The 72,089-nt window shown below is 41.5% G+C and overlaps 2 protein-coding genes across 3 annotated transcripts; one reads left to right on the forward strand and one right to left on the reverse strand.

Moving 5' to 3' along the window:
* Positions 1-12,266: 12,266 nt before the first annotated feature.
* Positions 12,267-15,017, reverse strand: nopchap1 (NOP protein chaperone 1). 2 transcript variants are annotated; one of them, XM_030725307.1, is made up of 5 exons: positions 14,885-15,017; positions 14,263-14,337; positions 14,051-14,124; positions 13,991-14,011; positions 12,267-13,357 (listed from the first exon to the last, which is right to left on the reverse strand). In XM_030725307.1, the coding sequence occupies exons 1-5, from the start codon at positions 14,943-14,945 to the stop codon at positions 13,169-13,171; spliced, it is 420 nt and encodes a 139-aa protein (XP_030581167.1). In that variant the 5' UTR covers positions 14,946-15,017; the 3' UTR covers positions 12,267-13,168. The 2 variants fall into 2 exon arrangements, with proteins under 2 accessions (XP_030581167.1, XP_030581166.1); XM_030725306.1 differs by having other exon boundaries at positions 13,991-14,124.
* A 421-nt stretch (positions 15,018-15,438) lies between these two features.
* slc41a2b (solute carrier family 41 member 2b) lies at positions 15,439-59,733 on the forward strand. Its single transcript, XM_030725288.1, has 11 exons — positions 15,439-15,563; positions 16,527-17,204; positions 18,697-18,804; positions 22,758-22,829; positions 23,417-23,561; positions 23,729-23,875; positions 28,733-28,880; positions 29,409-29,488; positions 38,865-38,996; positions 39,642-39,790; positions 55,386-59,733. The coding sequence occupies exons 2-11, from the start codon at positions 16,665-16,667 to the stop codon at positions 55,569-55,571; spliced, it is 1,707 nt and encodes a 568-aa protein (XP_030581148.1). The 5' UTR covers positions 15,439-15,563; positions 16,527-16,664; the 3' UTR covers positions 55,572-59,733.
* The last annotated feature ends 12,356 nt before the right edge of the window (positions 59,734-72,089 follow it).

A 72,089-nucleotide genomic window follows, 5' to 3' on the forward strand; every position in this document is an offset into this window, starting at 1 on the left:
AATCCTTACAGTTATGATTTGAATTATTGTTGATGATCTGTTCACAGCACATTGTTGTTCAGCATTCAGTCACTCAGTAAAAAGCTGATCCTTGTTGTTACTGACGGCTTCTTTCCTCCGTCTTCTCTCCTCCTGCACACATTTCCTTTCTTCCCTGCCTTGCTCATGTGCAGGAGAATCTCCCTACCTGAGGCCTTCCTGACAGCAGACATCATCTTCAGCAGGACATCACAGAGGGTCTTCAGAGATGATTTACTTGGCGCCAAACAGTGGCAGCTGAAATGACACTGTAAGGAAGTGAGCAGTGTGTTGAACATTTAAATTAATCAGTTAATTGTGCTGTTACTGCAAACAGATTTCAGGTGATTACCAACTCAACCCCATCCAATCGAGAACTGATTGCCAACATCTGTGCACCCCCCACCCCCCCTTCTATAATGCAGACTCGTCCTACCATGAAGGCTTTGATTTGCTGAATAAAGCAGAGTATACCTAATAATCTGGGTGAAAAGGGAATTACTGTGATAAACCACCTCAGTGACTGTGTGTAAAGGACAGAGCATGGGATGGGGCTGGAGCCATAGGTTGAGCGTGCACCCTGACCAGTCTGTTTCAGGGCTAACTTAAACAGACAGATAACCATTCATCTCATTTAGAATCAGCAATTAACCTGAGTTTATTAACTGCATATCTTTGGGCTGACCTGGAAAGAATTTGCACAGATGTGGGGGATTCAAACCCCAGACCTTCTTGCTGTGAGGCAGCAGTGCTAACCACTGTGCTGCCTGATTAAATGATTAAAAAAAAAACAGATACAACATGTCTGAGTGAAGTCCAAGTGTGAAGATCCTGTTGTATCTGATTGTTTTTATTATTATTATTATTATTATTATTATTGTGCAACATGCCCTATGAGCGTTTATAGCCAGGCCTGTTATGCTTGCTTTCTTCACTCATGCATTAAAACACAGATGTGTGCTGTGTGTTAAATTATCATGTTATTCTTTTCATCTTCATTATATCACTGTGTATATAATGAAATATATAATTAGCATCACTGTTAGCTCATCTTAAAATGAACCATGACATTATGTATACATTGAAATTACATGTATTTTACATATATGTGTAGGTTGTTGTTGGTAAATATATTTTGCTAAACTATTTTTAGTGCAGTGGCACTTTGGGGTCATTGGAATGTGCTGTCATGCACATCTGTAAACAGCTGTTCTGCTACACATTATATAAATAATTTGTAAGTTATAAAAATAATTCCCCAAAAGGTATCTAGATATTGGTAGTCCTGGCAGTTTACATAAATTTTGCACAAAAAGTAAGGACATTTGTGCTTGGTTGATTATTTCTTTGTAAAAATGCTTCATGGCAATAAATCTTATACCTTTAGAAAGCCTGTTTGTCTTTAAATGATGCCACATTAGTGAGGAAAATGCATCTGTGGGTTGAGCAGCAGGATTTGGTCACATGCAGAAGTGTTTTTGTAATTAAACAAAGGATTATTACTGTCATGGTTTTTCTGCACAGACCTCCTGGCACTACTGGCTAGCCTGGTAATGCAGCCAGCGGTAGATGCAGCTCCTGTAGGGACCGGGGACTCCTGGATGACCATCCAGCAGCTGCTGTGGCCCTACACAGGGCTCCGGTACAACGGACAACCCCCTGTCTAACTGAAGTCCTGAGAGTGGATGGTGCTAATGCTCATCAGCCCTCCACAGAGATTGTCATTGCACTGGGATGTTATGGAGAAGAAAAAAGTACCAATCCAGAGCAGAAGCTGTTGGGAGGTTTACTGTGCCTGAAGAGTCCTATAAGACTTGCATTAACAGCACAGGCCAGGGCTCGGGAATAGTTAGCCTTGTGGAGGAGTTTATGCATCACATTGTATTTGCTAAATTAGTATGCCTGTGTGTGTGTGTGTGTGTGTGTATGCATGTGTCTGTTTATCAGAAGATACAGTTACAGGTGGTGGCAACCAGCGTCCTTTATGGTGAGCCGCTCAACTGTAACACATCACGATGCTGTCAGTGCTGCTGGGGACTCTCTACCTGGACCCAACAAAACCTGTCAAATCAGGCTGCCACAAAGTGGATCAATCATGTCCCAACAATATTAGCTTGATAGCACCAACACACCTGTCATGTACTTGAGGATACAGGAGAAAGACAGCATTTTTAATGGAATTTTACCTCATTGGTTGCTGAAGACATTTTATAACTTTAAACACTGCTAATAAAACTTTTAAGTGAAATCTATATTTATGAGTTTGATAGTTTTCAGTAGGAAAATGTGAATATCAGTTTGTTAACTTATAATTCTGCTTTATCACAGTCTCAACACCAAAGTTTTGTTTGTTTGTTTTTCTACAACAGAAGATGTGTTACATGTATCCAAGTGTACATTTCAAATTCAGGTATTACATATCACTGCATTTAGGAGTGCATTTTTAATCTGATTTCACTCAGGTTAGGAAAACATCAGGGGTCTTGTGGCACAGAGCAGGTTCTGTACTGGTTCAACAAACAGATGATGGCATTTTCTGCTCCTAGCTATGCCATCGGGACTCATGTAGAATAGAATAGAATAGAATAGAATGCCTTTATTGTCATTATACAGGATGTACAATGAGATTGGAGGGCCACTCCTGTTCAGTGCCATGTAACAGAAAATCAAACTCTCTAAAATAAAAATATTATGAAAATATTATAATCTAGTATGATCAATATAATCAAGAGATATTCAGAAATAAACAATGTGTAAAATATACAAAAAATAGAATGTATAAAATATATACATACATTGGTGCATCTGTACATTGTAAGAAAAGTAAATATGTGTATACATATAATAATGAAGATGATGAATATTGCACTAGTGAATGAATACTGGATATTACACAATATAGGAATGTCAGATATTGTTCAGTATGACTAATATAATATTGCACAGTTACAGTGGGTGAGTGTGTGAGTTCAGGGTGGTGATTGCTCTGGCGAAGAAACTGTTCTTGAGTCTGTTTGTTCTGGCTTTGATGCACTTTGGCTTTGATGTGGACAGAGGTGGAGTGAAATTCACTGCCAGGATAATGGTCTGGAGAGAAAGCTTCACTCGTCTCTGTCATCTCCAGCTTTCGACTCCTCTGGGCTCCCAGAAGGTACAGACTCCACGAGTCCTTAGGCACAGGGGAGGGACCATGGTGCTCACACACCTGGCAAAGAGAGTTTTACAAACTGATACAACAATAAATTCTTTTAAAGGTCAGTTTCATTCCTGTTTTATCCAACTATGGTCAGTGTGAACTATGCAGTCACATGCGGATATCACTTTTATTAATTACTCTACAAAAAGCCAACTCTAGTTTAGCCCTTCACATCTCTGGTGGTGTGAATGTCACTTGTTAAGAGTGCGGTGGCTTGTTGGAACACAGACAATGCTCAGATGTTTGTGACAGAGCCGGTACGAAAGCAAGTGGAATGACGTCTCACATGTGGCTGGTGACTCAGAGCACGAGGTAGTGAGGAGGATATATGTGGCTGTGTTCACTCTTCTGACAGGAGAGTGCGCTATTACTGTACTTTAAGGGGAATGGGTTGATTGGATGGGGTTGAGTTGGTGATCACCTGCAATCTGTTTGCAGTAATATCACAATTAATTGTGATAAATCTCAAATCCTTTGCTGTCTACATCAGATGTGTAGTGCTGTTGAGGAGCCAGGGGAGAATTTGAACCATCATGTGTGACTCAGCCACAGACGGGTCAGATCTAAACAGGGCAGATGTATAATTTATACAGTTACTTATTTAACAAACACAAGCAGCTAGTTCACTTCATTAATGACCAGCATTCTACCAAGAGCAACACAAACTTGTGGCTCAACAATGAGGGCAGGAATAATGTGCTAACAATAATACAGTGTAGACGCAGCTTTTACACAGGTTTATGTGTAAAACCGAGACTGAGGTGAAGTGCAGGATTTATCCAGAGAGTTGCTTTATCTCCCGTCTCTAGTGTAGTATTCATTTTTTCTTTCAAGCATTTTGCACTGAAACATTTTGACATTATTTCAAATTAATTATTGAAGTTGAGGGGCACAGCTGGCCAAATAACACAAAGTGGACAGAGGATTTAATTCGGGCATGTTAAACCATTTGTAAAGTTTGATTTCCACTGTTTGAGAGATGTTTTAAATCTCTGGGTAGAAATGACTAAAACACTGGAACCTGCTCAGCTCAGTAAGAAGGAAAATAAGATGTATCTGCGTCTTGTGTTGGGTTCTCCTTCTCCCTCCCTCTGATGCTCCGTTAATTCACTTCAGTTCTGCTCTGTTTCAGTGAAATCCTAGTATTACTGCAGAGCTCGGCTTTAAACACTCAGTGAGGACTGAGAATAGAGTGACAGGACAGAGCCAAAGTTTTGACACTGCGCTCACAGCTTTGAGCCATCCAGCTGTGCACTCATACTGATAACATGTCCCCCTCTCTTTCTGAAGAACTAAACACTCCTAGCAGAAACTATTTGGCACAAAATATGAAAAGCTTTTCAGTGTTAAATTTAGCACAATTTACAGTAATTTACACAGTCATTCAGGTTTGTGTCTTTCATTGTTTGATAGAGCAGACGAGTTGCACTCATTGGTGCAGACTGTATGATCAACATGTTGGCAATCTGCATTTAGAAATGAGATGGCAATTAATCACAAACTTTTGCCAGTCTGTTTGAGTGCTTGCAGTCAATATGAGCTGAGCTGGACTGAGACTGGTTGCCTCCCACCAGACGACCTGTGCAGTCTCTTTGCAACCAAAGTAACTGCCCAGAGGTTGAGGTTCCTGAATGCTCAACATCTGGTTGCTACTTAGTATCAGTCCCAGACAGCCAAAAAATCCAGTGCTTTGACTCGCCAGCCACCATTTTTTCCTGGTTGTGCAGAGGCTACCATGTTGTTTTTACTCTAGTGTGAGTGAGGCCTTAGGAAGACAATGGGGTAAAATACTACATTACATAAGGTGTATCTATGTGAGAGAATACCTGCAGGACCAAATGCTTGGCTCCACATTTAGCATTCCACTAGCTCCATGAGAATGCACAAAAGAAAGCTCTCTGGGGCCCAAAACAGGAAACAGAAGAGGGAGACGGACAAAAATGTTGTTGGGATGAAAAATGTGCTCCATACACCTCAGAAAGTATATAGCTGCGCCCCTGGCTGTACTACCTGTAACGTCCTGCATGGTGACTAATGTGCAGCAAAGGAGACATCTAGTGTCAGCTCTGGGAAGTTCTTCCCTCGCATTACATGAACAAACAGATGGAAAATTACTCCAAGTTTTACTGCATTTATGACCTGCAGCTTATAACAAGCTCAGTGACACCAGGGAAATCTCAGCACAGAGCAATAACAGATGCTTTATTTAATCTTAGCTGCAATGCTCTTCTTATCAATGTAACACAGCTGTGAAAAGCATGTCATCCACTCTAATGTTGTGGCAGCAACACAAGTTCAGTATTGTAGGCCTACCTGTATTTCTGCTTCCAGTTCTCTCTCTCCCTCCTGCTGTATTGCCACCAATGGGACATAAATCTTATATACTTTATTAAATATACAGTTTCAGCTGAAGTACAATTACTTAATGCCAGCTAATGTTAGGCTCGAGTTATCACACTTTCCCTCTGATAAACAATTTGATTACATTCTCACATTGTATGAGAGTTCATTCACTAAGTGTCCAAGTCTAACAGCATAAATCCACTTCAAAGAAAGCTTCACTAACACAGGCTGCTAACAGCGGCAAAAACAGCAGCACTTACTGACAGAAAAGTCCTGGAAATCCTCAACAACTCAGTATGACTGTCATGGGACAAAAGGGAACTTCACTGATTCATCGACTTGTGTCAGACTCCTTTCACAAAGCCTCCCAGCCTCCATTTATTGGGAGGGGTAAGAAAACAGAATTCAGTTGACTTGCAATCTGCAATCTACTGACACCTAGTGGTGAGACTTTCCACACAGGGCCTCAAAACAGCACAGAAATGAGCTCCCCGAAGTAGCAAGAGTCAGATTTTGAAGGGTTAAAAAACATAAAGACTTCAAATACATTAAAACCTGAATACAAAAATTAGCATCAGTGCTTAAATACAGGCAAGGGCATCAGTGGTCAGAGTCCATTCATCTATATTCTGCCTCTCTTTCGCCACAGATAGATTACCAGGAACACTGAAAGATAAAGAGTAACGGATTTAAGCCAAGCAGAGAAACTAGAACATCATCAAAGTGGAGAAGAAAAGGTTTTCAGTACTTTTGCTCCATCATATTGAAACTAAATCAAGCTTTAAAAGAAAAATCTAAAGGTATCAAAAGCACTCACCGGCCATGACTAAGATTATCAGCAGGAAAATCACTATCAGAAGGGCCCGGAGTGATGAAGAATTACTGAGGCTGACTGTCTTGTCACCATAATTTATCTAGAAAACATAAAGGAATCCACAGAGGAGTCAGCAGAGCAATGGGTCGCAATACTTCCTCTTTGTATCAGTACTACTTTGAAGGAAATGTCACAAAATAGTTAAAGCATTATATCTGAAAGCAATAATTGGAAATCATATCAAAGATATAATTTTAGTGACTGAAATGTGAGAACAGTACTACGCTTCTGAGTTCTTTGTACGGTAATACAAACGTTGTAATGTTGTAAACATAAGTGCTGCCTTGCTTAAAAGAAAGATTTACCAATAAATGGTCAAGTTCAGGATTGCGTAGGTTTCGAATCAGGCAGGTGAAAAAGTCCGTCTCTTTACTGCTTTCTTTGCTGTCCATGATGCAGTAGTACTCCTTTGAGTACTCTGAACGCCCCGCACTGATAAGTCCTCTATTGTCATCCCCAGTTTGTCGGCCTTTTTCTGAAACAACAGAAAAACAGTCCGAGCTTTAATGAACTGATGTCACATGGTTGGACATGTGGGATTAAAAACAAACAACATTACCAGTAAGGTAACGCGGACACTGCGTCCTGTCGTCGTTGCCGCGAAGCCGGTGAACTCAGGGTCTGGATAGTAGGAGATGTTTGTGGGGCAGGCCCAGGTTTGATTGGCTACTTTCAGAAACACAGCGCTGCTGGAAATCTTTCCAGCTGCAGGTGTGTCATAGGTGAGAGTCTGCAATGAATTTAAATACATTCTGTGTTATACTGTCAGCGTGTGGCTGGTAAGATATGGTGATGGAGATAAACTAAACACTCTAAAAAATACATTTTCAAGAGAGTTGGAATGTTCCACAAAGCAGGTTTAGTGAAAATACTCAGTTTGTTGGACCTGAGATGAGGAAAACTCAACTCTGAGTCAGTTACCGGGGTAACAGATTGATCCCTGACCTCCTCGCTGCCATGTTTTCTTCAGCAAACTGAGCTTCGCTCTGACTCCTCCCATCTCTGACACTCAGTTTCACAAAATAATCAGAGTAAAATCATTTCCTTCTGCTGACATCGTAACCTCTACTGAATGTAGACGAGGTGTCAGAGGAGCAACGAGGGTCAGACTCACAGAGAAGTTTGAAGCAGACTTCAGCTTTTGGCAGACTTGGTCCTGCAGGAGGGAATGAATCCAGCACTTAGATTACAGCACTGAAAAGATGCTATTAGAGCTGATCTCAGACCTGCTGTGGCCTGCTAATACAAGTATTTGAATTTTTATAAACTGAACAAATCATTGTATTAATGAAGCAATAAATGGTATTGTTACAGTAATGTAGAACTGACACAGACAGGTATGAAGTGTGGAAAAGCTCGAATTAAGTCCATAAAAACAGTCATTATTACATCAGTGACTCTGTCGTCAGCCCAGGAACAGCTGTTTTTGCTCCATCCACAGCCAGCCTTGATACACTGCTGACACCTGAACAGGAAACAGTCACATACGGGTGGTGAGATGAGCACAAAATAAAAGGTGACCATGAAGGGGAGACTGAACAAATTTAAACTGAGTTTAAGTTTTTATTTTTATAAATGGAGTCATATATGGATCAGATAGTCTTAAAATGTGGTGGCATCAGCCATCTTCTATGCAGCAGTATGTTGGAGCAGCAGCTTGTCTACAGCTGAGAGGAAGAGGATAGACAAGCTCATCAGGAAAGCCAGCTCTGTCCTAGGATGTCCTCTCGACTCAGTGCAGGTGGTGGGAGACAGAAGGACCCTGACCAAAATAACATCACTGATGGACAAGGTCTCCCATCCCATGCATGAAACTGTTGCTGAGCTGGAGAGCTCCTTCAGTGACAGACTGCTGCATCCTAAATGCACAAAGGAGCATTACCGCAGATCCTTCCTCCCAGCAGCTGTAAGACTTTATAACCATCACTGCTCCCAACAAAAACCACAATAGCCTACACAATGTAGGATAATATATAATATACTGTAAATAGTCCGGCCTGTTAAGGTTCAACACACAGGCACATCATGTACATTGTATATAGTGTTATTATTAGTAGTATTAGGGTTAATCTTGTTTGTTGATTTTATATATATATATATTCTTTTCTTAATAGTGTAAATTATTATATTTTTATTTATATTTATAATAACTGCGGCTGCTGTTACACCCAAATTTCCCCTCTGTGGGACAATAAAGGCTGTTTCTTCTTCTTCTTCTTCTTCTTCTTAAAATACAACATCCAACAAAAGACTTCTCATTTCACTAATTTGTGCCTCCTCCTCTCTTCCACCCTCCTCCTGCCTGTGACCTGGAAATCAGCCATGCTGATGGATACTGGAGGACAGAGGAGAGGGGAAGCTTATTGGAGGAGCTATAATCGAGGATGTACAGGTGTATTCTTTGTGCTTTTACCTTCAGTGTATAAAAAAGGTGCCGCACACAGCTGGAATACACAAAATGTGCTGAGAGGAGGATCTTTAAACAACTTTCTCTTTACTGTTACTTTGTTTCAGTCATCTAAGATGATCAGACTTTCTGCCCGTCACTGGTCCTGTGTGTGCGACTAAAAAAAATATCTTGTTACATTGTGTCTAAATATAAACCATCACGAACAAGCTTACATGTAAGATTATAATAAAGCTGTAGTTTTGCTATAACAAAAGTATTTATGATCCAATGATGTCATATTTAACTGACATCAGGAGAAGACGTCTTATTTTGTTAAATGTCTCTCTTCTCCACCTCCTCTATGTCCGGTGGAAGGGACTGAGATGAGAGGAAAGGAGTCAAGGAGAGGGATCAAGGATGTGGAGTTTGGGAAATGAGACATGAAAGCTGTGATGCTCTTTTTTCATGTATCTTTTATCTAATATGTAAGTCTTGTTTTTTCATTCCTTATGTGCTTTATTGTCATCTGTGTGTGTGTGTGTGTTTGCGCACACATGTACTGTATGAAAGATGGGGGGCTGACCATGGGGCATCCCTGCTGTGTTTGTTTGGTTGTTTTTTTGTTAGATCAATTTCAGAAAAGGGATATGTGGGTTTTAATGCATCCAATATACACATCTAACCCCTGAGGCGCCAAGCTGCTTCTGGCTGTACACTTAAGGCATCAGTTCTTAACTAATCAGCACAACAAAAAAAGAAGCCAAAAACCTCCCAAAACAAACGTGTTTTCCCACAATTGCCATCAGTTATTTTGGTTCAAACAGTGAATCAAGCCTTTCTCATTACATGATGCTGCCTTCTTCATCACCTTTAAGATCTTTTTACAATATTTTTTTTTTTTACCTTTCTCTGGTTTTTAATTCTTGGGTCTGTAACTGATCTGTATATGAATGTCATTATATCCCAGTGTATGTTGTATGCTTTTTGGCTCATGTCTTGTACTCACAAGGACTACTGCCACAGCTTCATCTGTGCTGCTAAAACACAGCAGTATTAAAGAGTATGTGGAAAAAGAAAATAAGGAGACTGTGTGTAAGGAGAAGTGTAACTTCAGTAACAATCAGCATTTCAGTGACTGGATTTTTTTTTTTTTATCTTTCTTTGGATAAAAACGTCTTCTTCATTTTTTGCACTAATGATCCCTCCCAGTGTTCTTTGTTGCAATTGTAACCTCACCTTACAGTGATGCTGCACTGTACTAAATCACTCATCGAGGTAATGAGGCGGTTAAGTGTAAAATTATCCTGTCAAATGTATATTTCCAAGGTAAAGATTGACCTTTAACACACAGTTAAAAACAAACTGGTTGTAGCAAAAGCTGAGAATAATGAATATGGCTTATTCTTAATGACTGGCTTAAATCCTAATGATGGCTGGGTCCATAACCAGCCAAACAAGCATTCAAGTTTCAGTCAGTACACACTACATAAACCATCTTTCAGAGACTTGATTATGGCAGGTAATCAGATATTATTAAACCACTGTTTAATATCTAATAATAAGTTGTTGGTAATTTTGATTTGTTTGCTGCATCATCATCATCATGATGTTATCAAAGCAATCCTGATGTTTCTTCCACTGAAACAGTTGCCCAGCAGTTGATGCTAAAATCAGTGAAGTGTGATTAACCGTCTCAGGCATGTTTTTGAAATGGTTCGTTTTCATTTCTGGCCTGTGCATTGTGTTAGACTTGAAGATGTTTTGTTTGCGAGACTTGAAAGTTATTTTTTCATGTTATTCATAAAAGGCATGTATCTATAATTTAGAAGGAAACAATTAAAAGCTATTATGAGTCAGTTTTATTTTATCTTCATCACTCTGTTTACATTGTATCCTTGCTGCTGTCTGTTCAGACGTCCTGACTGTACAGATTCACTCTCCTTCATTTGTCAAAATTTGACTTTATTTGTAAATATTTTTTAACAAGAGGTTAAAAAAGTCTATTTGATATATTTTTGACCTTTTATTTGTGACACAAAGGAGGACTGTATGATGTAACACTGTTGTTTTCATTAAAGGCACACCAGCTAGATGTTTTTATGCATCACCAATGTGACAAAGTTGTAAAACTAATTTTCTAAGTGTTCCACATTGTCAGTGAAGGCAGCAAGGGCTATGATGCAAATGATTTCTATCTCACTCTTTTTGGTGAGAGCTATCTTCTTAATAAACACAATGTCTTTAATAAGCGAGCTTTTGTTTTCATTGAGCGTTCACTTTATTGTTTATCCTCCACCACTTTGTCTTTAACTCCTTCCACATGCTTTGTGCTACAGAAACTGTCCTGATACCAAAATGTTCAACTTTTTCAGGAGAATTATTCCATACTTTTTTTAATTAACTTATTTATATTTAACTGAATTTTAATAGTAGTTAAAATTGCAGTTCAGCAAACTTTGAGCTAGAAAAAAATGTCAAATTTTAAACAGGTCCACAGACCTTCAGAAATTCAGTTATTACTCGGCGTGTTGATATATTTTATGTTATTTAAACAGCGACAGTTTAAGTTTGATGAAATCTTCTGAAATTTCAGTGGTTTTCTATGGAGGGCATTTAGAGTACCGTATTTTTCGGACTATAAGCCGCTACTTTTTTCCCACGTTTTGAACCATGCGGCTTATAGCCCGGTGCGGCGTTTCTGTGGATTTTTCTTTAACCACCAGGGGGCTCTTTAGCAGGATATGAATCATGGGACGTCAAAGTTGGAAATCAAAGAAGAAAGCGCCAACAAGTGCTAGCAGCAGGCACAAAAGAGATTTTTTTCAAACTCCCTCATCATGGAAACCACAAAAGAACTTCCTATGATGCCGCTTTTAAGTTGAGGGCTATCGACCTGGCACTACAGGAGGGAAATAGAGCCGCTGCACGTAAGCTCGGCGTGAACGAATCAATGGTGAATTGACTTGTTATAACTCAAATTTGGGGTTGTCTGTCCCCCTCTGCTGAGTGCCGAGTAATTGTGGAAAACCGAGAGCGGCGGAGATACCAGCGGCTTATAGCCCGGTGCGGCTTATATATGTACGTTTCCAGTTTTTTCCAAAAAATTTGTAGGTGCGGCTTATAGTATGGTGCGCTCTATAGTCCGGAAAATACGGTAGTGACATCATCGTGCACTGAAGAACTTGAGCTGCTTGACATTTTATCTATTTTTATAATCACTCTATGAAGGTTAAATAAATCATAGTTATTTAAAAAAAAAATCATCTGATTCTGAGTGAATTAGGTGGGATATTTTCTCAGATTTGACAGATTTTATAGAGTGACCCACCAGCTGTTTAAATAGAACATTTTATTTTAATTAGAAAAGCTCTGCTGACTGGTGACATATTCAATGTTCCTAAAGAGCTTTGACACACGAGCAATCAAAGACATGTAACAGTGTTTTTAAGCTTTATTTATCACAGTGGGATCCTTTTGGGGCTACAGCATCATTGCCAAGGACACTTAAGACTGCAGGAGCTGAGGATAAATCCCCCCGACGGTCTGATTAGCAGAAAACCCTCTCTCTCTAACGCAAACAACTGGAAAAGTCACATCATATTTAAAAAAGAAACAAACAGTGGAGGCCACGTTTTTCAGAAATAGACTTTTAGTCTTTTACAAGTCTGAAGAACATTTCAGAATTACACATTTGATCAAATAAAGAATAACATCTGTCAGCATAAAATTGCAAATCACCTTATCATTAGAATAATCATTCAAATATTCTGAAAATCTGAAGAAATTTCCGTACTCAAGGGACAAAGTCAAAAACTAATATTGTGTAGCCATCACCTTCGGGCCCTCAGGTGCCCTCAGAGCTGACACAGTTCTGTAGTGGAAATCACTGCTTGGGCTCAAGAACACTTCTGAAAATAACCATCAGTGAATATGGGTGCAAATGCAAAGAAAAAACATCTTTAAATAGGATCCAGGAATTCCTCTGGACCGGATCTCATGTGGTGGAAAACGTGAAGCCTAAGCTGATGTAAGAATGTGTTCAAGCTCGTGGAAACAGAGGACAAAAACAACAATGCACCATGCAGACATCGTGGTCACACGGACAGACTCAGTGAGGTAATAGCAGTATTTGTTCTGGCTCCACAGGCAGTTTGTTTTCACACTTCAACATTCACTGTACTCCCATAGGGATGAGTGTCTTCATACTTTTCACCATCTCTGTGTGCGTGAAGACTGAAAAAAAAAAACTACAAACCAAACAAAAGACAAAAGCAGGTCACACCTGAGGATGTTTTAGGTCAAAGTTTTCATGTGGAGAAGAAACCAAAGGTCTGTTTGGCTGATTCATCTACTCCCCCTGCAGGTCCAGAACCTGGATGTTGAACCTCTTTTTCTTGCCTTTGTCTCCAGGTAATTTTAAATTCTGCTCAGTGATCTCGCTGTCATTGTCACTACAGTCCGACTCGTCCTCAGAGTCTGACGTCTCGCTGTGTTCGGGGCTGCTGTCTGCCCCGTTGAGCTCCACAAGTGCTACATCCTGAGGACAAGGGGACAAAATTACACGACTCAGTCAAACCAAAGACACATACAGTTAAAGCAAATAAAAGCAGGAAGAGTCTAGACTCTCATCTACCACCAGAAGAACTAATGAAGTCTTTCATGTACAAAAGTGCTCAGAGCCTTAATTCAGTGATCTGAGGAAGCTTCTTTGGCACTGGTTACAATTTAGTGTCTTTTTAGGGAAATCTCTACAGGCTCTGCACACCTACATTCTGACAACTCATCCCATTCTTTGAGACAGATCCTCTCGAGCTTTGTCATATCTGATGGGAAGTATCTATGAACTGCCATCTTCACGTCTCCAAAGCTGTTACTCAGGTATACAGGGAAACTTGTTCTGAAGCTACAACAGTACTGTTTTGCATGCTTTGAACAGCCTCCCTGCATGATGCTGCCACCACATTTCCCTGTATGGATCTGCCAGACAAGACAGGCTTTAAAAAAAAAAAAAAAAAAGTCCCCTGAAAAATGTTGGATGTTTATCTTCATTTCACTATACTATATGTCAGCTGGGATAGGCTCCAGCCCTAACCTCTGAGACTTCACTGTTGCAGAGCCCTTTATGTTTCATGTCTGAAGTTGAGTGATTCACCAGCAGACTGACACTCACCATCTCTATGACCCTCTCTGCCTCCTCCACGCTTTCTATGTCAAAGTGGCCGGCAGGAGCCTCCTCCATCTGCCTCTTCAGCTTCTCGTTGGCTTCAGCCATTTGAGGTAGGAAGGTCTGCAACCGGTCCAGAACTGATTCACAGGGAAAGCCACCCATACACATTTCAGTACACACATCCCTTTAAAGCTTTTTGTTTCTGGGCTCCCTGAACATAGATAAAGTATCCAACTCATCACTAAATAGAAAACTGTAACTCTTGGCATTCTCACCACTGCTTCTGGGGACTCTCTCTGTCTGCAGGGATCTTCCAGGCTTTGGCTTGAGCAGAAGCTTATCACTGAGACCTAGCAGCACAGCAAACAAGTCCATTACTCCTCAATACAGCAGCCCCAATATGAATCATCTTCATGCATTACATCACCAGATTAACTGAACATTTTCCGACCCTCCAGGAAGAGTGACGCTATTTTCTGAAGAACTGACTGTTCAGTAGGTGGTGATTTCATACCTGCTGATCTCTAACCAGCAAAAGTTACCATTAGGACATTCCCCGGTAAAACGCGAACCCCCTTCGTAGTACAGAAAACAGAGTTAACCCTAAAGCTACCTGGATAAGATGAAACCCTGCTTCGTAGTACAGGCTGCTAGGCTTTGCCGTTCATTTGCTTCCCCACAGCGAAGAAATGACTGCACTTTAACTACGCTAGCCTAGCTAGAGAACATAAAACTAACATTAACGACGACACTTTATAGGATTGTTTTCGCTACATTACGGAAGTCAGTATCCAGTTTAGGACCTTTTAAGAGCTATAGGGAACTTTTTATTTTCTATTCCAACCCTCGGGACATTCTAAGATAAAATAAATAGAAAGAAAGAAAAAGCATTCAAACCTCCTCCGTTTCCACATGATAGCAAAGCCTGTGAACTCGTTTTCTTGACGTTTAATTCCATTTTAGCGAGGCCACGGTTTTGTTTTTATCGGCATGTGTTACTGATGAAACCAACATCCGTGTGAAAGGTAAGGACAAAGTTTCTTTTAAGAATTCCACAGCGCCCTCTGGTGTTTGGGAAGAACTCGTGCGCTTAGACAGTGTTGTTAGGATTAAAAATTACACGTGCGTCCACTATGTTTAAACTCCCCAGTTAAAAAAAAATCAGCTTTCCACAGCTTATAAAACCCACTCCATTCGGACAATGTGCACTTTGCATTTGCGCTCTACAATAAAAATATCTCTGGTTCATTGAAGTCAAGAGATTGGTTGGTATCAACAATCAATCATATCAATAACTTAACGTAGTCCAAGAATCGATGTGAATTACTTAAAGAATGGCCAAAGATGTGAGAAAAATAGCCGATTTATTGCAAATACATTTGCATTTGTAATCCATTAAACGCGGATGTGTAACTTCCGGTAACAATGTGTCCACCATTTTCAAACCGAGTCGCTCGTCAGCTTGTATAGACGATCTTCGCTGGGCAGTTTCGGTCTGACGCGGCTTTCTGGCAGGCTAGCTGTCAGAAAAAAGGACTGGCATCTCTTCTGGATGGGATTTCTTGAGAGAGGAAAGGTACGTCAAGGGTAAAAATACTTAGCACTGAAGAGCTGAATGAGTAGATATCCTCTCTACTTTTGTAATTACTGACTAACTCTGGCCACCGTATTTTCCCGGTTTACACATAAGGTTAGGCAAGTAGAGCGCCGACGTGCTTCCTACTGTTATGATTCCTTCACAGCTAGCTAACAGCAGCTCCGTCTTAGGTAGCGAACATAAACATATCCACAACTAGCCTGTTTTTTTTTTATTTGTTTAGCAAAATTATCTATAAATGTCAGACTGTGATGTGAGAAGGCATGAAACAGAATGGCGGTCGGAAAATGTTATAAACGGAGACTTGATAGACAGGCCTGAACAGTGCCAATAAAAAAGTATAAAAACTGCCGTCTCCAGAACATGTTTACCAACGAAGCACTGAAAAACAACGAAAAACCGATTTAAGCGAGCAAGCAAATATTAGAGGCGTCAGAAGAGCCGCAAATATTGGAAGGAGACCGTCTGTGAAGCACCGATGCTACATTTGAAAAAGCTCCGAACAATGCGGATGTGGTTCCTTTCAAAGTTGCTGCTTATTCCAGTTTATAATTGGAAAATATTTATGTCACAGTACAAAAAACTAAAGTGAGTATATCTTTAAAATTCTGGGATCCCAATCAGAGAGCTCTTAAGGATGCTTCACAGCTGTTGGTGTTAATTTCTTGAATTTTCTGATGTAGTAAAAAAAAAACAACAACAACAACAAAAAAAACCAAACTGTTAGATGTCACAGAAATTTGAAGAAAATCCTCCCAGTGGGAGGAGACCACAGATCCTTACCTGCAGAAACGACATGTCACGTCAATCATCTCTTGGTAAGGGGTACATTTCCCCTTAAGAAGAGTTTGCTCCGCTTTTTCACTAAGTGTTATATTATCACACATCAGTGGCTACCAGCTGTTTCCTCTCCTCATTTCCTTTCTTGTGTGTTTTTCTCAGGCTGATGTGTCCCTGCAGCTAGTTTCTACCATGGATGGTGCACCTGTGTTGCTTTAAACCAATTTGATAGTGTATTTTCTCGCCACCACCCTCAGACTAGATGACAAGAGATGAGAAACTGCAGCCCTGGACCACATCATGAGCATTCAAAGTCTGGGAGGAACTATAGGGGAGTCCCTTGGCTCTAGCCTGACAGTGCGTATGAGCGGAGCAGGTGGTGGGTGGAACGCTCTCTCCCTGAAACCTGTTTCCTCCGGGCGGATTGCTTCTATTTTCCACACCATGGTTCCTACTGGTTACACCAAGCTTCAGGAGGAGCGCTTGGCCATGGTGGACCTCGGAGCTAAATCTGAGGCCAGCTCAGTCCAGAATGGCTACAGACAGGAGACATCTCATACAGAAGGCAGACGAGTCCTGGACCGGACCTCTCGGTCCTCTCTGACTTTAACAGACTGTGTTGATGGAGACTACTCTGAGACAGAACCTATGCTGGCTGAGAAGAGGCTCTCCGGGGAAGAGGCAAATGAGGAGGAGGAAGATGAAGAGGAAGGACTGGGATCTGACCTGCAGAATATGCCCAAGGAGTCACCGCTGGCTATGGCATTGCAGATTTTGGTGCCTTTTCTTTTAGCTGGATTTGGAACTGTATCCGCTGGAATGGTGCTGGATATTGTGCAGGTGAGTTGAGCAACCAGCATAATTAACCAGTCAAGCCTGCTGGGATTAAAGGCTCATTCCACTTTATTACAGTTATTTCTGTTGCTCAGTACTCGTAACGCTCCTCTCATCAGCCTATTGTATCACTGTGACGGGTCAACATGGTATCATCACCACAGCAAAGCCAGCGAGGTTCACAAGCACATACAGTTGGAGTGTTGGGCTGTAAACCAGCGCGTTAAAGATTATCTGCACTTCTTTATGTAAATAAAATTGGTGACCTGGCACCATCAGACTGCAGCGGACGGACGGCTTAAAAAAGAAAAACGAACCAGGCCAGACTTATTTATAATTCACATTTTAAGCAACCAAGTGCTGCACATGAAACAAAGGGTTGCACAGTAAAATAAGAGGTACACCATATACACAAGCCTACAAACATTAATGAATATATCCTGAGAATCACAAATACAAACGATAATACAACAGCTTAAATACTTAAGCTCTCACTCTGGGTTGAAAGCCAAATAATAGAAATCAGTTTTAAGGAATACTTTGAAAATGTGCAAGGTGGGGTCCAGCTCATTCCACAGTTTAGGGGCAATGGCAGACCTACCCCCCCGCCCCCCGTTTTTAACACGGAGGATTAGCTGACCTTAAAGGAACATAAAACTACGAAAGGAGAAGTTCAATTCAATTTTATTTATATAGCATCAAATCACAACAAAGAGTCACCTGAAGGCGCTTTATATTTTAGGTAAAGACCCTACAATAATACAGAGAAAACCCAGCAGTCAAAACGACCCCCTGTGAGCAGCACTTGGTGACAGCGGGAAGGAAAAACTCCCTTTTAACAGGAAGAAACCTCCAGCAGAACCAGGCTCAGGGAGGGGGGGTCATCTGCTGAGGGGGGAGACAGAGATTAATAATAACTAATGATTAAATACAGAGTGGGGTACTAGTCATCTGTTACGCTTACTAATGATCATAATATCCAAGTCTTGTTTTGATTATATTATGCTGCCTTGCTCATAAACCTGTTACTAGTGGCAACCAAACGTTAATCTTACAGTAGATTTGAGACAGCGCAATAGAAAAACTTTGCCTTGTAAAAAGCAAAATAATATGACTGATATGCTGACAAACTCCTAAGGACTTATTGTAGGAGATTTTCTAATTGTACTCTATTCAAAAACAAGGTCAAAACAAGGCCCCACTCAGTGCTTCTTGTTTCACTAAGGTGTTGGTCAGCTAACAAGATAACAGTCAGACGTTATCTATATTGACGACCTTTTAGAGCATTAAACACCTTTTACTGATCTGTGGCAAGGATTCGACCACTCTGTGGGTGCTGTTGAATTTAGTTCACTGGTTCAGAGCTGCATTATGCAGATTCTCAGTTTGCCTTATCCTGAATGAAAGCACAGTATTTAAATATGGCTGCCAGATCAAGTGTAGAGATAGGGGTCAGGCAAAAACAACAAAATCCGTGACTTTCTCATGGTGTGTGCAGCACTGGGAGGCATTCCAGTACATCACAGAGATCTTCATCCTCGTACCTGCTCTGCTCGGCCTGAAGGGAAACCTGGAGATGACTCTGGCCTCAAGGCTGTCCACAGCGGTGAGAGAGAGACACACAAACACACACAGTCCAGCCCTTTCCACTCTGAGCAGTACCCCAATACAGAAGCCTCTTTATGTATGAGCTGGGGGAAACTAACCTAATAAAGTGTAGGCATTGCAAACAATTCATATAGCAGTTCTTCAGTAGGCAGAGCATTCATTTTTAAGGTAGTTGTGGTTTTCAAAGATGTGTCATAATTTTTCTCTCTCCACATTACATGTTTAACTTGCTCTTGTTGTAATTAGATGGCTGAGATCCACCATCATGCTGCTTTGACTCCACTAGCTACTGTCTGCCCATTTACACTCTCCAGCCTTGATGACAGAAAGCTGCTTTATTTCTTTGTGACATTAGGAAGGTTTCCAGTCAGCCTTGACCTCAAATCTGCTGTTGGAGGAACACTGATAGTACGGTGACATCACTGTGTGTTTGTGTGGGGAGTTGCATCATTTTTCGTGGTCATGGCTCATCTCCACAGAGTGAGCCTGTAACTGAGTTTAGTTATTACTGTTTATCTCTGTCACCGGGTTTTCATCCAGCCCAGTCTGTAATTACAGCTCCGGTGTCATCCACTCTATCAGGTGAAGTGGAGAAGAAAACAGAACAAGCTCATTTACCCAAGTGGTTGTTCCAGCTGTTAGAATTACTTTGGAAAGCTTCAAGTAAGAATTATTTGGGGCATTTCAAAAATGTTTTGAAACCTTTGGGATTTGGGGTTTGACAGAGGAATCTGCTGACTGGGAGGTGGGACAGGCCACTGCAACCAGGATAGCTGAACACTAAGATGGTAAATATACTGCTCAAAAAAATTAAAGGGACACTTTGAAAACACATCAGATCCCAATGGGAAAAAAATAATGTTACATATACTGATATGGACTGGATAATGTGTTAGGAATGAAACGGTGCCACATTGTTTGATGGAAATGAAATGAAAATGATCAACCTACAGAGGCTGAATTCAAAGACACCCTGAAACTCAAAGTGAAAAATGATGCAGAAGGTCAGAAGATTTAGCTGAAATTTCATTTCAGCAGCTCAAAATGGTGCTCAGTAGTTTGTGTGGCCCCCGCATGCTTGTGGAGACCGCAGGACAACATCGGGACATGCTCCTAATGAGACGATGTGATGGGGCATTTTCTCCCACTGTTGGAGTGTTTGTTGTGATTTGGTGCTATATAAATAAAATTGAATTGAATACGTTTGCTAGACATTGTCGTGCACCAGAATGAAACCAGGACCCACTGCACTAGAGCTACAGTCTGGGTCCAAGGATTTCATCCCAATACCATTGATGAGCCTGTAGAGGTCTGTGTGTCCCTCCACGTCTATACCTCCCCAGAACATCACTGACCCACCATCAAGCCAGCCATGCTGAGTGATGTTACTGGCAGCATAACGTTCTCCATGGTTTCTTCAGACCCTTTCACGTCTGTCACATGTGCCCAGGGTGAACCTGCTCTCATCTGTGAAAAGCACAGGGTGCCAGTGGTGGACCTGCCAATTCTCGCAATTTCTTGCTCACTGCCCTCGGTGCCAGGCAGTGAGCACAAGGCCCACTAGAGGATGTCGGGCCCTCAGGCCACCCTCATGAAATCTGTTTCTGATTGTTTGCTCAGACACATTCACACCAGTGGCTGCTGGAGGTCATTTTGTAGCTCTGGCAGTGCATTTCCTGTTCCTCCTTGCACAAAGGAGCAGATACCAGTCCTGCTGATGGGTTTAGGACTTTCTACGGCCCTGTCCACCTCTCCTAGAGTAACTGCCTGTCTCCTGGAATCTCCTCCAGGCTCTTGAGACTGTGCTGGGAGACACATCAAATCTTCTGGCAATGCCACGTATTGATGTGCCATCCTGGAGGAGTTGGACTACCTGTGCAGCCTCAGCAGTGACACTGACCCTATAAAAATGCAAAACCCATGAAAAACAGAAAAGATGAGGAGGCAAAGATGTGAGTGTCCTCACCTGTAAAACCATTTCTGTTTCGTGGGGTTGTCTCATTGCCTGTCTAGTGCACCTGTGTTTAACTTCATGAACACCAAAGCAGCTGAAACTGATTAATAACCTCCTCTGGTACTTAACTGACCACCTCAATATCCCAGATGTTTAATTGACTTGCTGTACTCTGATTAAAAAGTGTTCCTTTAATTAATATTTTTGAGCTGTGCATATTGCTCCACTAAAAAGGTTAGGGTTTGTATTTGTACCCTGCAGTGCCCCATAAAAAAATTCTCTCATTCTGTCCATAAACTAGTTGTTGCAGTCTTATTCATAAGTCCTTGCAAGCATTTCTCAAAGTAGAAGAAGTGACTGAGCAGAATTCTTTCTTTGTTTGGTTTTTGGCTCTTCCTGTTGGGCCCCCTGCTCCCTATATCCAAGCTCCACATTCACAGCACTGTGTCAACATAGACAGAAGAGCTTAGCATGAGCCTATTTTCCTCAGCGGTGTCCCAAAAAACATTTTGTCTTCATGTTACTGTTGTTCTGCTCAGCTATGAAATGGACAGCATGGAGTCTGCCCTGTAATGCCAAGAAATGTGCCAGGACTTTTTTACACTGTGTGTGTGTGTGTGCAGTCACAAATGGCACTACGTGATACAATTCGTAGAATGGTGAAACCTGAAACAAGAGGCCTCTCCTTCAGCTTAGTAACATTGTAGTAAAACTGCAATCATACACTCACCTGTCCCTACCCATGTCAGAATAGACAAAGGTGACTTTAAATGCAGCATGTTCGAACAAGAGACAACATCTAAAGGTGCCCTCATACAAGAAGAACCTATTAGTTTTGCAGTGTTTGTACATTTTGTAGGATAAAATTTGAATCCTTAAAAAAACATGTTATTTTTTTAAGATAGTAGTGCAGAGCCCATCCAAAGAGAGTGTAACTCAGGCTCTCTTTTTATAGCTACAATTTCCAGACGTCCCCTAAACGTGTCACTTGCAGGCAGTATAAAGTTAGTGTTGTGAAACAGGCACTTGTAAAGATACACTCACAGAGTGTGTGTGTGTGTGTGTGTGTGTGTGTGTGTGTGTGTGTGTGTGTGTGTGTGTGTGTGTGTGTGTGTGTGTGTGTGTGCGCGTATGTTTATAATACCTTGTGGGGACAATTTTCCTGACATATACTACGTTGTGGGGACCAATTGCTCCTTGTGGGGACTGGAACCTTGTCTCCACAAGGGGAAACCCTGTTTTTGGGTCAGGGGTCAGAGTTAGGGCTAAGGTATGAATTGAGTTTAGGTTAGGGTTAGGTATGTGATGGTTAGGGTTAGGAAAAGGGTAAAGGTAAGGTTTAGGCTGTAGAAATGAATGGAAGTCAATGGAAATTCCCCACAAAGATAGCAAAACACACTTGTGTGTGTGTGTGTGTGTGTGAGTGTGTGTGTGAGTGTGTGTGTGAGTGTGTGTGTGTGTGTGTGTGTGTGTGTGTGTGTGTGTGTGTGTGTGTGTGTGTGTGTGTGAGAGAGAGAGAGAGAGAGAGAGAGAGAGAGATTGGGCACCTCATAGGTTCTTGAGAGCCACTCATCCAAACAATGAGTGCCATTTGTCACAGGAAAACAAAGACAGATAAATATGCAAATAAAAATCCGTGTATATGTCCAGCTATCTTTTTGAGAGTTTTAGACCACCTGAGTCAACATGTTATCAGGTTTGGGATGAGGAGCTTCTTTCATATTCATAATGGACAGACATGAGTGTTTGGGTGGTAGTGATGGTTTCATGGCAGATATTACTGACATTTATAAAAATCTGTTTATTGTAATTTAGAATCAGAAAATGATTTTGACTTTTACAGGGAAACCACTTTGTGTTAACTTTGTAGCATTTTAGGAATTTAGTGTTGAAGATAAAAGTCCTGTTTACAGCAGGTGTGGTGTTGTGAGGTCAAAAAAGGCTGTGACACAGGTGCAGTCTTATAAAATAACTGTCTCTCGTACATCTCAACTCAGGTAAATGTGGGAAAGATGGATTCTCCCATTGAGAAGTGGAATCTAATCATAGGAAACCTGGCACTGAAGCAGGTAATCACTCACAGCAGTTGCCTTCATTGTAGAGAGAACATTTTCATATTAAAAATTAATCAATACTGTATTGTTTGTTATTGGAATGGGTCCAGTTGTATTTTTATTAGTTTCTGCTCCTGATGGAGGCTTTCCCTTTATAATGGAAGCAGTCTTTATAAGCACATTTACTGAAGTGTTTTCCTTGTTTGGTTATGACAAAAAAACATTTAATTGTATTTGATAGATTGAATAAAATATCGCATATCTTTGGTTTTATTAATGCAATGCTATGGGTGAAATGCATTACATAATATGTGATATTTTTGTTACGTGACAGGGGTAATTTTTTGTGGGTGTTTATTCAGACTGTTTTATTGATCTTTGACTGTGTAGTAAGACCAAGTAGAGGCTGTGTTTATCTACCCACATACAGATAAACACACTGTGACGCATGCAATGATATAATTACACGCTTAGCTATTTGTCCTGCTTTGTTATGTCAGCAGGAAGTATTAGGGGAAAAATGTACCTGCACACAATGCTGCTAATTATTCTGTAAACAAAGTAAAGCTTGTTGGATAAATCCCCCTGCCTCTCTGCTCCAGGTTCAGGCCACTGTGGTGGGTTTCCTGGCGGCCGTAGCAGCCGTGGTTCTTGGTTGGATCCCAGAGGGAAAGTTTCAGATGAGCCACGCTGTTTTGCTTTGCTCCAGCAGTGTGGCCACGGCCTTTATAGCCTCCCTGCTGCAGGGTAAACACACACACACACACACACAGTGACATATGAAGTGGTAATGTTGCTGCTGCATCACTTCAGTGCATTGTAACTGATCTCAAGTACATTTTGATAAAAGTTTGGATTTTCAGTCACCTGTAATGTGATGACTAATTGTAATGTGCTTTTCGTGTCATATGCAGGCATCATCATGGTGGGCGTAATTGTGGGCTCAAAGAAGACGGGCATTAACCCAGACAATGTAGCCACACCCATTGCAGCCAGTTTTGGTGACCTCATAACCTTGGCAATCCTGGCCTGGATAAGCCAAGGGCTATACAAGTGCCTAGGTAGGTTGAGCAACTACTACCTTTAAGGGGGCTTCTACACTTGCATATAATCTGAATGCATTAAAACGCTCCAGCTACATCCCTCGTGGAAGAGCACTAGTGTGCTGGTTGTTATGTCATGTCTGATGACCTCAGTAGGTGAGCTTACCAATGAGCTTCCTGAAGGCTAAAGAGGTGATTATACCCTGTTGAGGACACAGAGAGCTGGAAACACCACCGCAGAGTAGTCATTGCGTTACTTCTATGAAGTCCACTGGGAGGATGCACGCTTATTTGATGTGTTGTAACGTAAAATCTCCTCAGACACGCTGCGGTCACAAATATTTGGCAGACATTCACTCCGAGCCTCTTGCTCACCATGTTACATTGTTATTGCAGACCTTCCTCTCCCCAGTCACCTCCTCATGTTCATCTTGGGGAACGCTGAGGCATTAGTGTAATTTAGGGTTAGGCCAGCCAAGAGATGTAATCTCTCCAGCATGTCCTGGGTCTATCCCGGGGCATCCTCCCAGTAGGACATGCCTAGAACACCTCACCCAGGAGGTGCCCAGGAGTCAATGTTATCACAAACTAATCAAAACTAAAAGCCAGCAGTGGATGATTTTTTTCCTTTGGCCAGAGCCAACTGAGCTTTACAACTTTCTGTACATTTTGCTTGTGGTGCTGTTAATACTGAAGTGGTATATTCTGTCCTCTATCAGCTCTTTGGGACTTTTTAATTTACTTTTTAATTTACAAATGTGTGTCAGAGAGCCTTCATGCCTGTGATTATATGGCAGTGGTACTATCCTAAACCCTCATGGGCATGAACGCACCTCAAAGTGGGTTAGTCTGAGTGTGGATGTTGAAATTGGGCCATAATATCCCATTCTAAAAAGCTTTGGTCAGCTCAAAACATTTCTCAGCTTCATGTGGTGTTATACAGTCACACACTTCCCTCGGTTAACCAGTAGAGGTCCTTCCCGTCTTACTCTGTAATATCATTCTCCTATTGGAGAACAAACCATCTCTTTTGCTCCTGCCATGCATTCCACATGTTTAATTCATGTCACACCCAGACCTGTGTTGCGCCACCTTGTATTAGTCAATAAAGCGCACACAGGCAGCGGTTTCCTTTGGAAAGCATCTCATACTAACTAAACCTGCCAGGTCTAATTGTGGAGCATAGATGTTCTCTATTATGAAAGGAACTGTTTGGTGCTGGGAGCTAAATGTATTAAACACACTTCAGATTTCATATTTCCATGGCAGGGCAGTGAGGCTGTCTGGCTATGTCATTCACAGGACAGTGGCTCTCTTGTTCTTGAGCCCAGCCACGCAGACACTTCCCCACTAAATTGAAACTAATGGCCAGTTTACTCTCAGCTGAAGAAAATTTAAATCGCACGATTATCTGTGCTCATAAAAAACTTAAACCTCGAAGCATTAGAGGATTGAGGGAATCCAGCGGAGTAGAGACGCCAGCGAGATGTAGCGGTACGAACCAAGTGCAGTCCACTTGAGCTTATTTATAGAGTGCTTTAAACAAACAGGGTTGTTACAGAGTGCTATACTGAGAGGGCCCAATAATAGATAAAAGCAGGAATAATGTGAGCGTGAGACGGAGCACTAACGCCAAGAAATGGGGCCAGAGTTTGTGTACAGTTAGTGTTGTTGTGGCAGTGCTGCACCATTTGAGCATACAAGAAACAATTTGTGTGAGGTCATTTAACAAATGGGAGTTTGCTTGCACATTAGCTGTATGTACACCTGCAGAATACCATCCAGTGCAACATGGTGTGCGCCTATAAAGGCTGCTACACAGTGGCGCCAGCAAGCAAACAAAATGGCATTAAACAGGTCCAACAGGTCTTTTTTAATACATTGGTATTTCCAAACACAGAAGTTGCTTTGGTATTTTCTTTCTGTTTTCTTTACTGCAGATTCATGTTGTATTTATGAATTTTAATTATTTCAAGGCATTTTTTTTTAACAGCAGTTAGCACTGTCATCTCACAGCACACAGTTTGAATCCACTGGTCAGCTGTGTGGAGTTTGCATGTTCTCCCTGTACCTGCACAAGTTTCCTCCCACAGTCCAAAGACTTGCCCTAAGGCAGCTTGGTCTCCATCAGCTCATGAATTGGTGTCAGTTTGGTCTAAAGAATACAAGTCTTAAAAAAAAAGTGTGGTAGTAGAGCGTGTTGTTCCAGGACTGCGTTTCGAACCCCACGCATGTGATAACTCGAGAACGACGTGACCTAGGATGTTCAAATTCATACCATAAGGGCATCTCGTAAAATCTCAGAGTTTGAATCTTGGTGACCTTGAAGATGTCACTTAGGATTTTCAAATTGATGCCATACATGCACGGTGAGTGTGTCCAAACTTTTGACTGGTACTGTATATGGTATGGAGATAAAATCGTGGATGACTTTGTGTGACTGGCATTATTATGGTAAGAACTAAGTCGTCTGAGATTACAGTATTCTGACAGTATTCTCAGTGGTTTATATGTGTTGTGATTTTAGCATTTCTCATTCCTGGTTCTTACTTAGCCATTTGCAAGTGACTAAAGCTTTTATGCATGCCATTAAGATCTACCGATACCAGGTAATTATCTGTCCTAGAATTTGTGCTTCCAGGGGTTTTGTGTAGCCTAAAGATTCCTCTTTAGGTCCATCCATAGTGCAGTGGTTTACATGTTTGATTATCAAGCAAAAGATCCCTGGTTTGAGCCTGGGAGGAGACATTAGATCCTTTGAGGGTTATGGTAGGAAGGGCATCTGGTGTAAAATCAACTATGTGGTAACCCCTTGTGAATACAGGAGTGCCTTGTTTTTGTTTGGGCGGCTGCCCCACATTTCGTAGTGGTACTGGGGTCCACAGTGAGCTGACCATGGTCAAAGTGCTGCAAATTCATCCACTTAACATCGTGTATGGTAGGAATCACTAAGACTTCCAGAATCCTGAAGGTTTGAAATAAGTTCTTCCTTGAAAAATATGATTTCTACTTTCTGTTCTTAAGTAATCTTGTCATCGAATATAGTATCTCAGTTTGAATATCTTTCAACAGTTCCTTCCTTGTTAAACAGGTTTCCTTAACAGGAAAAAAAGCAAAACAAAAAGCAAAACACTTACTTCTCGTTTGTTTTTTTTCTATTGCACACTCATGCTGGGTGCACTTTTAGAATCATAAAGCATGGAAGTACTTATCACTATTGGAAAAACCATTTCTTTCCCAAGCATTAGAAGAATCATGCCATTTCTCAGCTAAAGGAGATAGCTGGCAGCTGCTCCTTTCATCTTCCTGGCAGAGTGTTTTAGGAAAATGTATTCCTTCAGAGATGGACAGGAATATCAATTGTTTGCTCATTGCTCAAAATATTCAGTGGCAGGGTATCCAAGATTCATGGAAGAAGGTAGAAGAGCTTAATGGGACTTTGGCTGATAACATGCACTAAGTAAGCTGACTAACTTGGTGTCAGATTTTCTCTCCGTGTCTGGAACTTTGTAAGAGAGTCAGGCTGCTCAGTATATCTGTTTCTGCTTCATATTTTAAGATCCAAGGTCTGCTAGAGCCCAGTATATGCTGAGCTGAACACCAAGCCCTTTCTTTTCTTTAGACCATCAAGATAATAAATCTGGGACTGCTTCCTAATGATAGTTATTCAGTGCTTGGAAAGGGAACCTGCTGGAAACATCTGGTGGTGGCTTCATGCAGGTGCTTTACCCTAATTACTGCTTCAAAATAGCTGTGTTATAATTGTAGTTGAAACAAAGATGGATAGTATTATAGAGCCAGTGAGGGAAACTTTGCCCCTGTGTTGGTGTATATTTTCTCTCGGTACTCTGCTGGATGGGTTTAAGACTTGACGTCAGTGAGCTAAATGCAGCGTCCTGTCTCCTATCCTAACTGCTTTTCTTTTATCTCAGACGTTTTCCATTAATGCTGAATTTGCAGAATCACCTGAAAATGTTCATATAGTAAGTTTAGCTTTATTTACCACATATTCCAGTCAGCATTAGCTGCAACTTGTTTTTTCTTTTCCTTTAGAGGGACAGGACACCATTCTTCCAATATTTCTTTGGTATAGTGATGAAAGCGCAGTGGGTCAGAAATCTCCCATAGATGTTGGGAGATGAACATGGGTTGAGATGTGGCGTCTGTGAAGGCCACATTTTATGATTCAAATCACTGTCACAATTGTCCAATTCAGTGGATGGGGATATTGTCATCCTAGTAGAGATACTCCCATCATGATACAAATGTAGCAATTTAGCTTTAGATGAATTTGCAGCAGCTCTTCTCTTCATGGGGTCAAGTGAATCCAAACCATCCAAGCAAAATACCCAAAACAATACAACAGGGTCCTTCACTGTAGGGGTCAAGGATTCGGGGTTTTTTTTATCCTCCCGCCTGACATGAAGCGAGCGGATATGGTTGTCATACTGTTTGTCCATCCGGGCGTCTGTCTATAGACTCCAAAACCACAAAGAGCTGAGCTGTGAATTGGCATGTGTGTTCTTTAGTCTTCAAAGATGTGCAGCACAATATTCATATTTGTGAATGTTTAGTACCCATTGTAAACTTTATTTATCTGAAGTCAACAGTGAAGGACCCTGTTGCATTGTTTTGGGTATTTTGCTTGGATCTTTCATTTGTCACATGTCTGTGGCTCTAAGGCTTCCTGAGCCTCAGCATGGCACCATACAGCCACAAGTAGGAAACTTTTTTTGTCTAAATTGTTTGCATGTTTTAAACTGCTGAAAAAAGTTTGCTGAGAGTCAGCAGTAATGTTACTCTAATGTTACTGAGTTTCACCTAAGCAGAAAAAAGACAGCAGGAGATTCTAAGTCCAGTGTTCCTCTTCTGTAGATTCCTATCCGTATGTGTCGTCGCTGGTTTGCGCCTTCTTCATGTGTCTGACTCCTCTGTGGATCGTCATCTCCTCCAAGCACCCCGCCAGCCGCACCCTCCTCTACTCCGGATGGGAGCCAGTCATCACTGCCATGGTCATCAGCAGGTGTGTGTGTGTGTGTGTGTTTAGTCTTCAAAGGGGTAGTCTTCAAAGGGGAAAGAACAGCTATCCTGAGTCTGCACCTCCCAGCGTCTGGTTTGCATGATGACTCATCCCCTAAACAAATTGCGGCATCCGAGCACATACACCCTCGGGTCTCCTTGAGCCTGGCGGCCTTACAGATACAGCCAGTAGGAAGCAAACAATTTTCCCGCTCACTCTCTCTTCTCAACAATCAGTGCTGCTGATATAACAGACCCACACAGGCTTTAATAGAGGAGGGAGAGAATACAAAGATTGGCTCTGCACACCAGCAGCTGAAAACAATTGAAAAATCCTTCATTTTCTCTGTACAGTACAGCTGATGAAGCATTTTAGGAGCTTTTATAGAGAAACACACCAATTCACTGTGCACATCATTTAGATGAAGATGGGGCTGTGTCTTTCTTTTTCCATGTTCTCTTTTGTCTCTTTATGTCAGTTGGTCACACACAGTAACCTCAGTTAATGAGCTAATTATGTCGTGTTCTGCAGCATTGGAGGGCTCATCCTGGACAAAACAGTGTCTGACCCAAATCTGGCCGGCATTGTAGTGTACACCCCGGTTATCAACGGTGAGTATTGACACTGCTTCTTTCTTCTATTTTGTGCGGCTTAGAGGTGCTGCTGATTTACAATTGCCTGCCCCAGGGGGCATGAGCAAATCAGGAGACTCAGGCTAAAGATTAGACTAAAGGTTTTATTATAACAGCTTTCTAAATCCTGGGATGATTTAAAATAATACGTACATGATGGGAAAAACCCACTTTTCTTCCACCCTATAATTCTGTTTTTCATGCTACAGCATCCCACCCACTCCTACCCATTTTGTGTAGGAGTTGTGTGTTGGTGCAGTGTAGGATGAGCATAGCAGATATCATCTTATTTCACTACATTGTAGAATACATCCTGAGTAGCCATCACTTTACATGTATAGACAGATCTCTTAGGTAACCTTCATTCATATTTCATTTCTCTACTTCTGTATGTGCATTTCCTGTCACCAAAAATCTATATGGAGCATTGAACACAGGGATTTATTTTTATAGTCTGTGATTTCTGTGTCATGTGGTTGCTCACACATGAGGATGAGACATCAGTAATAGAATCTGAGCTGGATAAAGATATTTAAGGGTGCTATAAGGCTGTACTTTGTTAAATAGTAATTCCTGCACTGTAAACATGAGGTCATTTAGCCTAACAGGTCACGAGTACCAAATCGTGTAATGAAAGAGACCATTAGAGGCCTGTACTACAAGCAGAATTTGGGGCTTGGTGAAGTAATTTCAGGCTTAGGCCTGGGTTTTCAGTTTCATGAAGGTGGTTAACTTCTTACTGGGGTACTTCAATATGGTGGGTTATGAACAGAATCTGTGACAAAGGCCGGCCCCCACCGGAAATGAGACTGACTTATTACCGGCAATGTAGACCAAGCTCTCGCTGCAGTTGTACAGGGACCGAATGGCCCGTAACATTGGGCCAGACACCCCATACTCCTGCAGCACCCCCCACAGGATGCCCCTGAGGGAAGCAGTCGAATGCCTTCTCCAGGTCCACAAAGCACATGTAGACCGGATGAGCAAACTCCCTTACTCACTGGAATATCCTTGAGTATAAAGAGCATTCCTTGACCAGGACGAAAACCACATTGTTCCTCTTGAATCTGAGGTTCAACTAGTGGACAGACCCTCCTTTCCAGCAATCCAGAGGCACTGCCCCAGATCTCCATGCGTTACAGAGGCGTGTCAACCAAGGTAGCCCTACAACATCCAGAGCCTTCAGGAACGCAGGGCGAATTTCATTCATCCCAAGGGCCCTGCCACCAAGGAGTCGTCCCCCTCTGCTTCCTCTACAGAAGGTGTGTTAGTGGGATTAAGGAGGCCTCTGAAGTATTCCTTCCACAGCCTGACTATATCCTCAGTTGAAGTCAGCAGCGCCTCACTCGCCTTATACACCATTTGGGTAGAGCATTCCTTTCCCCTCCGGAGTTGAATGACAGTTTGCCAGAATCGCTTCGCGCACGTCCAAAAGTCTTTTTCCATTGCGTCACCAAAGTGAAATAATTAAACAGACAGTTAAACAGACCAATCTTAGTGAAATATGCCAATATTGTGGTCACACTCAAAGCCTCAAGCTAACATACTAAAACAAGTAATTTAGCCTATTGAAACAAATTTTTCAGAGACTTTCAGAGATGCATTGTTATTATTGCTTCCAAAAAAAGAACGGGTTAATCCTGCAGGACTATTGACAAAGCACTTGAACGTGAACAGGCAATTGCATGACCAAAGAGAAGGATATTAACCAACTATCGACAGGTTGACCTGGAGAGTCCAGCCCATAGATTTAAATGCAGATGTCACTTTATTTCATCCATGGTCCACCAAGCTGCTATCAAAGTCTGTTAGAGCTTTTCCTCTTGTCATCTTTTTACAAAATCAGAATCAACAGTATCTTTTTATTAAAAAAGAAAGAAAGAATCAGCAGTATTTTTTTTTATTACCATGCAATACACCTATGCAAAACATCTGCATTTGTATCTGTAGCTTCTACCACTGGCTTTTAAGCTCACCTCTGTGATGGGTCACAGACACTAGATGGATTGAATAGTAATGCTAAAGTCTGCATCTGCTATCATAAAGTGCTTTGTTTGGTGCACTGTGCTTTCCAACCACAGATGGTTTCTTGGTTCAACAGAGATGATATATTGTGTTAGAAAACATGGCGGTCCTTTTTTTTCACACTTAAACAGCTGGTCCTTTACAAAGACCAGCTGTTTAAGTGTGAAAGAGGAAAAGAAACCGTTACCTTCCCTCTAGATTCAGATAGGCAAAGCAATGAAATATAAAAGTAAACAACTGATGTCATTCTAGCTGTGAGGCAGTAGTGCTAACAGTCATGCCACCGTGCTGCCAGACCTTCTAGATGACATCTAGAAGGTCTGGGTTTGATCCCACCTTGGCCCGGGCCTCTCTCTGTGTGGAGTTTGCAGGTTCTCCCTGTGTCTGCGTGGGTTTCCTCCCACAGTCCAAAGACATGCAGTTGCTGGGGTTAGGTTAATTGGTCACTCTAAATTGCCCACAGGTGTGAATGGTTGTCTGTCTCGCTGTTTTAGCCCTGCGACAGGCTGGTGACCTGTACAGGTGTACCCTGCCTCTCTTGCCCTATGTCAGCTGGCATAGGCTCCAGCCCCCCCGCGACCCTGAACAGGATAAGTGGAAGAGAATGGATGGATGGATTCATGGATGGATGGATGGATAATTTTTGTCACTCTGTGTCATATAGGCTTTAGTGTTCATTGAATTGCCACTTTCCCTAAACCCATAATTCCCATCCCCATAATTTGGGTGATTATAACTTATATATATTTGTTTACATTTTTTGCATGCTTGCGCCTTCATAAATTTGATGACTTGACTAACATTGATGTACAGCTGATGTTCACCACATCACTTTGATGCTTGAGAAAAATTGTAAAGACCTGATGTTTCAAAGCACGTTCTGGAGTTAGAATATGGAGGGTTGTACTTTCTTTTGTTTTTCAATCCTGTGCCAAGTTATTGATGCTTATTTAGGTACATTTATATAATGACTTATGACTCACAGGAGTGTGGCATTTAATGCAAATTGAAGTCTTTAATGCCCACATTTCTGCAGAGTACCTCAAGTGCACTCTTTGAGCTGTGTCACAGCTTTTTGGCGGCGCTCCGCTTGCTTACCATGTTAAGTGGAACAAATCAACAGCCAAGTTCAGTTTGGAACGTCCTCTTCTCCCTGTGTAGCAAACCCTTCAGACACACTGTGCTCCCCGAAGAAGCACAGCACAGACTTTGAAAACCTTTGGTGTGTCCTTTAAATTTGGAAAAAGAACTGTTGCCTTTATGATCAGTTAGAATTTGAATTTTAGTCACTTCTGCAACTCTGATTCAGCATGAAGACTGAATATGCAGGCATTTTCTTTTGTCCTGGTTGCTGAGACTAATTTAGCAGTATTGCAATAATACAATAAAGCTATATTGTATTGAGACAATGCTTATTAAATGACTTTGTCAGGAGGGATGTGCTGCTCTGCGTATTTGGTCCCACTGAAAGCAGACACCTGTGTTTTGATAGGAGAAGGTGTGTAAATGATTCAGAATACATTGATTTTCCGTCCTGGAGCAGTAAGGATTCTGGTGGCCCATGGGCCGGCGTGACGGCAGAGAAATGGCTTTCAGAGAAGGCTTGCAGGAAAAGACCACATCTAGAAATAATGGAATAGGTCTCAGCTTCTGTTGTGTGCTTTTCTTTCTGTACTGCAGTTTTTGAGATCTTGTGTTAATGAGCAGCAACATTAAACCACATTTTGTTCTACTGGAAAGAAGCTGTTTAACTTGAAAGCTTCTGTTGTTGTTTGTCTCATTTATCTCTCTCAGCTTTATAATTAATGCAGTTTTTGACCCTTGGAGCAGAGACGGAGACAAAGTGTTTCTGCACAAGATGGATAACACTCCATAGAGTCTATTTGTCTTTTTCGTCTCGTTGTTCAGTTCCCAGGTGTGAATGTATAAACAGAGGAAGGAAGTGTGCTCAGTACACAGTCCCTGGAAAAACGAGGTTTACTAAAGAAAGACTCCAAATGCCCATCACCGTAAATAAGTTACTTAATGAGTCTGGTTCAGGCAGTCGGTTGCAGTCCGTCTTTCTCCATTTCATAAAGCTGGTCTTCTTCCGTTTTCCTTTACCTTTCCTTCATCACATTTCCCACTGCCAGTGGGCTCAACCATGGTTGCCAGGGCTCTGGCACCTCGACAACAACAGATAAGCTTTTAATTAAATGGCATTAATGAGAGACATTTAACGAGATGGAGTATGAACCTGACTCTAATTGGTTTTCTGCTGAGACATATCCCAGCACAAAATAGCTGGAGAGCCTCACCACTGTGTTTCTGTTTATGAACGCAGAGATTTTTTATTTTGTGTGTACTGTTGAGAAAAGAAACCCACATCTCAGCAGACTTTAAAAAAAAAAGAAAAGAAAGAAAAACATCTCTGATTTCCAACATCATGGCTCAGGAATCACTGAGCCGGTCTGCCTCGTGTCTTCCAGCTGATAAAAATGCTCCGCTGCTTCTCTCCTAATAAAAATACAATTGAAGAAAGGGCAGACAGAACAGAGAGAGCGACAGCAGGGTTTGTGGATGTTTGATTAGCAGGGAGTCGGGGAGGGAGATGTGTGGAGCTCGATAAGAAAAGACAGGTTAAATGAAAGATGGGAGCGGGAGCGAGAACCTTCTTTTACCACACTGACCTCCATTATTTCATTTTAATACTTCACCGTTATTTCATTCAATTTCTCCTGCAACAGGCATTACCAGTAGGAGCCTAAATTATCCTACACACTGCAGATTCTGATATCTATAATACACATATTGAGGGAGTGTGTGACAGTTAATTTCCTCTTGTACTTGCCCATATTATATGTTGCACACTGTATGGGCTTTGTTGTCTTTCATTTATTTTGATTTGAAATGCAGTTTCAGGTGTTTAAAGGTCTTAAAAACCTTTTTTGCGACTTTGTGAAACCTGCAGACACATCATTAAACACATTATGCATCTTGTGCTGTATTGTTGGACTACACATCACTGAGAGACAGCCCAGTCTTTAATCTTTGCTAGTCATCTTGGCGTATTTGCCTTTCTTTCTTTCCTTCTGTTGTTTGCTTTGCGATAAGGTGTCTGCCTTCTTTACATCTAACTCCCACCAATAAGTCATCTTTTCCCTCCTCTCTGGGTTTTTCTTTCATTATGTTTTGTCTGTATTTGTTTTATTCTGCCACACTCACTCAAATAAACATCATGAAATTAAACCTGAAGAAGAGGATGCACAGACGTGCAGTTCCTGCACCCCTTCCCACCACCTGCCCCGACCCACAGACCCCCTGCAGCTCCCATGAAGGCTCACTGGGGCCCAGACCACCTCATCATCATCATCATCATCATCATCCTCCTCCTCCTCCTCCTCCTCCTCCTCCTCCTCCTCCTCCTCCTCCTCCTCCTCCTCCTCCTCCTCCTCTTTGCTCCTGTCAGACCGAGTGACCTAAATAAGCTGGATTGCCCCCTAAACCACCTCCAGCTAATTCTGCCCCCCTCCGCTGTGGAGGCAAGAACACCTTCATACCCCAAAATGCATAATTTTAACAACAATGAATATCAAATGTGATAATTAAATACATTTTGAAATGCCAATTTCAGTACTAAAATTCTTCTTTTGATAGATATTTATGGAAAAGTAACACTCACACACTGGAGCAGTGGTTCTCAAATCCAGGCCTCGTGGCCCAGTGTCCTGCAGGTTTTAGATGTGTCTCTGCTTCAACACACCTGAGTCAAATATAGAAGTCATTAGCAGGACTCTGGAGAACTTGACTGCATACTGAGGAGGTAAATCGGCATTTGATTCAGGTGTGTTGGATCAGGGACACATCTAAAACCTGCAGGACACTGGGCCATGAGGCCTGGATTTGAGAACCACTGCACTGGAGTAACTTCTTTCCCTCTTCATCTTGTGTATACACTCTGCAAAGATAAAGACAAGCTATGAAAAAGAAACCAGAGATTCAGCAGTGAAACTTGGTGTTACTCAGGCTACATTGTTTTAGCCACTCAAACAAGTTGGATGCACAGTGCCCATTCACACCATGATATGTAGGGAGGGGAGGGCCAAATCAACGCCGTTATTGACCCTGCTTATCAGATGAATTCTTTATTGATTCCTCAGAAATTGGCCTGCACAGGTTTTTAGCATCAACACAGCTTTTTTATTATTGCAGTCAGTAACTCACTAATGCCCGCTGCTATCTGTGCTGCCTGTTCTAAGCAGGAGAATGACAGGCTACAGCACACTGAACAGATCACTGCCCTTTTAGAGCCTTCAGTGGACGTACATCCAGCCTCTGTGACCTCAACGGCTGAGATTTTATCTCCAGTCAAAAGTTTAGACACAACATTTGGATAAAACTATCATGCACTCATAACGATAAATTCGATCTGATAGATGTGGTCACTGTAAGTGTTTGACATCCTAAGTTAGCTGTTTTGGAATCACACTGCTTACCTTCCATACAGTCAATCAGGATCTAATCCATACTATCCAAACCCGATAAACTAAATACCTTTGATCTACTGAGTATGGATCAAAACTTTTTCCCACAGCAGACAAATCCTGGCCAGTTCCTGTCTATATAAGCCTGAGGCTCACATCGATCTCCACGCTGTACCTTTAAAGAGCTGCTTTGGATCATGGCTGATTGAAATCAGGAAGGCAGGAATGTGAGATGAGGGGACAGGGACAGATGGAAGAGAGCGAGTGTGAACAGTCATTGTGAAGTTATATCTATTTACAGGCCCTGTGGGAGTGCTGGTAATGCTCCAATAAAATGTCACCAGGCAGACAAAGAGCTTCGATAGATTGAATTAAGTAGACATCACCCTGAGGTGGCAGCAGTGTCTAATCTAATAAAGTCACCACAAAAACGTATTTGGGTGACTTAAACGCGCACGCCCCTTCTTGTCCTTTGTATGTGGTTTCCAGTATGTGACCACTCTGCACCAGTGACCTATAGATCTGTTCAGAACAGCAAGTACCTGAATTATTACATTTTTTTTTTAATGATTTTCAGTAAATACCCCCTTTAGCATTTCTCAGTTCCACTCTGAACACTTTTTTAACAGACATAAAGGCAGTGGGGCTTTTTTCCTTCTCTTTTGAACTGCTCTGTGTACACCTGTCTGCTAGTTTGTTGTTCATGTCTATGTATGTGAGCTCTCCTCTGGGGCCTCGTCACCACACTGTGGCTACAAGGATGAAAAACACAGGAAGTTTTTCTGTGACTTGCTGAAGGAAAGAGATGATGGCTGCAGCATGTAAATGTAAATTTGGCACATTTGTTAGCACAGATGCTGTTTTATATTTCCATGACTGATCATCTGCTTGATGTTAATTAAATTTAAGATGAAGAGATTAAACTGTAAAGCAGTTTGAAACAAGGAAGATGATTGTGATCATTTCACTGCCTTGGAAAATGTGTAGAACATGAAAGTATTGACAGGTATCTGATGCAGAAAGAGAGATAAGTGTTTCCACCTCTTGTTCATTTTTGCAAATAAATTCAGATGAGCATTTGTAAGGCCTAAGATAAAACTGCCTAGCAATAAACCAAAGAAGAAAAATCAAAAGCAAAGATGAGAGCTGCTAAATGTCATTATGAGCACATCCCTGCTTACCGTGGTGGCCCAGGAAAAGACACAGCATCGAGGAAATTGGGGTTGGGCTAAAAAGAAATATCAAATGGTGAAAGAACAACACAGATGTGAAAATATGTGGTGAAATATTTAGTTAAAAACAGCAGGCTCTGATTACAGTAAGTACTTAGATTTCCAGTTCTTTGTTGAAGCTGAGGCCTTCTTAGCTGACAAGTGCCTCTTCTAAAGGGTCCATGCAAAAGCTGGTCTACTAAGCTTAGGCTGATCATGTTTTCTTCCTCAGTATGGAGAAATAAGTTTTTTCTGTAACACACTCAGCCATCCTTGCTCTCTACCACACTAAATGAAACCATGTAAATAGTAGCTGTGGCTGATAAAAATGCAATTTCAGTGGAACTATGAATTGTAAATCTAGGTCGAGATTCATTTTAATGTATTGCGATCGTAGGTCAAAGTGAGCCTTGGTTACTTGTAGAGAAATCGTTCTCCATTTACCTTGGCTGCAAAACGTACCATTGTTGAAAAAACCATCCTCCCTTTATTTGATTATGGTCATATAGTGTATAGACGTGCATGTAAAGTGACTCTTCATAAGTTGGATACAGTTTGTCATTCTGCAGTTCGCTTTGTCGCAAATGCTTCTTTTTCAACACATCAGTGTGAGCTTTATTCTTAGGTTAAATGGCCCTCCTTACACACTCGCTGCAATATTCACCGGTTTATTTATAAGACCCTTTTGGGTTATTCACCTTCATACCTGTGTCAGTTACTGCAAGTGGGTTCAGTTACAAGATACAATACTTATTTTTCACAGTATTCATTGTTTTGGCTCGATGGCGTTTGCTTTGCTGCTCTGAATGACTGGAACTTGTTTCAGAAACAATGAAAATGACTGCGTTTGAATCAGTTCCCATTTTTAAGAGCCATTTGAAAAATGTTCTTAAGGGTGTTTGTAGATGTTTTACTTAGTGTGATTTTATGATTATCATTTGTTGTGTACTGTTTTGTGATTCATTGTTCTGTATTGTTTGATTCTCTCTGTTCCCTTCCCCTCAGAAGGCCAGGCCACAGTTGTGAATAAGAAATTGTTCTTAATCTGTTTGTCTGGTTAAATAAAGGTTTGAATTAAATCCTATGACATTTTAGAAATGGTAGATTAGAAACTGTTGGATAGAATTATCCTGGTGTCCTACTGTATGGATTTCCACCACTTGTGCTAATTATTTACTGTGTTCTGACTGTGGAAAGCAAATTCCACAGAAGTGAAATGCAGTCATTTTGTTAGAACTATATTAATATTATAGTACAGTTGTGTTCAAAAGTTTACATACCCCAGCAGAACTTTTGCTTTCTTGGCCTTTTTTCAGAGAATATGAATGATAACACAAAAACATCTTTTCTACTCATGCTTAGTGGTTGGGTGAAACCATTTATTGATAAACAACTGTGTTCTCTATTTTTAAATCATAATGACAACAAAAAACATCCAAATGACCCTGTACATTACTATTCACACTTGTTTTTCCTGCAGTGACAGGACACAAATTTCTTTGCACTATGTCTGTTGTTTTTACTTAAATACTGATGTTTTTATTGGGATCACATTTTTCTATTTTCATTGGAAAAAAGGTGATAAGTAGTGATAGATTCCAGCTTTCAGGTCATTATCAAGGTCAGATAACAATAATTGCTTTCTATAATTTGCAGGTATTGGGGGTAATCTGGTGGCCATTCAGTCAAGCAGGATCTCCACCCACCTTCATTTTCACTGTGCTCCTGGGGAAGTTCCTGATGAGGCCAAGGGCTGCTACTACCCCTGCCGCACATTCTGTGGTACAGGTCAGTGCGAGCACACATACTGACCATGTGAAGGATTTACAGCAACAGGGATTGTTTTCCAGCTATGAAATGCTCCCTTTCATAGTTGCTCAGTCTGGCACTGTTTACACAAGTACATGTGCTTAAAGTAGACTTGGATATAGAAATGGTGTCAGAACGATAATCAGGCTTAAATTAAAGTTTGAAACTGTGGTTATTAGCAGTTTTCTTTGTGAGCATCAGTGCTGCTTGTTCTTTGTCAGTCCCTTTCCAGGTGCTGCAGGTGTAAATGAACACTGTTAAAAGAAGCAGTAAGGAGGTGTTGGTGGACTGCTTGAGCAAGCACAATTTATCACCAGCCTATTCAGTCATGTACACTGCTCAAAAATAAATAAATAAAGGAACACTTTGAAAACACATCAGATCCCAGATCTGGACCAGGGCATCACTAAGCTAATGGACAGTCTGAAGTGCAACCTGGTGGTGTCCAATTATCTCTTGTTAATTTCATTAATACCAAAGCAGCTGAAACTGATTAACAACCCCCTCTGATACTTAACTGACCAGATCAATATCCCAGAAGAGAAAAATTCATCTTCTGCCTCAAAGAAATGGATCCCTCATGTTCAGCGTTAACATTGGTCCATCTCGTTTGTATTTTCTCAGGTGCCAATCATCGTTCTGCACAGGTGCTTCTCCTTTTACTCATTCCCGGTCACCTGATTTTCCTCTATACCATCCACCTCATGAAGAGCGGCCACACCACCCTCACACCCATCTTCACGTCTGTCTATCTAGCTGCTGCTCTGCTGCAGGTGAGCACATAACTATAAAGCCAGTGCACTTTTATGTGGAAGTTCCCAGTTGTTTCGGTTCACGTGTTTGAAAAAAGAAAAGGGAAATATTGGACTCACATTCATCAGGTGGACTTGGACAAATGGCTTCTTCTAAATCAGAGCTAATGCTGTCGCCCTGATGTTGCAAAAACTCAGTCAATGCACAATCTACAATGTTTAAACAAAAGAAATGATAGCATGTTTGATGTGTTACTTTGATTCATGAGGACTCTTCAGTTCAAGTTGTGCTACACACAAACACAAAGTTCATTTTTGCATCTCGCCCACACTGCTGATTTCTATTTTTATTCAGACTCAACATTATTTCCTCCCATTTGTGAAATAAGTTATTAAGGAAGATGAATCTTGTATTAAGGAAGATGAGTCTATGGAATCATCTTCTTTAACCCAAGGAGGAGTTGCAGGTACGTGTATCCTGTGAATTCCTTGAGTCTTGTGGTTTGAGGCGACGCCTGAAGGAATCTGATTCCTGCTTGATTTTGTTTTGGCAGCAGTTAATTATGAAGGAGCAACTTGAATTCTGATAGGCTGCTTTTAGTTCTTCAGGTGCACCATCTGTCTGTCTTAAGATCTAGAATTTGAAGAATTTAGTTGGTATGTTTTTGTGTATGTGTCAGACTCTTGCTGGGCTCAAAGGTTTTTTTTTTTTTTTTAAGACTCCCCTAAATCTTTAATGCAGACACAGAACATTAGGATGTAATCCTGGCCGCTGAGGAATTGGAGACTTTCCAAATCAATTAAGGCCATAGCCAGTAGAGCTGCTTTAAGGGTCCTTCAGCCCCAGATAGAACATCAAATGGCAGAGACAAGCCCTTGGGACTGCAAGAGTAAAAAGTGTTTGTATCCCGCCTTTTTCACATCAAAATCACTAAAGCAGAATTCTGCTTTGAATGGGGCTTTCTGCACAGCTTCATAACTATAAGATTTTTAGGGTATAATTGTATATTGAAGAATGCTGCAGAAACGACTCCCAGAAGTACATGTATTTTGCCATCGGTGTATTTGTGCAGCTATTAATTATTAGGATGAATGCTGTGTGAAATATGAAAGTTCAGTCCAAGCCCAAGGTTTCTCCTCATGCCATATTTAATCATCATTTAACACTGCCATATGGATGAATGCTAAGCTCTGTATTATTCAAGGGAAGAAGTTTTCTCAAGGTAAAGAACAATACGAAATTCCTGTTTCAGTCTGCATTGTCCTTGGGATTTTGTTTTCAATGCCTGCACATGTTCATGTCTCAGCAGGCAGCTGTTTTCAGAATATAAAAAAGCCTCTGTGCTGCCTGCTCTGCTTCAAACAGCAGAAAAACAGCTGAACACAAGTGGCTAAGCATAGTGGGCCATTTTGTAGCTAAAGAGGTAGTAATTTCTTTCTCAGAATTTCATAGAGACCAAAAAGGAGCCAAAAGGGGCTGAATATTGCACCAGAATATCTATGGTGGACAGACGCATAACTCCAAATGAATAGCATTCAGCATGTTAACTTAAATACTGCACCCTGAAAATGAGTGTTTAATACATGTACGGCTGAAGCAGTGGTTCTTAAATTATGGTGCATGGAGCTACTGCAGGTTGCATTCAAATGAGCAGGGAAAACATTATAAAAAAAAATGTAACTGAATAATTTTTGTAGGGGAAAATAAATGAAAGTGCTGATGCTTTTTCACTGTTAAGAAATGTGTCCAACCAATTCTACAACATACGTTTTTCTTCAAAATACTTCTGTCTTAGCTGTCAAACATGAGCTCATGGGGCTTGCAAATAGCAGCACTGGTTTACAGTAAAGTCATAGTATTTGCACTGAGAATTAATGAAGCAAAGAGGTGCAGTCACTAACAGCAGTTTTGAGAATATGAGACCAGGACTCCAGTGGGTCAGAGACAGTCTATGACTCTGAGAGGATTGTGGAAAACGGCACTCTGTAGTTTTAGACTGCAAAGTTTGTTCTGTTGTCTGTTCTGACTGAAAACAAGTGTGTGGGTGTTGGAGGATTATGAGCAGGGTGTGCTAGTGTAGTGGTTGCACCTTCAGTAAGCCTCGACCTATACAACAAATGATAACATTCCTGGCAGTCTCATCATCTCGCCCGACACTAAACTCAAATGTGCTCATAAGCTTGGCACTTTGAGTGTGTAAATGGAGGTGTTTTTGTAAAGATGTAGGGATATCTCATGTAATGAGGAACATTTTTATTGTTGTTTGTGGTTTTGAATAGATTGTTTCAGCACTGGGTATGAGAAAAATCTGCATGAGTTATGCCTTACGAGACAGTGCTGCATATCTGAAGCTGAAATCGCTTCATCCATTCAGATGCATTTCATTTGGTTTTTGCCAGTAACCTTTTTTAGAGAACTTAATGTTTAATTCAAACTTGTCTGGCTTTGCAAATACCCCATTGAGGTTCAATATGTACTTATTTTTCTCACACCTTACAATGTAGTTTAAATTTTTCTCCTATGTTTGATATAGTGCAAGAACCAATTTGGCAAAAAAGTGGGCAGCATGGTAGAATTTGATAATGTCATTGGATTTTACTTTAACCGTAGCAGTCTGTTTCTTTAATAGCAGTGATAAGCAGAAACTGCACATGGTACAGTTTGATAGTGTTCTATTTAAAGTGAAAGCCTCGGAAAATAAGGGCAGAAATTGAAACATTCCTGCAGAATGGCCCGACTCATTGTGATATCTCTGCCGGCCTCACAGTGCAGTCACTGGTTAGAAAGGAACGTGTAGTTAAATTGACTGGAATTGTGCGTGTTTTGGCATACAGTGATTAATAATTTTACATAAATCCATAGGGATTAGAAAAAACCTAGAACATAGTAAGAGATAAAACATGAAAACATAAACAAATCGCAAGGCAGGACAATTTAATACTGTAATAAATATAGGCCCACAGCATATCCAGTATAAGAATGAGGCAATACTAAATAAACTAAGGCAACACAGTGCAATAAGTAGCGGTAGTGTAAAAGAAAAAGGAGAGTGTCTGACAGATTGGTATTGAAGGAACTGTTTCTGGCAAGGTTAAACAAAGTTTAATAGTGAATTCTATGCATGTCTGGGCTATTGAATAACACAAAGCTAATACACAGGAAAATACAAACCAATCATAACTTTGTTACAAGGGCTGATCATCTTGCTCTGAAGCTGATCTCATTATTCCAGCGCAGGCCGGCTGTCAGATATTATCTGTGTTATCTCGACAAATCTCAGTCATGAGAAGGTAGTTTGATCTCTTATCTGTCAGCAGAGCTTTTGGTCCTCGAACCATTCATCTCTATGCCTGCGCCAAAAACACAATATAACAAGGCTTTGTGAGATTACACATAGATGATGCATGACTTTTACAGTATTATTGTGATGGTGTTTTATGTTACTTTGTTTTGTTTTGTTTTTTATTTTTTGCACTTATGCTCCTACTAAGATATCAAGTACACAGGTAGTGCAATATAAAAATATAAAAGAATTCACCAGTTCAAACTTGGTCAGGTTGCTTGTTGTAGCAGCAGCAGTGCAGGCATCTTTGTTTGCAAGTTTAAAAGACTAATTCCTGTGAATGGAGAGGGTGCATGGAGGGAAAATACAGAGCAGTGTTTCTGAATCCACTCAGTAGCCAACTTAACACTCCCAGGTGTGAAATCAGCACCGGGACCTCCTGAAAAACAACTTTTCAGCAAAAAAGCAAAACCAAAAAACAGATTTTCTTTCTTGTCTGGCTTGTATTGGTTGTTTTTCATGTCTAGGCTTTGACTACTTTGAGATATAAATGAAAACATGAATTGAAAAGTTAAAGCAAAAATTAGACAGTGCCTCATTTTTTGATACAGTAAAATCCTAGATGTTTAATAACCAAACAACCTATGTAGAAAAACCAAAACCTGCAGTTCCTGTAATGGCTGCTTGAGGCTGGTTCCAAGACTAAGTCAGTCCCTCAGACTTCTGTTAACATGTGTCATAACAATAGAATAGAATAGAATAGAATGCCTTTATTGTCATTATACAGGATGTACAATGAGATTGGAGGGCCACTCCTGTTCAGTGCCATGTAACAGAAATCAAACTCTCTAAAATGAAAATAGAAATATTATAAAAATATTATAATCTAGTATAATCAATGTGATCAGAGATATACAGAAAATAAACAATGTGTAAAATATACAAAAAATAGAATGTATAAAATATATACATACATACCTACATTGGTGCATCTGTACATTGTAAGAAAGTAAATGCGTGTATACATATAATAATGAAGATGATGAATATTGCACTTGGTGAATGAATATTGCACTAGTGAATGAATACTGGATATTACACAATATAGGAGTGATAGATATTGTTCAGTATGAATAATATAATATTGCACAGAGATGTGGGTGTTGCACAGTTACGGTGGGTGAGTGTGTGAGTTCAGGGTGGTGATTGCTCTGGTGAAGAAACTGTTCTTGAGTCTGTTTGTTCTGGCTTTGATGCACCTGTAGTGCCTGCCAGAGGGCAGCAGGTCAAACAGGTCAAAGCCAGGGTGTGAGCTGTCCTTGATGATGTTCCTGGCTCTGCTGATGCAGCGGGAGGTGTAGATGTCCATCAGGGAGGGGAGAGGGCAGCCAACGATTCTTTGTGCTGTCTTGACTACCCTCTGAAGCCTGACCCTGTCTGCCTCAGTGCAGCTGCCGTACCATACTGTGATACAGTACGTCAGCAGGCTCTCAATGGATGAGCGGTAGAAGGTCAGCAGCAGGTTTGAGTCCAAGTTGTTCTTCTTGAGGACCCTCAGGAAGTGAAGTCGCTGCTGAGCCTTCTTGATAACAGCTGTGATGTTATCTGACCAAGAGAGATCAGCAGAGATGAGGACACCAAGAAACCTGAAGGTGTGGACCCTCTCCACACGCTCGCCGTTGATGTAGAGGGGAGCTGGGTCAGTCCTGTGCTTCCTGAAGTCGATGATGATCTCTTTGGTTTTCATGGTGTTCAGTACCAGGTTGTTCTCTGAACACCAGGCTGTCAACTTCAGGACCTCCTCTCTGTAAGCTGCCTCATCTCCCTTTGAGATGAGTCCGACCACTGTGGTGTCGTCAGCAAATTTGACGATGAGGTTGTTATTGTGGGCCGGACTGCAGTCATGGGTGTAGAGGCAGTACAGGAGGGGGCTCAGCACACAGCCCTGTGGGGAGCCAGTGCTCAGTGTGCGGGTGGAGGAGAGATGGGGGCCAAGTCTCACAGTCTGGGGCCGGTTGGTTAAGAGGTCCTTGATCCAGGAACATGTGAGAGGGGGGAGGCCCAGGGTGTGCAGTTTGGTGGTGAGAATATCCGGGATGATTGTGTTGAACGCTGAGCTGTAATCCACAAAGAGCATGCGAGCGTAGCTCTGCTGCTGCTCCAAGTGGCTCAACACAGAGTGGAGAGCTACAGCGATGGCGTCCTCTGTGGATCTGTTTGCACGATATGCAAACTGATGGGTGTCGAAAGTGGGGGGCAGATGGTCTTTGATGTGCTGGAGAACCAGCCTCTCAAAGCACTTCATGATTACCGGTGTGAGGGCCACAGGGCGGTAATCATTTAGGCTGGTGACAGATGACCTTTTGGGCACGGGGATGATTGTGGCTGTTTTTAGGCAGGGGGGGATGACTGCTTGGGCCAGGGAGTGGTTGAAAATCCTGGTGAGAATCAGGGTGAGCTGGTGGGCACACGCTCTGATCACCTTGCCAGGTACTCCGTCTGGTCCGGCAGCCTTCCTGGGGTTCACTGCCAGGAGCACGCGCCGTACCTCATGCTCCTGGACAGTGAGTGGGGTGCAGCCTAGTGGGGGGGGGGCAGGACTGGAGCAGATGGGTGGTCCTGAGGTGTCTCAAAGCGAGCAAAGAAACAGTTAAGTTCCTCTGCTAGTGACACACTCAGGTCTCCTGCAGTCACATCACAGCCTCTGAAGTTTGTGATGTTCTGAATGCCCTGCCACACCTCCCGTGTGTTATTGCTGGACAGATGGGACTCTATTCTCCTCCTGTAGTCCGTTTTGGCTTTTTTAATTCCTCTTTTCAGGTCAGCTCGAGCAGCACTGTACAGAGCTCTGTCGCCTGACCTGAAGGCAGCATCACGGGTTTTGAGGAGTGAACGGACCTGGCTGTTCATCCAGGGTTTCTGGTTAGGGAAAACCCGGATGTTTTTGCTAACAGTCACATTTCCGATACAGAACTTAATGTAGTCCAGTACCGTCCCTGTGAATGTTTCTAGGTCCTCGTGTTCGAATAAGTCCCAGTCTGTGTATGCAAAGCAGTCCTGTAGGTCGGAGAGTGCGTTTTCAGGCCAGGTTGTAATGGTTTTTACAGTAGGCCTGGCTCTCCGTCTGAGGGGGGTGTATGCTGGGGTGAGCAGCAGGGAAAGATGGTCGGACTGGCCGAGGTGGGGGAGGGGTTTGGCTCTGTAAGCGTGCTTAATGTTGGAGTAAACATGGTCAAGAGTGTTCTCCCCTCTTGTGGAACATTTGACATGTTGGTGGAATTTCGGGAGTACAGTCTTTAAGTTGGCCTTGTTAAAGTCTCCCGCGATAATAAGAACACCGTCGGGGTGGAGCCGCTGCTGTTCGTTAATGGCGTTCAGCAGGAGAGAGAGCGCCATGCTAACGTTAGCATCGGGAGCTATATACACAGCTGTGACGATCACTACTGTTAGCTCTCTGGGTAGAAAAAAAGGCCGACATCTTACAGACATGTACTCGAGGTCTGGGGAACAATGTTTGTCTATGATTGTTCCGTTGTTACACCAGTCCTCATGCACGTAAATACAGAGACCCCCTCCCCTGCTCTTACCGGAGTCCTTGGTCCGATCTCCGCGTAGCAGAGTGCGGCCTGCTAGCTGCACGCTAGCATCGGGAATGTGGGGGTTTAGCCAGGTCTCTGTGATAATCATTACACAACAGTCACGAACATAGCGATTTCCAGCCAGCTCTAACTCTAGGTTGTCCGTTTTATTTACCATGGACCTGGCGTTGGAGAGATACAGGCTCGGCAGTGGAGGCCTGTGTGGTTGGCATTTCAGCTTCAGCATAAAGCCGGACCTGCAGCCCCGCTTCTGCTTCCTCTCCCTCCGCCGTCGGCGGCGCCTTCCAGACCCGATAACAATCCACGGAGCCCCCGGCGGTCTCGCTATTTTGTCTGGGATGTTATGAGTGTAGTGAAAATCACTCAATACTGATATCTTGTGCCGGTAGCCAATGTCCACAAGATCCTGGCGTGTGTAGCAGTTGTTTGCAGAGACAAATGCATCAAAACTAACAAATATGAAATACAAAAAGTACAAAAAGGAGCACCGAAAGGAAGAGCCGTGAGCCGCTGCGTCTGTGCGCGCCGCCATCTTGTGAAGGCAAAGGCAACTGTACTTTTTAAAAAAAACAAATCACCCTATTAAACTTTATAAATGCTTTAGTTTACAGGTGTGGATGTTGGCACATACAGCTGTTATTCAGCTGTGGTCTCCTGTTGCTCCATGAACCGAGTATGACCAACACTCTAATGCTGAGGTGGAACCAGGCAATCAATCAAATGTTGGTTTCAGTTACGACTTTGGCTTCCACGATTGTGAAACCAATTATTGTTGTTTTTGTTGTTGTAAGTCAAGCTCACCCTTTCCTTTTACAGTGGTGAAAAGAAATTTTAGACATAATTATCAATATTTTGAAATTTTATGAAAATTATCTGAAAATAGATAAAACATCTAAAGTGCCCATGCTTATTTTGGTTACTCTGGTTCTCTTACATTAAATTGGTGGAGTTTAGCTAAAACTACATATTTGTATCCCAAGAGATTGAAGTTTGAAGTTGGTCATGCTGACCAAAAACATGAGTTTGATTTTAGACTTCAGATTGTGGCGTCTGGAGTGAGCGTAAAATCAGTTTGGTTGCAGTTTTTAGCAGAACTGAAATGCGTTTCTGCCCTGAAACTTTCATTTACTTAAGGACTCGTGCCCCATGACTGCATTTCCCTCTGTATGTGTCCATCAGGTGTACAATAGAAAAAACAAAAATACTGAATATGAGAAATGCACTTAAACGCAACAAGCTCTTAAATTACTTGTATGCACCACTTAAAAACAGATCTTTGAGTGAGTTTTAAAAACATTACTTTTGTCCTTAATGGCCTCTTAAGTCTACTAATTCAAGACAGTTGAATACAAATTAAATGCTATAATGAAATACCCAAGACTGTGTTCAAGCCATCCTTGAACTTAATTTTATTATAGTCTGGAAAAAGAAAATATTATTCAATATTGGTTCAATAAAGCAGCTTGCAATGGTCTGCAAACCAAGCATTTCAGTGAGCACTACTGTAGAATACAGCAAAATCCAATTATGTTTGCCCAGATGATAAATACTTGCAGTGTACTAAAGTGTCTAATAAAGTGACTTGAAGTGATAGTGTGTGTTTCAGGGAGGATTTGCAGGTTTGTTTGGTTTTTTTGAGCATATTTAACTGAGACAGAGAGGCAGAGGGAGCTCATTAATGTAAATATGAGTAAACAAAAAATGGAACTTTACATACAACAATGATGTAAATATATGAGTGACTTTGACAGGGCCCAAATTGTCATCAGCTAGCGACTGGGTTGGTGCATATTTAGCCATGCTGGGTGAATCTGACAGTGGACCAAACTGGGGACAAACTGGGGACATGTATGCTACAAACAACCTGCAGTAACTGGCTCTCACTTTACCAAACTTAAAAGATGTCATTTGTTAATTTCCTGATACCGGATTCCAGTATCAGGGTGTGTGCAGTGATTTTAACATCAACTGAGTGAGTTTTTCCATGCACAGTCAGAGATTTGCATTTATTTCTTTATTAGAGCAATTTCAAAGGAAATTTTGGACCTTGCAATCACCGAAATAGGCTAAAATAAATGACGTGATTACTCCACAGTGGCAACATTCTTTGTAGTATTACACACCACCTTAGAGTGTTTGCATGTCTGACAAGCCATCAAACTAATTCATGTATTAAAGTGCTTCTGTGGGTCTTTATTGTTTCAGCAGTACCATAAGAAACACTTTCAGTTGTGCAGCAGTCTGAATGTCTGGTAACAAATAATGTCCAATTTTTTTTTTACAGGATTAAAGGATTTACATGAAAGACAGTCAGCGATTCCAGTAGCGTTCCAAATTGTCTCTTAATCTCATAATTCCTCAGTGGCTGCATTGTTACAAGTTGTCATAATTATTTGAAGCAAAGCACCAGCAACTGTACAAACTAAACACACTTTTTTCTTTTGGCAAGTTTCCAGTCATTCAAGACGAGTTCATCTCAAGCCTCAGGTTTTTTGAGGCAAGTCCAAGTCAACCATTGAATTTTCTGTGAATGGTCTGAGTTAAAGTGAAGTTTGATATTTTTCATGAAAGAAACTTAGGAAACACTCACACTCGACAATCTCTACCATGCCCTGGAAAGCTTTTAGAGGTGGGCCCAGGCGCCTTGAGCTGGACATGAGCAGGTGTCTCTATGAATCACTACTGAAAGCTGCTGTTAAATAACTGATAACTCTATTAAAAAAAATGTGATGGAAAAGTTTATCATCATGCCCCAAAACTAACTAGTTTCCATGGGCTTAGCTCAGACCTTTTTGGACTGTAGCTTTCTTCTCCTGTGTTTGGATCATACCAGCTCCAGCCAGCAGGCCGTCACACCACCAAGCTTTAACAAGCAGAGCAGCCAGCAACCAGCGCATCCAAGACAGAAGTGTGGCAAGAGAGGCGGGCTACACGCCAAACTAAAGGCTAGAGCAGGGCTCTTCAACTCCAGGCCTCAAGAGCCTCTGTCCTGCAGCTTTTAGATGTGTCCCTGATCCAACACACCTGAGTCAAATGGCTGAATTACCTCCTCAGTCTGCAGTCAAGTTCTCCAGAGTCCTGCTAATGACTTCTATATTTGACTCAGGTGTGTTGAAGTTGACACATCTAAAACCTGCTGGACAGGGGCTCTCGAGGCCTGGAGTTGAAGAGCCCTGGGCTAGAGCCACACAACCACCGCTGCCTAGCCTTTTGGTAGCTAATGTCTGCTCTCTGGAAAGCAAGATGGATGAGCTGAGAGCCAGGACAGCAGCTCAGCGGGAGATCAGGGAGTGCTGTGCTCTGATCTTCACGGAAACCTGCATCACTGCACTTATGCCGGACTCGACCATTCAGCTACAGACCCACTCCATGCACCGCGGAGATTGCACATCTGCCTCAGCTAAAAACAAAGGTGGCGGTGTTTATGTCAACAAGAGATGGTGTATGAACATTCAGGTGGTGGAGAAATGCTGTTGTACTGACATCGAATTGCTGATTTTGAAGTGCAGACACTTTTATTTATCGAGGGAGTTCAGTGCTGTGTTTATGCTGGCTGTTTACATCCCACCACATGCCGATTGGACCACAGCGCTAGGATTACTGCACAACATCATCAGCAAACATGAGACCACCCACCCAGATGCTGTTTGTTGTTGCCGGGGATTTTAACGACTGCAGCATCAGGACTGTTCTCCCGAAGCTCCATCAACAAAGTGATGGAGTGAAGAGACTGATCTGGTGCTTCAGAAATGCTTTAATAACACAAACTGGGATGTGTTTAAGAATGCTGCCCTGAGAGGAGACAGTTGTGTGGATTTAGAGGTATATGCATCAGTGGTTACCAGTTACATCAGCACATGCATTGATAATATTGTTCCCACCAAATGCAAAATATATCCAAACAGAAACCACGGATGAGCTGTGAGATACTTTCCATGCTGCATGCATGCTCAACTGCATTTTCCTCTGGTGATGCAGAGGGCTCCAAAAAGGCCAGATATGACCTACGTAGATTCGTCAGGGAAGCCAAGAGGCAGTACAAATTGAAGCTGGTGGGATACTACAACTACTCTGATTCCCAATGCATGTGGCAGGGCTTGCAACACACTACTGACTTGGTCACAGCCAGCCACAATGCACTACCAGATGAATGGTAAATGGACTAGTTGTTATATAGTGCTTTTCTACGGAGCACTCAAAGCGCTTATACAACACGTTTGCATTCACCCATTCATACAAGCACTTCCATGTGTAAGCTAAGTGCTTAGTGTCTACCATTCACACACATTCATACTCCCAACGCTTGCGTCGGAGAGCAACTTGGGGTTCAGTATCTTGTCCAAGGATACTTTGGCATGCAGCCCGGAGCAGCCAGGAATCGAACCACCAACCGTCTGATTGGTAGGTGACCTGCTCTACCTCAACACCAGCCAACGTAGAGAGATTCTACTACCGGAGGCAGCGTGGAGCTCTTCACTCACTGTGACACGGCTGTTTTTACGGATATTTTTAATTTGTCCCTCTTCCAGTCATCTGTGCTTACATGCTTCAAGTTCACCATAGTGCCCCTCCCTAAGAAAAACAACACAACCTGTTTGAATCTCTATCGTCCCATCACACTCACTTGATGGTCATGTCCCATATTAAAGGAATCATTCCGGACACATTAGATCTCCTGCATTTTGCATATCTTCAGAACCATTCGACTAACGACGCTGTTAATGCAGCCATCTATACAGCCCTCTCACACCTCGAAAATAAGGACACTTGTGTTCGAATGCTGTTTATAGACTACGGTTCAGCATTCAACACTGTCATTCCAAGCAGACTGGTTGAAAAGCTCTTCACCCTTGGGCTAACAACCTCCCTCTGCTGCTGGGTCTTTGACTTCTTTACAGACAGACCTCAGGCAGTCAGAGTTGGTACCAGGGCATCAGGCACAAGGACAATGAGCACTGGGACCCCACTGCGTCCCCTCCCTGAGCAACAGGGAAGCAATCATTAGGTTTGCTGATGACACCACGTTATCGAGCCGATTACTGGGGGAGAGGAAGCTGCTTACAGGGAAGAGGTGGCCCAGCTGGTGGCCTGTTTTAACTTTGCAGTCTACACTCTGTCTGTCCTCACCGTTCCTGCGTGTGGCCTCTATGTAAAGTCCAACTTCCTCTAGCTCTTTTCTGTCTCAGAGTGACCTTTGCAGGAACCTCTCCCTCTCTGGTGTTTGTGTACTCACCGTGCGTGTGTCCTGGCCCCTCCTGCTCAGTGTAGACGCACAGATGCTGCCACTCATCTTAACCAATCACGTGCGGCTTCCACAAGAAAAAAAGAAAAAAGAAACTGCTCACATTCGGGAACCGGCTCCCACAGTTCAGAGTGGGCTCTTAGAGCTGGATCGTTCGTGACCGACCCATCACTACAGTGAAGATCTCTTGTACCTACAACACACTGCAGATTGTCAAGAAGGCTAAACTGAAACTCTTCTTCCTAAGGAAGCTGAGGAAATTTGGATTAGCCTCCAAGCTCCTCAGCAACTTTTACAGACGCCATCACACGGGAACTGCGCTCCTCAGGACAGGAAGCCTCTCCAGCGTGTCATCAAAGCGGCACAGTTCATCTGTGGAGTTGCCTTCCCATCACTACAGGACACTTATAATACCCAGATAATAAAGAGGGCACACAACATCATCAAGGACCACACCCTCCCACAGCACACACTGTTCACGCTCCTGCCGTCTGGCAGACGTTATAGGATTGTAAAAGCTAGAAAACCGTTTTTCTCCACAGGCCATCAGGCTGCTGAACCACTGACTAACAAACAGTGATTACCTGCCTTAACTCTTGAAATGGTCCAGTACACCTGCAATTTTGCACACAACAGAATACAAACTTTATCTTACACAAATATAATACAATCCTGCATAATAACACTCGTACGTTCTGAATGTCTTACCATTGTAATAAGATTAAGATTAAGATAGTGTTTATTTGTCACATGCACAGTTATACACAGTACAATGCACAGTGAAATGTATTTTGTACCTGCAACCATATATACACACACATATAAATAAGAAGAAGAATAAAAATAAAAAAAGTAATTCACACTATACACTATACTCTATATACTATACACTATGCACAGCAGGCGGATTTATAAAGTCGAGAATTAAAGCTAAACCTAATATATACAAACAAAGCGTAGGAGCAGGTACGACGGCTGCTGACCTCACCGGCGCCATCTTTAATAGTACACATAATTGCACTTTAACTTCTGACCACACTCTAACCCTCATCTACATTTATTGTACTTGCTTTATTATTTGATTTTCTATATGCTTTATATTCTTTCATTTTAGTTTAACTTAGTTATTTATTTAGTTATTTTATATTTATTTTAATTGTGTGTAGGGTACTTGGACAGTAAGCACTTCATTGCTCAGCATAGCCACTGTGTTTTGCCCTGTATATGACAATAAACTGGATTCTTGAATGGCGTCAGTGATTGTGGCTTGAAACAATTAGGCAGGATACTTCAGGGACAGAGTAAGAGCACCATGGCATAAGAGCTGTATAGAGACAGAGTTCTTTTTGAAGCGACTTCATGATAGAAAATATCCAGAAACTGATCAACATTCAGACACTTTCTTTCAACTGTATTTTTATTTCAGTCGCCCGTGTAAATGGAATGTAATTAAAGAAATTGACTCAGAGGCAGATGCAGTCAAACACGGAGATCAAACAGCTTCATTGTGTAGACGCTTCCTTGCTCTCCACTCGGGCATGATTAAGGAAGCAGGTACAGATGCTGAGAAAGAGACTGCTTGATGGATCGGCACTCTGCTGGAGTTGATTCTTTCATTTTTCATTTGGCTTACCAGGTTTTTTTTTTTTAATTTTATTTTTAAATTGGATGCATCTAGTTGCACACAAGTTCCTCTCCTTCCCTTCCTGCCTGAAAAACAAAACTAAGCTTTGAACTAACTGTAAATGATGAAATGTAGTTTTCATTTCAGCAGCTGAGAGGATGTGTAACTGTGCTGCCCTGTCACCATGAATAAAAGGCAAAGTGAAAACACACATGCTTGTGAATAGGTTTGAAAGCTTGTTATTTACCTGTGAGGTGCGTTTACAGTATCATGACTGAATATTATTGATTGTGAAAGCAGGAGACCATGTTGTATTGGATATCCCATCACAGAAATTCCCCCACAGCCAAAGACAAGCAGGGCTGTCAACAGGTTATCAAAACTCATACAATAATGTTATTAAACATAGAAAATTATATATTGTCATAATCAAGTCTTTCACCCCTCTTTTGATACCATGATCTTTGCTTGTATGCTTTGCATGAGGGTATCAATCAATGACTGCAGTTCTTTTTGTTTGCAGAATGTTTTCACTGCCATTTGTGGACAGCTCATTTCTTCTTAAATTATAGACTTGTCCTTATCTTTTAATAGACTTCTCTTTTTCTCTCGCCACCATTCCATCTCATTTGTGGAAACTTGAATTATGAATAACACCCTAAGAACTCATCTCTCGGTCGGCTTCTCTGTCCATTACTCCTCCTCGTCTTTGTCAGCATGACAGTTTTAAATGTTTATGGTGTTCTGCTTGGCATTTTGAAGCACCTATTCATTTTCTTTCTTCTTCCCCTTAAGTATAAAATTCTCAATCTACTTTTTCTTTCTTTATAATTGACAAGAAAAATAGGAAAAAAACACTAACAGAGAAAATCATAATTATTATTGCCATTTAGAAGAAAGCAAGCCTGAGAGTCTAAAGCTATGTCAACATGCTGGTGTGCTTACAGTTATGTTTACCACATGTACCACTTCACTTTAACATTTGAACATTTGCTGATTGCACTGAGTGTACTTGAGGCTAATGGGAATGCAGTTTGTTTGATTGTTCATCCAGTTGTTGACACTTTGTCCAAAACCACATACGTGAACCTAAAGGAAAAGTCAAGGTATGACTAATATCAGTATTAGGGATATCCTGGTCAAGCCCTGATCTTGATCAGAATATAATGAATGTCCAGATTCAAAAACATGTTGGAACCACAGAAACCTTCAGTTCAGTAAAAGTGGCCTGAATCTACCACACAAGCCTGGACATATAGTTTAACTTTGGACTCCCACCAAGTCCCTTTCAGAAACGGTGATCTGTCCAGTGATTGTTGAGACACTTCTTGTGAACCACAGTGGTGGACTGAATGAAAAACCAACAGAAGGACACATTGAGAGAAGCCCTCTTTGCCACCACTGTGGTAGTCAGTGGCATGGGGTTGTTTTTTGTTTGTGTGTCTGTGTGTGCATGTTTATGATAAACCAGGATTCTTAATAATGTTTACTTCCTTTTTTTGGGTTGTACCATAACTAAGTCGATGTAGGGAGTTGGCATAGTTTGGCATACTGAAAAATACAAGGTGGTTGTTTTAGATTGGAAATGGACAAAGAGGAGTGACGTCATGTGCAAAGCTTAATATCTTGCCAGTAGGTCCAGTTATATATTTTACAACATTGTTTTTAGCAAGAAAGCAAAAATGTTAGTTTACCTCAATTTCACATTATTCCTTTTATTTTTAGCAAGATTAATAGATTTTCTGCTCCATGTTAACACATTTTATCTGACTTTTCTCAGTGAGCCAAACTGAATAAGCATGCACACTTCCTGTACTCTCACCATCGACTAAAGCTGTCATCTAATCCTCCTCTTCTCTTCTTCCAGGTGCTGCTCTTGTTGTTCATAGCGGACTGGATGGTGCACTCCATGTGGCGGAGCGGCAAGGACCCAGACAGTTTTTCCATCCCTTACCTGACAGCTCTGGGTGACTTGTTGGGCACCGCCCTGCTGGCACTTAGCTTTCACTTCCTGTGGCTCATAGGAGACCAGGACAGTGACGTGGGCGACTGATATCGCGGTGGCAGGAGTCCTGCCATCTCTCAGCTCCTCATGCCCTTAAGCCTTGTTGTAATGTGGGTGCTCCTTGTTGCTGGCCAGCACATTCTTTAACTTCACATACTGGATGAAACTTAAACTACATGATGGTTTAAAAACTATTCCTGTTTATTCTACATACAAAACACATCATACACCTTAAATTTATTCTTTTATGTAGCGATTGTGACCTGCATTGTTTGCACCAAAGCACTGCTGGCCCTGCCCTGTTCACAGGAGCAGGAAGTCACCAGCTATCATCCACAAAACTGAGGAAACCTTAACTGCTGTTTCCAAGGTGATCTCTGCCAGCCAGGCACCAGTCAAAAAATAAAAATGTCTCATATATCTGGAATATATTTTGGGGAATTGCCACCCACTGTGTCTGTTTGCTACCTTGTCTAGTACTGCTTCATCATCGGTGGAGGAACACAGAGAAGGTTAAGGTGGGAAACAAGACAAGTTGTTATAATTTTGCAGATTTTGTGAAGCAGGCTTACTGTCACTGGCGATAAAAGGGAAGAACATGAATGATGGTACGAAAAGTCTACTTGTCCTCCCATGTCTGTGTATTTTTGTGTTTAGCTGTTTAATAGTTTGTATTGTATTTCTCTGTTCTGTTTGTTGGGAACATTCCTCTCCATGTTATACCTGTATTACATCTATAAGTTTCTAATGTCATCAATCAGCCACAACATTAAAGCCACCAGCTGTCGGGGTTGGATACTGGAAATCTGGGATTGCTGTGTGGGGGTGTGGTCTTCATAATGGATATTTTGGGTCTCCCAGGAGATTCTGATTAAAGTGGGATCTGGAAGTTGGGTTAAAAACTTGGGCTGTTGTGTTTTTTAAGATGTTCCTGAACATTTTTTTTTCTTTGGGGTGAGCTACAGCCAGTGTCTTGTTTGGGAAGGCCACTGCTGTCAGGGATTTAATGTTCTGGCTCATAACTGTACACATTTTTTCCACTTTCTAAAGTCTGTGTATTTGGGGAATGGGGACCAAAAAGTCTAGTCTTGTGGGCATTGATGTAACTTTCTTGGTTTGAACTGATGTCATGTTTTTCTCCCAGGAACCAGGTCAGTAAAGGTGCTTGAATAGGAAAATGAACAGAGGTCAGAACAGGAAATTGCTGCAAACTGGCCTTTGACTAAGGTCCTGCCTCAGAGAGTGGTTGTCCTACAAGAGCTTAGCAGTCACAACTTACGGAGAGCAGTATGTGGAAGGGGGGGATCGTATGAGTGGTTTCTGGATGAGAGGTCTTTTCTTTTATTAGAACTCACAAGAATCAAAGTGAAAGGAATGGATGAAGTATTGTCTAATGTAAGATGTGCACATCTGGATATGTAGCTGGCTGGTTTCAGGACTAATGTTGAGCATTTTATTAACTTGCTCTTACTCTGCGGGACTACAGATAACAAGTCTTCCCATTTACATTATAGACTTCGGTTAGCGGAGATAACAGACCTTAATTAGACCTCATGCTAGAAACCTTTTATCATTGAAAAGGTAAAACTGTATAAGGTCAAAACCTGATTAAGAAGCTCTGCGTAACATTACATCAACGCTTTACTCACCTGTACAGGGGCCGTAGGCTTCATTATTACATGTATGTAGACATCAGGATCATTTTAAATCCCCGTGTTTAAAACGAGTGAGCGAGGAACCTTAAGTTAGCTGTAGGCATAGCACAAACGGTCAGTTAGTGAAATCAATGGGAAGCAGCCAAAAACAAGGACCTCTTTTTGTCTACCACTGTGCAAATTCTGACAGTGTCAGTATAATCTGCATATGTGCTGAAAACAGGAGGAGCAGGGTTTAGGGAATAATCAGTCGCTGCACTGTATCGAGCAGTTTCGCCTGTTAGGTTGTGTCAGTGTTAATAGAATTTGCTCTACCATAAGTTCAACTAACACATACAATCCTTAATGTATTTTATCGGCAATATCCATTGCATTAACCCTTACATACTGTTCCTATTCTTTGCCTTCATGGTATGATTTAGGTCACTTTTGACATAGGCCAAAAATTCACTCACAATAAGTCTCTACAACAAATTTTGAATGGTAAATGGACTAGTTTGTATATATAGTGCTTTTCTACTCTAAGCACTCAAAGCGCTTATACATACAGATCAATTTCGAATGTATAAATAGTCTGTGTAACATTTATAAATGGAGGATTAATGCTTAAAGTTTCAGAGAACAGGGAGAGTGTATTTTTTTTTCTTTTAACAACACCTGTTTTTGGAGAAAACCATCTGTTATCACACATTTCATGTCCTTTTTACCCAAGGCATGACAATAACAGCTATAAACATTTAAAGATATTTTTTGATTGTGAAAAACTGTTGTGATTTATTATATAATGCAGCCATTAAATACTCTCCTCAGTTCTGTATTATAATTACCGATTCAATATCAGTCAATACTTAGAGCACACTATTGCAAACTAGTGCGTGCATTTGAAGCATTGGTAGGACACCTTGCTTGTATAGGATTTGCACACATTTCCCACACTCACTGAAATGGCAGTCCAGGTCACTGTAATCTCTTTGGATCTCTGTTTTAATCTCAGCCAGCTCACAACAAATGGATTCTATGTTTATAGTTGCATTATTTTATTACACTGTGGGCACTTCTGCTTGCAGGGTCAAAATACAAGCACCAACTGATAGGCACATAATGTACTTACATTTATATAGCACTTGTCTAGTCTTATTGGCCACTCAGAGAGCGTCTAACTACAATTTAACTATGCATTCATACAGCACTTTATTCAACACTCTTCAACTACCCCACATTTATGGCAAATTTAGAATAGCCAATTAAGCTAACATGCATGTCTTTGGACTGTGACAGAAAGCCAGAGTATGTGGAGAAAACCCGCTCTACGTACTCAGGAGTGGGTTAAACATGCAAACTCCTCAGTCAGGATTTGAACCAGGAACCTTCTTGCTCCAAGACAACAGTGCTAGCCACTCCACAACCACACCACCCTATTTCAGATTTCATGCATGTGTCAAGGCATCTTCTGTCCTTATGTGCACCATTTATGATCATTCTTATCCTCTGTTCCTGTTACACTGTTTGGAGATTCCCCCACAATCCTTCAAAGACCAGCAGGTGCCTGTCTCTGCGGGAACCTGGGCAAGTGTGGGAACACAGACAGTTCTCATTACAGTGGCAAGGTCCCCCTTGATTTCTGTCACCATTGTCCCATAAAGATATACACAGACATGGAGTGTACACTTTCAAGAGTTCCTAACAGCACCATTGTCCTTGATTTGACCCACACTTCTAAAGTCCATCTCATTGGATATGGGTCAAATTTGACCCAGAACAGCCTGAATGTATAAAAGTAAATTATAAAAAATAAAAATATTTACATTTTTGTGTTTTGGATCACTTTAGGAAAAGTAATCAAATTCTGGCTAAGAGAATGACATGTAGGGTACTTTTCTGATGTTAAATGTCAAACACTATGTAAGGGTTAATGTCCTTTTTGTTTGTCGTGTTGTGAAACAGAGTGGGACCACTGGCGTTCCACGGTGGATTCTTGCATGTCAATCACATGCTGTTTACATGCATGCTCACAATTAATCAGCAGTTCTCAGAATCTTGATTAAACACCAGACTTCAGCTCGACTGTATTCACTTTTTCCAAATGTGTTGTCTTCAGTATTCAGAGACAGCTGATTCAGCCTGATATTAAATCATTCTCTGTAGCTCCTTTGGGAATGACACGGGAGATTAAACCCCCTCATTGTGCGCATGTGAACGTAGCCAGTGGCTCTCCTTAAACCCAATATGTGCCTCTTGAGATTCACTGGTTGACAAGGTATTTTTTCACTCTGTCATGCCATTAATGTGATTTTCTTTCTTCTGTCTGGTAATACTTTCCTTTTTGTACTCTTTCAGTTCTGAATCTCTTTGAAGAGTTTCATCCCCAAAATGACATATCCACTGTCTTTAATTGTGTAAAACTACATGCAGATATCATAAACATTGTCAGATTGTGAATCTGGACTGTGGATAGATTCCTCCATTTTTGGAATGAAACCCTTTGTTTACTTTTTGTGGCTCATTTGGGCCAGAAATGATTAAACAATAAATGAATTACCTTGATTTGACAAACATTTCATTTCTGGGTGTTTTTGTTGAAGCCATCGAGCATGTGAGGATGGTCTTGGTGATTTTTGGAGTCCACTTGAGTATTTTGTTATGCCTGGGTATGCAATAATGTCATTTTGTGCAGAGGAAGAGTCATAGGACATGACATTACAGTAGATTATTGCAAATTAATTTCTCAGTTAAAAAAAATATCCCATTACAAGATCTAGCCAAGTCAAGAATGCACTCGAGAAACCAAGATTAACTCATACCAGAATGATGGGGGGAAAAAAAGGATGGAAAGGAATGGAGAGGTTCATGATCATTATCCACAGCATTTGTCAAACATGGTGGAGGCCATGATATGGCATGCTATTGTCATTGTGACTACTAAATACTGCTAAACTGATCAGACGGAGCTTCATAGTATGCAGACCCAAAACATACTGTAAACGCAACCCAGGAAGTCACCTGATCTCAAGAACCCAGTGGAGCACGCTTTTCAGTTACTCAAGACCAAACTGAAAGATCCACAAACAAGCAGCAGCTGCAGTGAAAGCCTGGCAGAGCGTCTCAGGGAGGCATTTTCCAGTTCTAGAGCTCAGGCAGTCATTGACTGTAAACAATTTTCAACCAAGTACAAAAAATAATCCTCATATTTAAAGTTATGTTAGTTTGTGCAATTATTTATGAGATTCTGAAACTGGGGGACTGTATGTAAATGCTGTAATTTCATAAGGTTGATGTAATACTTTGTTAAATCCCTTGAATTAAACCTGAAAGTCTGCACTGCAATCACATTCTGATTGTTTGGTTTAAAATCCGTTTGTGGTGGTATAAAGAGGCAAAATTGCAAACAAAACAAAAGGGCATTGTCCAAAAAAATTTCATAACTGTACTTCAACTTGACTACTATTATAAAAGTTACAAAAAAGTAGTTAATAAAATGCTAGGGATGGGCCATATGAATGATTGAGGAACATACAGATAACTGCAAGGTCCCAGCTCTCTGGGCAAAAATGCCTTGTTGATGTCAGAGGAGAATGACCAGACTGCTTCAAGAGGACAGGAAGGCAACAGTACCTCAAATAACTACTTGTTAGAGCATCTCTGAACACACAATATGTCAAACCTTGCGTCGATGAGCTACAGGAGCAGAAGACCACACTGGGTGCCACTCCTATCTTCTAAGAACAGGAAACTGATTCTACAGTTCACAGGCTCACCAAAACTGGACTGCATGGTCTGATAAGTCTTATCTGCTTTAACATTTCAATTCATTTGGCACTGTCTTCTATCAAAAGTTCAGCCTAGTGTTGGTGGTGGTGGTATAATGGTGTGGGAGATATTTTCTTAGCACGCTCATTTTAACACCACAGCCTATCTGAGTATTGTTGATGTTCATCCCTTTATGATTTTCACAGAAATCGTTTAAACATTTGTTTTTGTGTTTGGCTGAAAATAAACAGAAATGAAGCGTCTTCAATGACCATTTCATTAGAGATCTCCATCAGAGACCACGCGAGTTAGTCTTTGACACATGAAACCTTTTCCTTTACTTACAGGGTTTCTTACTTTCTGTGAATTAGCTAAGCCTCGACAGAGACCACAACAGACAGATTAAGGTTATATTGCCTGCATCAGTTTAGGAATGATCCCATCAGGCTGAAAACTCAGCATGATCATCTTCAACTGGGCCCTCAATGACCAAAAGAAACACATAATATGAATATAATAATATATTTTTTAATTATTATTTTGGCAATGCATTGTATGACTTCAGTTTTCCTGAAATCCCGTCTGTATCTTTCTTTAACCTCATTTGATGATGATTAAAAGCAAACAGCTGGCTATTTTAGATCAGAACTGTTGAGCTGTTTCTCCGTGGCTGAAATGCAGCAAAACATCAATGTTTGTTCAGAAGTGGCATCAGGATTTATTTGCTGCGGTTGATGAGTTACTGTACCTCAGTGAACTGATGAGGAAACACGCAGCTGAGCAGCCTCTTGAGAAAACAGCATCTCAAACATGATGGCAGCAAGAAACAAGATGCAGCTTGAATGTTGATTTTCACAATGCATGTATTTCTTGGAAGCAGGAGGATTGGGGGGGGGGGGGGGGGGGGGGGGGGGTACAGATCCTGTGCGTGGTCTGAATTTGAAGTCTGGGCTGTATAACTGATGGATTTCCCGTATCTCTTTGAACTTGGTGAGGAGCATCCCAGCACTCTTCTCAACTTTTCAGCATTGTCAAATGGATTTTCTTACCCTTCATGTGATCAAACTCAGAAGCAGTAGATATGGATTATTTATGTTTATGGATTTTTCTCCTGGCTGGGAGAATCAGATGTGTTCTTTAGATGAGAGATTTGTATTGACTAACAACAGGACATAAAAAAAAGACTTCTTATGCCAGTCATGCATCAGGGTGTAGTGTTTTATTATCAAAGAGAGAAGCTTTGATTAATATATTTCAGATGTGGTCTGAGCACGTGTTATCTTTAACAACACACCTCTGTGAGAGTCTAGACAGGTCTTTTTTTTTTTTTAACAAGGTCAAAGGGACATTTTGGTAGCTTCATAAACAGAATGGTTATAGTTTGAAGCTACTGCACTTTCTGCAGGCTGCTAGTTGAGCAACATTGACCCAAACAGGACCAGAGAGCCAGTAAAAATCTAGCATCCAGCCCCACCATCCTCATATGCAAAAGGAGTGTGTTAATATGGAGCTCCCTTTTCTGGGGTGGGAGGTGGTGGTCTGGGAAGTCTTGGGTTGCTGGCAGCCTGCTTGTGAATGCCTAAACAAATACCTGGGGTTCTCAGGGAAACAATAGATGCTTCATACACAACATAATTGGAAACACGTTTCTTCAGAGGCCTGTGGGTCGTGCCAGTCAAGCTGAGGTGATTGTTAAAGGGGCAGTTTACGTCCCAGTCGAATTCATGAATTTTTCCTCTGCCTTCTTTAGCTATTATTTTGATGGGAACAGTTCAGTTTTGGAGACACTCATTGTTAAAATTAAAAAAAAAAATGTATAAACCTTGAAATGTGAAATTTAAAGTAGTAATTTAGTGTGTAATGTGTGTAATTGAATGTAATGTAATGCCATTTTCTTTTTACCAAACTACAGCCACTGTCACTCTGCAGAATAAAGCGCCCCTCTACCTGTGATGAGTGGCTCATGCAGCCGACACTGAGACACAATGTAAAAATGAGCAGCTTCTCATTTCAGCTGAGCTGTAATGTTAGCTAGCTGCACACTTCTTTTTTTTTTTGGTGGGTGAGGATATACAAAAGCTACTGACAAAAAGGTTGACAAAAAATTGTGTAAAACTGTGATGAATCAAATATACAGATCCATCTGCTGTGGCAAACAAAGGTACCTACCTGCCTTTGTTTATTTCAGATATTTGTTTATGTGTTTGTGTACCATTTATTTTATTAATCTCTGGCTCTCTTCCACATCATGTCTTTTGTCCTGTCTCCCTCCCCTGACCTAGTTGCAGCAGATGCCTGCCCCTCCCTGAGCCTGGTTCTGCTGGAGGTCTCTTCCTCCTAAAAGGGAGTTTTTCCTTCCCACTGTTGCCAAGTGCTTCCTCATAGGGTGTTGTTTGATTGTTCAGGTTTTCTCTGTTTTAATGTAGAGTCTTTCTCTTATAATTTAAAGTGCCCTGAGGTGACAGTTGTTATAATTTGGCAGTTCATAAATAAAGTTGAATTGAATTGAATTTCTATAGCCCATATCTGCAGAACTGGGCAGCTGATACATAACAATCTAATTGGTTTTGCAGTAAAACACCCCTTGCACCATGAAGCAAAAGTGCTGAGATGGTGACAACAATTGAACCATTCTATTATGTGGTCTGCACAACTGTATATGTTTATGGCATAATCACCTCTTTGTGAAGCTATATCACATGTTTAGCTCTTGGTATGCTTCACTAAAGTTATCAGGTCATTCAGGAGCACTGAATTACCCTTTTGGACAGTGGCTTCAAACAGTTTTCTGAGCTTTTTACTCAGTGACATGAAAGCAGTGCGGAGAGGAAAAGAAGAACTTCTGAAGAGTTTTATTATTCATTCATGCATATTACCAAAACACAAACGAGACAGAGTCCTTGGAGAAAGCAGAAAGGCAGTGTGTTTTAGGCTCTCAGCTCAAGCTTTATACACCATCTTTCAATTTTGCCACTCAGATCAGGTAATATAGCCTGTTTAGATGATTGGGCATCAAGATGTACAACCTTTTAAAAGGGCTGACATCTGATTTAACAGGTGGCCGAAGTAAGAGCTTCTCACAAATTTTGTCCGACAAAAAAATTGGTTAGACAAATGTTGAACATTCAGCATTTTTACTTTGTAGTAAATAAACAAATCACAGATATGACACAAAGTTTTTGTTGAATAGCTGAAAATTCTGGCTTCATGAAGTCAATGAAAAAAAAAGAAATTATTTTAAATATTGTCACACTGACTTGAGGAGGATCAAGTCGAGGGAAAAACCTGACTTGTCTGAATAATTGTCAACAAAAACATCAAAATTAGTACAGTGTTGCTCCTCCACTGACTTTTATATCACCTGAATGGGTTTAGGCATGAATATTTCTGCCCATGTCAGTGTGGTGATTTGCTTTTCCTGAACAAAAAAGTTAACGCTCTTTGTTCTGTGGTAAGATGCATTATCAGTTACTTCATAGTCACCAAACCTACTTTCTATTGATGAAATAAGAACATTTCAGTGTACACCTGTTCATTTACTGTTGAGGTAATCTCCCCTGCTCCATGACCTGACATACAGCTCCACGTCATTAATTAGTGGGGAAAATTTGCTTGTTTAATTGAATTCAGTCATCTTTATACGTTTTACTGGAACGGCACAAGAAAAAAAGATCTAGGATCAATGTGTACAACAAATATAATACTTAATGGCGGCGTCGCCTAGCTTTGTAAAGAAGAGTACATGGGGCTTAAATTATAACCAGCCACGCTACAAAAGTATGTATGAGTCCTGTTATGGACCTTAATGCAATATGAAAGTGAATCTGCACTTTCATGTAAGTCACATCAGCAGAATTCATTATGTTTGAGTAGAGTTGGGTAAACAGAGACATTCCTGATGGCTCAGGGTCACATTCCTCTGGAGCCAGACTGTATGTGCTGAATAACTGAATGATTCCCTGTTGAATCTATTAAACTCTCATGCTGATACGCTTTGACCTGCAGTTCTCTGCCCTCTTCCGTGAGTTGTTACTCACATGGGAAACATCATCGCTGTCATGAATGGTGAGTCATTTCTCACAAAAACCCAGAGACAGCTGGTACCCAGCCTGGATATGGCACTGTGACCTGTACACCCCCACCACAGTTGGCTCTATTTTTTACACTGACAGTAACTGTACTTTGGACAGGGGGAGATCGATAGTGCTGTTGCTGAGGACAGATGACTCAGCCTGTGGCGGGTGCTCAATGCTCTTGAAGTGAAACACCGGTCGATCCATCTTTATTTAGACTGTTATCAATCTCATTTGGCACCAGAGCCAAACCCAGACAGCAGGGGGAGGCTGGCAGCCATTACTCTGTGGGGAGAGTCACAGCTGTGCCACCCTCTGAACACTTCAGACATACTAATTGCACGTCACCAGAGGGACACAAGTGAGGACGCACTTTGTGGGGATATTCGCCATCCCTGCGCAGCAGCACTTGCGTTTTACTTAGGTTACACAGTGAACTTTATACGACTAACTTAGCATAAGAGAAACACTCGACAACATTTTCTCCGTTGGCTGGCATTCTTCACACACACTGTGGACTCAGCCGTTTATTCAAAAAAAAAAATATGTAAAACTAGTGGTGCGCATGGGGAACTGCAAGGACACTGACGTCATCACGTCTTGCATGTCTAATTGGATGCTGATAAACATGGCTTTGCCCTATTAACAAAATATGCCTAACACTCCCACTCAAAAACATGTTTACAGCTCTCTCTACTGTAAAGTGGAAAACAAAACATTTCACATACTGACAGTTCAAAAAAAAAAAACTAATTAAAAGAAAAAAACATTCTTCTTCATTACGTTATTTGCACTGTCAGCTTCCATTACTCTCCAAACAAATAACCCATGAATTTTTCAAATTTGACCTTTGACACTGGTTTGGTAAATACATCAGCTATCATATCTGCAGTAGGACAGTAAACAACATTGATTTTCCCCTCTGTGTGTGCAGACCTTACAAAGTGATATTTTATATCCACATGTTTGCTTCTCTGCCTGCATACTGGGTTCTTCGATAATGCTATTGCCCCCTGGTTATCCTCATAAATTTTGACTGGTAGATGTTTGTTATTACCATCCATCCCTTTCAGTAATTGAACAAGGTACATGCTCTCCTGAGTAGCGGCTGCTAGAGCCATGTACTCTGCTTCACAGCTAGATAGCGCCACTGTTGGCTGCTTCCTGCTTTTCCATGAGATTACTGCACCGGTCTCAGCTAAGCTGAAACAATATCCAGTGGTGCTTCTCCTGTCATTTTTGTCAGCTGCCCAATCAGCGTCACTATACGCCTCAAGCTGTAGGTTTTTGTCACATTTCCTGTAGTGTAATTCCTGATCCATAGTACCCTTTAAGTACCTCAGTAAATGTTTTGCAGCAGTCCAATGCTGTTGCTTTGGCTCTGCCAAGTGTTGTGATAGTTTGCTAACTATCCAACTTAAGTCGGGCCTAGTACATGTCATAATGTATATCAAGCTGCCCACTATCTCTCTGTAGCCTGATGAATCAATTACATCACCATCATTGTCAAAATGTAATTTTTGCTCAGATGGGGTGGCTCTCGGTTTGCATTCACACATTCCAAATCTGGCTAACATTTTCTCAATGTGTCTCTTCTGTGTCATTTTGATTTCTCCATCACTGTAGTTAAAATCAATACCTAGGAAGTGTTTAAGTGGACCCATATCTTTCATCTTAAACCTTCTCTTCAGCATTTCTTTCACATCTCTCAATATGGTGTTGTCACTGGCTGCTATGATTAAGTCATCAACCCACACTAACAGCATGACTTTCTCATTCCCAGATTCCCTGGTGTAGACACAATGATCAGCATCATTTTGCACAAAACCATTCCCTGTAAGGTGTTCATGCAGTAACATATTCCAGTTGCGACCGGACTGTTTTAACCCATACAATGACTTGTTGAGTTTACACACAAGATTTTCTCCTGTTTTTGACTTGACCTCAAAACCTTCGGGTTGCTCCATATATACCTCACAGTCCATGGGAGCATGCAAGTAAGCAGTCTTTACATCCATTTGGTGAAGGATAAGATCCTCCTGCACGGCAACCTGCATCAATGCTCGGACTGAGGTCATATTGGCAGTGGGTGAAAATGTCTCTTTGTAGTCAATCCCTTCCACCTGACCGTACCCCTTTGCCACATATCTGGCTTTACAAGTCTCAGACCCATCTGGACTTTCTTTTACTGCATATACCCAGCGACCTCCCACTGCTTGTTTACCCCGTGGCAGTGGTGTTAATGTGAAAGTTTTATTCTCAGTTAAGGATTGCATCTCTTCTTTCATCGCATCGCTCCACAGTTTTGATTTTCCTGAATTCATTGCCTCACTAAACGTTTTAGGTACACCATAGGTCACTCTGTAGAAATAATCCAAATTTTCTGTTTCATCACACTCTGCCTTACATTGATACTCTTTTAGGTAATCAGGAGCCTTTCTCTCCCTCACAGGATACCTCTGTTCTACCTGCTCATTCTCTGTACCATCTGTCTGGGTTGGACCTGCCTCAGTTGTCTCCACACTAGGCTCTCTAGTCTCCTCAGACTGTCCCTGATCCTGACTCTCTACCTTTGGTGTTGCATCTCCATAGCTCTCTGTATCATCCTCCAAATCATAACTGGTCTGTGTCTGGCTATCTGCACTGCTTTTAGTGATTGCTTTCACCAGTCTATGTTTTAGGACTTTTCCTGTGTCCGGATAGTAGATGTTGTAAGCTGGGCTATACTTATCGTAGCCTACAAAGATTCCTTTGTCACTCCTAGCATCCAGCTTCTTTTTATCCTGCTTATACGCGTAACATTCAGATCCGAATACCTTCATGTTAGACAGGTTGGGTGCTTTCCCTGTAAAAACATAGTAAGGTGTCTGCTCTAGACGCTTACTGTAACACCTGTTGCGAATCTGAGCTGCTGTTTGCACTGCGTATGTCCACAACTGCTTTGGGAGTTTACTCTCCAACAGCATGCATCTTGCCATCTCGAATAAGGTTCTCCATCCTCTTTCGGCCGTTCCGTTCTGATGGGGTGAGTAGGGTGCACTTGTCTCGTGCCTTATCCGATTACTCCTAAGTAAGGACTGGAACTCTTGCCCTGTAAATTCCGTTCCGTTATCACTCCTTATACACTTAATCTTTCCATATGGAGCTACATCAGCCATGAATTTTTCTGTAGCTTGCGCTGCATAGCTTTTTGCCTTCAGAAAGTATGGAAAAATCATCCCACTGTAATCATCTGTAAATGCTATTGCATACTTGTACCCATCTTTATCTGCTGGTTCTATTGGGCCGCACAAGTCTGTGTGCACTAGCTCAAGTATGGATGTTGCCTTTGCATCTGCCTGTCTGTTTCTGCTTTGTGTGAATTTGCCCTGCGTGCATATTTCACAATTTTGGTTTGACTTATTTTTGCCCTTAATAGACATCCCTTCAACAACACTCTCTAACTTTACAATGTCATCAAAATTACAATGACCTAGTATTTTGTGCCACGTTTGCATATCATGACAACCATACACTTCATCAATGTTTTCACTTTCAACTGTGCTAAGGTAATACAGCCTACCATACACATCCATTTTGAACTTTGTACCGTCCCTGTTGACCAGCCAGTCATCGCCGTCTTTGAATCGGATCTCTGCGCCGTTGCCTGTCGCTGCCTTGACGGAAAAGATGTTCTGCGGGAACGATGGGATGTAGAGCGCCCGCTTGAGTCTCGTTCTCACTCGTCGCCCCTCGCTGTCCAGCAAGTAGACCTCGGCGTCTCCCCTCATCTTCGCCATGCCGCTCACCTTGGTTCCGTCGGCCAGCTCGATCATGTGGTCCTCTGGTCTGAAGCTCTTGTCCACCGTTTTGAACTTGGTGGCGTCGTTGATCATGTGCGATGTGGCTCCGCAGTCGACCATGAGCCCTTTCTTGTTTTCTCCTTGCACTCGACAGTCACTCATCTTAAAGAAAAATGACGACTGTGCATCTGTCGGTTCATCCGCTTTCTTGAGTTGGTCACGGCCTCGGCCGCGTCCGCGCCTTTTTCCACGCTGTGGTGTGTCCCATGCTCGATCCTCTCTCCTCTGTTGCACGTCGTTGGGGCATGCTCGGGCCATGTGTCCTCGTTTCCCGCACGCGTAGCACTCCACCTCGGCCATGTCCACCTTCTTTCCTCGGCCTCTGCCGCGCGCTTTCGTTGCCCCGCTTGTTCTCATCACATTGTCCTCGGTCACGTCTCCTATTCCATATTTCTCTGTACTTTCATAACTGCGTAGTTTACTTTTAAACTCGCCAAAAGTCACGGCTTCATCTGACTGTGTCACGTGCACAACGAATGGTTTGTAGGACTCTGGTAGCCCTTTCACCACCATTGCAATCATAAGTCCATCACTAATTTGTTCGTCTGCTCTCCTTAATGACGTGAAGATAGTCTCTGCTCGAATTATGTATTCGGTAATTGTCTCATCGCTAACTTTACAGAGTGAGGACAGTTCACAGTAAAGACTCACGACCCGTGGTTTGTCTTTGCCAACGTAATGCTTTCGCAGAATCTCCAGCGCCTTTCTTCCATCTCGTTCAGCCTCTCTCATGACTAACGATAAACTTTTGTTGTCCAATACTTGCACAAGTTCCGCGTAAGCCTCACCATTCTTTGCCTCGTCCTCGGCGAGAGCTACTTCGTCCTCCTCGTCGATTTCAGGCATCTCTGTAATGGTTTCCCTGAGATTACGAAGCTCCATGTGCGCGAGGAACCTTGCTTCCCAAAGTTCGTAACTTTTCTCTTCGCCGTCGAACAAAAGTCTGCTCCACCTGTGCCCCAAGTGACTGGGCCCATAACCTGTGGGGATATTCGCCATCCCTGCGCAGCAGCACTTGCGTTTTACTTAGGTTACACAGTGAACTTTATACGACTAACTTAGCATAAGAGAAACACTCGACAACATTTTCTCCGTTGGCTGGCATTCTTCACACACACTGTGGACTCAGCCGTTTATTCAAAAAAAAAAAATATGTAAAACTAGTGGTGCGCATGGGGAACTGCAAGGACACTGACGTCATCACGTCTTGCATGTCTAATTGGATGCTGATAAACATGGCTTTGCCCTATTAACAAAATATGCCTAACACACTTCAGACTGAATGACAATGTTTCCTCTAATCTTCATATGTCATCACTTGAATCCAGAAAAAATAGCCAGTAGCTGTCCTTCAACCTCAACCTAGCCACAGCTAAGTTTAAACTATCTGCACATCACAACATCACAAATGAAAGCTATAGCTCTTTCAACCTCTTGAACCACTGCCATAGACTTTATATTAGCACAGCTACAGTATAGCCACTGCATATATATACACTGCCTGGCCAAAAAAGAAGTCCCCACCTGGATTTAACTAAGCAAATAGGTACGAGCCTCCTATTGGATAATTACTGCAAGGGTGATTAACTTTCAGTTGGCAACAAGTTATTTAACCCCAACTGGTGCACTGAGTTGCTTCTCATTTCTTAAACAACCATGTCAAAAACACATCTCGTGGTCGTGGAAAAGATGTCAGTCTGTTTGAGAAGGGTCGAATCACTGACATGCATCAAGCAGAGAGAACATCTGAGGAGATTACAGAAACTACTAAAATTGAGCAGAACTGTCCAACACATTATTAAAAACTTTTCAGACAAAATGCAACCGATAATTATTGAAATTAATTGTATTTTCAACATGATGCAAACACCACTAATCTATGTTGCAAACGACTTCTGACTCCACACACGACTTCTTTTATTCAAATTAAAATAATGGCAAAGTATTTTTTTAACAAAAATTTCATTTTGCCTAAATCATCAGATTTTCTATATCTGGTTCAGTTTTTTTGTCTTTTCTGAAAACCCTGAAAAAATTACTTAGGTCATTATTTTAAGAAGGTGACAATATGATAGTCTTATCCTGAGACAAGAGCACCTTTGATGGTCATTTTTGCAGACATTCAGGAAACTTTCAGACACTCAGTGCAAACAACACTAAGACTAATGCCACACAAACAGATAAATATGGAAGTCATGACCCACTGAAACACAAGGTGCTCAGTCTCCCTTAATCTCTTGTCCCTGGTCTTGTCCAAATAATCTCAGAGTAATTGAGAGCAACTGTCCCCAGTGAACCCTCGACTCTCTCTCTCAGACTACAGGCCATCTCATACTATAAATTCTTCCTCTCAATGACTGATGACATTTTTATGGCAACACTGGCCATCAGCACGCGAAATGCTTGTTATGTGATTGCTGCGATCTGCCTCTCCTCTGTTCTTTGGGACCTCCGATCTAAATGTCATTACGGTGATTCATCATCACATCAGATAATCTATTCAGTCTGCATATGCTGCCAACACTTTTAATCTTTATGGAAGATAAATTGACCAACCACGCGTAATATTTTTACAACAAAATCCTCCCTAACATTTTGGCATCGACAAATCTATATTGCTGACCAATGTTCTTTGCTCAAGGACAGAGGGAAGTATCTCTTATTAGCTTTTTTTTTTAGAGACTATGAGACTTAAAACCACTCAAAAGTTGCTGGTGTAAGCCTGCACCCATATCACTATAATCCTGTCATGGGAACTGATATTATCTGTGAAAACAAGACATGAAAAAAATATTTTATTATGTTAATTTATTTTCATGAAGGGTCAGTAATGAATACCTGTAAAAACTAATCTGCCTGTTTTCCTGGGTGTTTAGCTTCCTTTCCGCTATGACAGGTCATCTGAGTCTAATTGTAACTGAATTCTGTATCTCAATAAATCATATTCCATTCTTCCAAATGATCTCCTCATTGAAGTAAGTCAGTTCAGATCTTAAGCTGGAAAATGGGAGCTGGTTCCACAGATGAAGGGCCTGAAAGCTGAAGGCTTCTTGCTGCCATTTACTGCCGGCATCATTAATCCATTTTCTTCCCCTTTTCACATTAGAGATGGCAACAAGTAGAAAACAGTGTTTCACACACCCTTAGGACATGTTGGGGACATTGTCATGCCTTTGGGTCTCACCAACGCCACTGCAGTGTTTCAAGCTTTAATGTGCAATGTGCTCAGAGACTTCCTCAACCTGTTTG

The sequence above is a fragment of the Archocentrus centrarchus genome, unplaced genomic scaffold, assembly GCF_007364275.1.
Source record: "Archocentrus centrarchus isolate MPI-CPG fArcCen1 unplaced genomic scaffold, fArcCen1 scaffold_52_ctg1, whole genome shotgun sequence".
Lineage (NCBI taxonomy): Eukaryota > Metazoa > Chordata > Actinopteri > Cichliformes > Cichlidae > Archocentrus > Archocentrus centrarchus.

Bases quoted from the DNA above. Each gene is read 5' to 3' on its own strand.
- nopchap1 (XM_030725306.1), bottom strand. From the start codon at position 14,945: ATGGAATTAAACGTCAAGAAAACGAGTTCACAGGCTTTGCTATCATGT. The intron at 14,338-14,884 runs GTTTGAATGCTT...CTGTGCTGCTAG, and splicing joins ATCATGTGGAAACGGAGGAG to GTCTCAGTGATAAGCTTCTG. The intron at 13,358-13,990 runs GTGAGTGTCAGT...CCTTGTCCTCAG, and splicing joins CAGAGAGGGTCATAGAGATG to GATGTAGCACTTGTGGAGCT.
- slc41a2b (XM_030725288.1), top strand. From the start codon at position 16,665: ATGAGCATTCAAAGTCTGGGAGGAACTATAGGGGAGTCCCTTGGCTCT. The intron at 17,205-18,696 runs GTGAGTTGAGCA...TGGTGTGTGCAG, and splicing joins TGGTGCTGGATATTGTGCAG to CACTGGGAGGCATTCCAGTA. The intron at 23,562-23,728 runs GTAAACACACAC...TGTCATATGCAG, and splicing joins TATAGCCTCCCTGCTGCAGG to GCATCATCATGGTGGGCGTA.